A 72,089-nucleotide genomic window follows, 5' to 3' on the forward strand; every position below is an offset into this window, starting at 1 on the left:
GTTTCCACACAGGACTGTTGAGATGAAGTAACTTCAGTTGGGGGAAGCAGTTGGCAGACTTTTCTGCCTGAGGTATGATGGCCACATTTCTAACACAACTTGGTAATGCTGGAAGGCTGTCATTTTCCCTATGGGGACCGGTAAGCCATTTTCTTAGATTAAGTATGAGAATAAAGGCTTTATAAGGGCTTAAAAAACTGGTAGACATTTTTCTGGGCTAAAACGATTACTTGCTAAGCATATTTGACAGATTATAGCGCTTTATAGTTATTATAATCTTGGGGATTGTTGTTAAAAAACGGCAGGCACTGTATGAACACCTTTTTCAGATGGGGGCCTTTCTCTAGTCATAGGCAGAGCCTAATTTTCGTGCCACTAATGCGCAGTTGTTTTTGGAAGGCAAGGCATGCAGATGCATGTGTGAGGAGCTAAGATCCACTGAAAAAGCTTACAGAAGGCGTCATTTGGTATCGTATTCCCCTCTGGGCTTGGTTGGGTCTCAGCAAAGCAGATTCCTGGGACTGTATAGGGGTTAAATGTAAAAACGGCTCCGGTTCCGTTATTTTAAGGGTTAAAGCTTTCAAATTTGGTGTGCAATACTTTTAAGGCTTTAAGACACTGTGGTGAAATTTTGGTGAATTTTGAACAATTGCTTCATACTTTTTCGCATATTCAGTAATAAAGTGTGTTCTGTTTAAAATTTAAAGTGACAGTAACGGTTTTATTTTAAAACGTTTTTTGTGCTTTGTTGACAAGTTTAAGCCTGTTTAACATGTCTGAACCATCAGATAAACGATGTTCTATATGTATGAAAGCCAATGTGTCTCCCCATTTAAATATGTGATAATTGTGACATGGTGCCCAAACAAAGTAGGGACAATGATGCCACAGATAATAATAGTGCCCAAGATGATTCTTCAGATGAGGGGAGTAAGCATGGTACTGCATCACCCCCTTCTGTGTCTACACCAGTTTTGCCCACACAAGAGGCCCCTAGTACATCTAGTGCGCCAATACTTATTACTATGCAACAATTAACGGCTGTTATGGATAATTCTATTGCAAATATTTTATCTAAAATGCCTACTTATCAAAGAAAGCGCGATTGCTCTGTTTTAAACACTGAAGAGCAAGAGGACGCTGATGATAACGCTTCTGACATACCCTCACACCAATCTGAAGGGGCCAGGAGGGAGGTTTTGTCTGAGGGAGAAATTTCAGATTCAGGGAAAATTTCTCAACAAGCTGAACCTGATGTTGTAACATTTAAATTTAAATTAGAACATCTCCGCGCACTGCTTAAGGAGGTATTATCTACTCTGGATGATTGTGACAATTTGGTCATTCCAGAGAAATTATGTAAGATGGATAAGTTCCTAGAGGTTCCGGTGCCCCCCGATGTTTTTCCTATACCCAAGCGGGTGGCGGATATAGTAAACAAGGAATGGGTTACCTTCTTCAACCAATTTCATGCATTGTTCCTGTCACTACGGCAGCGTGTTTCTGGTTCGAAGAACTAGAAAAGTCGCTCGATAAAGAATCTTCGTATGAGGAGATTATGGGCAGAGTTCATGCACTTAAATTGGCTAACTCTTTTATTCTAGATGCCGCTTTGCAATTAGCGAGATTAGCGGCGAAAAATTCAGGGTTTGCTATCGTGGCGCGCAGAGCGCTCTGGCTGAAGTCTTGGTTAGCGGATGTGTCTTCCAAGACAAAATTACTTAACATCCCTTTCAAGGGCAAAACACTGTTTGGGCCTGATTTGAAAGAGATTATTTCAGACATCACCGGAGGAAAGGGCCACGCCCTTCCTCAGGATAGGTCTTTTAAGGCTAGAAATAAGCCTAATTTTCGTCCCTTTCGCAGAAACGGACCAGCCTCTACTTCTACATCCTCTAAGCAAGAGGGTAATACTTCTCAACCCAAACCAGCCTGGAGACCGATGCAAGGCTGGAACAAGGGTAAGCAGGCCAAGAAGCCTGCCACTGCTACCAAAACAGCATGAAGGGATGGCCCCCGATCCGGGACCGGATCTGGTGGGGGGCAGACTTTCTCTCTTTGCTCAGGCCTGGGCAAGAGATGTTCAGGATCCTTGGGCACTAGAAATAGTTTCTCAAGGTTATCTCCTGGAATTCAAGGAACTACCCCCAAGGGGAAGGTTCCACAGGTCTCAATTATCTTCAAACCAAATAAAAAGACAGGCATTCTTACATTGTGTAGAAGACCTGTTAAGGATGGGAGTAATTCATCCAGTTCCAATAAGAGAACAAGGGATGGGGTTTTACTCCAACCTGTTCATAGTTCCCAAAAAAGAGGGAACGTTCAGACCAATTCTAGATCTCAAGATCCTAAACAAATTTCTCAGGGTCCCATCGTTCAAAATGGAAACCATTCGAACGATCCTTCCTACCATCCAGGAAGGTCAATTCATGACCACGGTGGATTTAAAGGATGCGTACCTCCATATTCCTATCCACAAGGAACATCATCAGTTCCTAAGGTTCGCTTTTCTGGACAAGCATTACCAGTTTGTGGCACTTCCATTCGGGTTAGCCACTGCTCCGAGAATTTTCACAAAGGTACTAGGGTCCCTTCTAGCGGTTCTAAGACCAAGGGGCATTGCAGTAGTACCGTACTTGGACGACATCCTGATTCAAGCGTCGTCTCTGTCAAAGGCAAAGGCTCATACGGACATCGTCCTAGCCTTTCTCAGATCTCACGGATGGAAAGTAAACATAGAAAAAAGTTCTCTTTCCCCGTCAACAAGAGTTCCCTTCTTGGGAACAATAATAGACTCCTTAGAAATGAGAATTTTTCTGACAGAGGTCAGAAAATCAAAACTTCTAAGCTCTTGTCAAGTTCTTCATTCTGTTCTTCGTCCTTCCATAGCGCAGTGCATGGAAGTAATAGGATTGATGGTTGCAGCAATGGACATAGTTCCTTTTGCACAAATTCATCTAAGACCATTACAACTGTGCATGCTCAGACAGTGGAATGGGGATTATACAGACTTGTCTCCGACGATTCAAGTAGATCAAAGGACCAGGGATTCACTCCGTTGGTGGCTAATCCTGGAAATCTGTCACAGGGAATGAGCTTCCGCAGACCAGAGTGGGTCATTGTCACGACCGACGCCAGTCTGGTGGGCTGGGGCGCGGTCTGGGAACCCCTGAAAGCTCAGGGTCTATGGTCTCGGTAAGAATCTCTTCTCCCGATAAACATTCTGGAACTGAGAGCGATATTCAATGCTCTCAAAGCTTGGCCTCATCTAGCAAAGGCCAAATTCATAAGGTTTCAATCAGACAACATGACGACAGTTGCTTATATCAACCATCAGGGGGGAACAAGGAGTTCCCTGGCGATGGAGGAAGTGACCAAGATAATTCAATGGGCGGAGGATCACTCCTGCCACTTGTCTGCAATCCACATCCCAGGAGTGGAAAATTGGGAAGCGGATTTTCTGAGTCGTCAGACATTCCATCCGGGGGAGTGGGAACTCCACCCGGAAATCTTTACCCAAATAACTCAATTATGGGGCATTCCAGACATGGATCTGATGGCGTCTCGCCAGAACTTCAAGGTTCCTTGTTACGGGTCCAGATCCAGGGATCCCAAGGCGACTCTAGTAGATGCACTAGTAGCACCTTGGACCTTCAACCTAGCTTATGTTTTCCCACCGTTTCCTCTCATTCCCAGGCTGGTAGCCAGGATCAACCAGGAGAGGGCTTCGGTGATCTTGATAGCTCCTGCGTGGCCACGCAGGACTTGGTATGCAGACCTGGTGAATGTCATCGGCTCCACCATGGAAGCTACCTTTGAGACAGGACCTTCTTGTTCAAGGTCCATTCGAACATCCGAATCTGGTTTCTCTCCAACTGACTGCTTGGAGATTGAACGCTTGATTTTATCAAAGCGTGGGTTTTCAGATTCTGTAATAGATACTCTTATTCAGGCTAGAAAGCCTGTAACTAGAAAGATTTACCATAAGATATGGAAAAAATATATCTATTGGTGTGAATCTAAAGGATTCCCATGGAACAAGATAAATATTCCTAGGATTTTATCCTTTCTACAAGAGGGTTTGGAGAAGGGATTATCTGCAAGTTCTCTGAAGGGACAGATTTCTGCGTTATCTGTTTTACTTCACAAAAGGCTGGCAGCTGTGCCAGACGTTCAGGCGTTTGTTCAGGCTCTGGTTAGAATCAAGCCTGTTTACAGACCTTTGACTCCTCCCTGGAGTCTCAATCTAGTTCTTTCAGTTCTTCAAGGGGTTCCGTTTGAACCCTTACATTCTGTAGATATTAAGTTATTATTTTGGAAAGTTTTGTTTTTGGTTGCAATTTCTTCTGCTAGAAGAGTTTCAGAGTTATCTGCTCTGCAGTGTTCTCCGCCCTATCTGGTGTTCCATGCAGATAAGGTGGTTTTGCGTACTAAGCCTGGTTTTCTTCCGAAAGTTGTTTCCAACAAGAATATTAACCAGGAGATAGTTGTACCTTCTTTGTGCCCGAATCCAGTTTCAAAGAAGGAACGTTTGTTACACAATTTGGACGTAGTCCGTGCTCTAAAATTCTATTTAGAGGCCACTAAAGAGGCTATTTTTGGGAGAAAGGTTTTGCAAGCCGTGGTGCCTTCCATTTAGGTGACCTGATTTGCTCCCTCCCTTCATCCGTGTCCTAAAGCTTTGGTATTGGTTCCCACAAGTAAGGATGACGCCGTGGACCGGACACACCTATGTTGGAGAAAACAGAATTTATGCTTACCTGATAAATTACTTTCTCCAACGGTGTGTCCGGTCCACGGCCCGCCCTGGTTTTTTTAATCAGGTCTGATGAATTATTTTCTCTAACTACAGTCACCACGGTATCATATGGTTTCTCCTATGCATATTTCCTCCTGTACGTCGGTCGAATGACTGGGGTAGGCGGAGCCTAGGAGGGATCATATGACCAGCTTTGCTGGGCTCTTTGCCATTTCCTGTTGGGGAAGAGAATATCCCACAAGTAAGGATGACGCCGTGGACCGGACACACCGTTGGAGAAAGTAATTTATCAGGTAAGCATAAATTCTGTTTTTGCGATGTACGTGCCGTATTCCAGCTTGGCTGGTAAGGGGCAGGTTAAGGCTTCTTTGAAATTTATTTTGTCCAAAATTTCTTTGATTTTATTCCAGCAAGGCTAACACTTTCTTTAACTGTGTTTCTGTCCTATATATTTTGGGTACTGTTGAAGCATGGCTGGGCACCCATGGGGTTCAAGCGCTGCTCAGACCTGGAATCTTCTGGGGTATTTCTTCCAGTTTCTTTTGAGGAACCGGGTTTTGGAGTTTTATTCAAACTATTTTGCCTTTTTATGGTCTTTGATAGCATTATTTGTTTTCATTAGATACAATAAATGCATATTTTCATTTTTCTGTTTTCATTCAGATTATTTTCTGAGGATGCGGAATCTCATATGATTCACTTACTCTTCAAGACATAGAGGATCTTCTTTTCTAAAGCTCTTGATCCCTCACACAAGGGTCACCTTTTTTAGGTTTCCAGATAGTTTGTGTCACTGTCCTTGTCTCTATCAGACAAGGGATAATGTTATTGGGTTCCGTCTATCGGTACCTTTAGTCTCTATTATTTCCTTCAGTTGCTATATATGCATAGAAGTTTTAGGTCTTATGGCCACAGCATTGGATTCAATTCCCTTTGCTCATTTTCTCTAGAAAGAACCTTTTCAATCTTTTATAAGTGTTGTTTCTTCAAGAACATGGTTGGAGGATCAATTTACCAAAAAGTTTGTTTGATTCCTCAGACAAGGGTAACCTTTTTAGGTTTCCTGATGGATTCAGTGTTCTTGATTCTGTCTCTGACGGACAAGAGGCGTCTGAAATTGGTTTCAGCTTATCGAAACCTTCAGTCTCAATCATTCCCTTCGGTAGCCTTATGCATGGAAATTCTAGGTCTTATGACTGCTGCATTGGATGCGATTCCCTTTGCTCGTTTTCACATGCGACCTCTTCAGCTCTGTATGCTGAACCAGTGGTGCAGGGATTATACAAAGATATCTCAATTAATATCTTTAAAACCGATTGTTCGACACTCTCTGACGTGGTGGACAGATCACCATTGTTTAGTTCAGGGGGCTTCTTTTTGTTCCTCCAACCTAGACTGTGATCTCAACAGATGCAAATCTGACAGGTTGGGGAGCTGTATGGGGGTTTCTGACAGCACAAGGGGTTTGGGAATCTCAGGAGGTGAGATTACCAATCAACATTTTTGGAACTCCGTGCAATTTTCAGAGCTCTTCAGTCGTGGCCTCTTCTAAAGAGAGAGTCGTTCATTTGTTTCTAGACGGACGATGTCACAACCGTAGCATATGTAAATCATCAAGGAGGAACTCACAGTCCTCTGGCTATGAAAGAAGTCTCTTGAATACTTGTATGGGCGGAATCCAGCTCCTGTCTAATTTCTGCGGTTCATATCCCAGGTATAGACAATTGGGAAGCGGATTATCTCAGTCGAACCGTGGACTCTTCCATTAAGACCAGACCTTCTATCGCAAGGTCCTTTTTTCCATCAGGTTCTCAAATCCTTCAATTTGAAGGTATGGAGATTGAACACTTGATTCTCAATCATAGAGGTTTCTCTGACTCTGTGATTAATACTAGGTTACAGGCTCGTAAAACTGTATCTAGGAAGATATATTATCGAGTCTGGAAGATTTTCATTTCTTGGTGTTTTTCTCATCTTTTTTTCTTGGCATTCTTTTAGAATTCCTAGAATTTTACAGTTTTCTTCAGGATGGTTTGGATAAGGTTTGTCTGGAAGTTCCTTGAAAGGTCAAATCTTTGCTCTTTCTGTTCTTTTTTTCACAGAAAGATTGCTAGTCTTCCTGATATTCATTGTTTTGTACAAGCTTTGGCTCGTATAAAACCTGTTATTAAGTCAATCTCTCCTCCTTGGAGTTTGAATTTGGTTCTGGGGGCTCTTCAAGCTCCTCCGTTTGAACCTATGCATTCGCTAGACATTAAATTACTTTCTTGGAAAGCTTTGTTTCTTTTGGCCATCTCTTCTGCTAGAAGAGTTTCTGAATTATCTGCTCTTTCTTGTGAGTCTCCTTTTCTGATTTTTCATCAGGATAAGACGGTGTTGCAAACTTCTTTTAAATTTTTACCTAAGGTTGTGAATTCTAACAACATTAGTAGAGAAATTGTGTCCTAATCCTAAGAATTCTAAGGAAAACTCGTTGCATTCTTTGGATATAGTTAGAGCTTTGAAATATTATGTTGAAGCTACTAAGGATTTCCGAAAGACTTCTAGTCTATTTGTTATCTTTTCCGGTTCTAGGAAAGGTCAGAAGGCTTCTGCCATTTCTTTGGCATCTTGGTTAAAATCTTTGTTTCATCATGCCTATGTCGAGTCGGGTAAAACTCCGCCTCAAAGGATTACAGCTCATTCTACTAGGTCAGTTTCTACTTCCTGGGCGTATAGGAATGAAGCTTCAGTTGATCAGATTTGCAAAGCAGCCACTTGGTCTTCTTTGCATACTTTTACTAAATTCTACCATTTTGATGTGTGTTCTTCTTCTGAAGCAGTTTTTGGTAGAAAAGTACTTCAGGCAGCTGTTTCAGTTTGATTCTTCTGCTTATAATTTCAGTTTTTTTCATTATAAGATTTAAACTTTATTTTGGGTGTGGATTATTTTCAGCGGAATTGGCTGTCTTTATTTTATCCCTCCCTCTCTAGTGACTCTTGCGTGGAAGATCCACATCTTGGGTAGTCATTATCCCATACGTCACTAGCTCATGGACTCTTGCTAATTACATAAAAGAAAACATAATTTATGTAAGAACCTACCTGATAAATTCATTTCTTTCATATTAGCAAGAGTCCATGAGGCCCACCCTTTTGTGGTGGTTATGATTTTTTTGTATAAAGCACAATTATTCCAATTCCTTATTTTTTATGCTTTCGCACTTTTTTCTTATCACCCCACTTCTTGGCTATATGTTAAACTGATTTGTGGGTGTGGTGAGAGGTGTATTTATAGGCATTTTGAGGTTTGGGAAACTTTGCCCCTCCTGGTAGGAATGTATATCCCATACGTCACTAGCTCATGGACTCTTGCTAATATGAAAGAAATGAATTTATCAGGTAAGTTCTTACATAAATTATGTTTTTTAACTCTGTGATTAACTTGTATCTAAGCCTCTGCAGACTGCTCCTTATCTCAGTTATATTAATACACTTTTTACCACTGTGATTAACTTGTATCTAAGCCTCTGCAGACTGCTCCTTATCTCAGTTATATTAATATACATTTTACCTCTGTGATTCCTTGTATCTAAGCCTCTGCAGACTGCTCCTTATCTCAGTTGCATTAATATACTTAATTATTTCAGTTCTTTTGACAGACTTGCATTTTATCCAATCGGTGCTGGCTCCTAGGAAACTCCACAGGAGTGAGCACAATGTTATGTATATGGAATACATTAACTCACACTGTCTGGCTGTAAAAAAAAACCTCAAATCAACTGAGATTAGAGGCGACCTTCAAGGGCTTAGAAATTTAGCATATGAGCCTACCTAGGTTAAGCAATACCAAGAGAAGAAAGAAAATGTGATGATAAAAGTAAATTGGATACTTGTTTAAAATTGCATGCCCTATCTGAATCATGAAAGTTTAATTTTGTATAGATATAGACTGTCCCTTTAAAGTCCAGTCCAATAGAGGAGGCAAAACACCCAACACTACAGAGCTTTAATCCCTTTCACTTTTCCATAAATTAAATTTTTGCCTCCAACAAGGCGTGTTGGTGAAGCTTGAAGTGCTGATGTCAATTGAAAGGGGATTTTAGGCCGGTGTGATACCCATTATCACCCTCAGAGAGCCTTGAATAGGAAAGGGGTGTACAGTACAACTGACAGTGAGGCTAAATCTCCTCCTGGGATTCATCCTGCAGCCTCATCGCTGTACTCCTAATCCTTTGTCAGTAAATACTACACAGAATGGGCTCAGGTCTCCTACAGCTTGGTGAGTGCTGACAGGTAACTAGGTACTTGTACTCACATAACCCACAGGACCAGCACAAACACATGGATTACACAGCCTGGGGACACAGTTACATACACAGAAAAAAGCTGGTATTTTATATTTACCTGTTTAAATAGAACATCTCTGCTGCAGTGCGGTAGCCATCTTCTTAAGCAGGGAAGTAGCTCTCATGGGGAAAGGCCAGTTAGACACTCAGGCTTTAAGGGACAGTCAACACCAGAATTTTTGTTGTTTAAAAGATAGATAATCCCTTTATTACCCATTCCCCAGTTTTGCATAAACAGTTATATTAATACACTTTTTACTTCTGTAATTACCTTGTATCTAAGCCTCTGCAGACTGCTCCTTATCTCAGTTATATTAATATACTTTTTACCCCTGTGATTACCCTGTATCTAAGCCTCTGCAAACTGCCCCCTTATTTCAGTTCTTTTGACAGACATTTTAGCCAATCAGTGCTGATTACTAAGTAACTTCACATGCATGAGCTCAATGTTATTTATATGACACACATGAATTAATGCCCTCTAGCGGTGAAAAAAACGGTCAGAATCCTGCCTTCAAGGGCTAAGAAATTAGCATATGAACCTACCTAGGTTTTGCTTTCAACTAAAAATGCCAAGAGAACAAAGCAAAATTGGTGATAAAAGTACATTGGAAAGTTGTTGAAAATGACATGCCCTATTTGTATCATGAAAGTTTATTTTGGACTTGACTGTCCCTTTAAGAATGCTGGTGCAAATCACATTATTTTAACCCCTTACAAGTATTCGTAAAGCTCTGTATATTTACACTGGGTGCCACCATCTTGGAACTTATATTTGTCATTTACCTTTAAACTGTGCAAAAATGTAATGCATTTGCTTTGTTATGTGAGCTAAACTGAAAGCTACAGCTGTCAGATCTGTGTAAGTGCAGGGCGCAGCAATACACGCCGCGCTACAAGATGGCGGCACCCAGTATAAAATGCAGAGTTGTACCAGATGGATTCTGTAATGCATTACGCTTTAACAAGAGCTGCAGGTACCGGAGGGAAAACCATTACATGTAATTTAGTTCTGGAAGTTGTGTATTTTCTCTACAGACTTTTTATTGCTAACCCTGCTACACATCTGTCCCTAATTGGCTGCAGTAGATAACTGAAAAAACAATGTGGTTTATACTAAAATAATAAACTTCTCCAAATAAGGCAAGTGATGGTTGGAGTTTGGTTAATGAAAACAGTTGCAGCAAACATGGTGTCAATTTGTTTTAAAAATTTTAAGACTTGGCTGATATTGTTATATAGCAAGACAAAAAAAAAATCTTAAAATAACAAGATGTTAAGTGTCCCTATAAACATATAGTTTAAGGGTCATAAGCCCACAAACCTTTCTTTTATGATTCAGATAGAGCATTTAATTTTATGCAACTTTCCAATTTATTTCTATTATAACATTTATTTGCTTGGTATCCTTTGTTGAAGGGGCTGCGATACACTACTGCGAAGTAGATGAGCATATCAGTCACCAATCGACAGCTAGCTCCCAGTAATGCATCACTGCACCTGGGCCTACCTAGGTATGCTTTTCAGCAAAGGATAACGAGACGGAAGCAAATGAGATATAAGTAAATTGCAAACAGGTTTAAAATTGCATGTTATGTCTGAAACCTAGGAATGCTCTTCAACAAAGGATACCAGGAGAATGACATCTAAATGATGAGTTTACTTTTGAACTTCATGTCTCTAAGTCACTTCCAACCTTCTATGGCTTCAGTGCAACAAAGAAAAACATAATTTTATTGTCATCTCAACTGCGTTTGAAAATAAAACTTTTCAAAATTAAAATAGAAAACCATAATGCAGCAAATAGTCTTTATTTTATGACAGGTCTATAGAAAACATTTTGTCATAACCAGTTCACAGTTTCCCTTAATACAAAAACATACCTATGTGAACGTATATAATTCCCATAAACGGCTTCTCTGTTACGAACAAGCGCAAAAAAGTATTTCAGTCGTTTATATCTTAGTAAAAAAACTATTAAGAAAACATTTATGTAGCAATCTGGCGACCGCAGATGGAATTCTAACAAATCATGTGATTTATAGCAGAATATGTACTTAAACCCTCTTCGCTTGCCGATGGGGCATACAAGGCACATGATGGGTTAATACATGAATTTACAGCATCGTTAACTAGTCCACGAACGATATAATAAACAGTAAACATTTAGGAAATGCAGCTCTCAGTAAAAGTGAGATGCATTTAACAAAGCACGAACAAAACGACTCCATGCTTGACCAATGGGATAGCGCTCATTCAAGGTGCGGTCTCTCTTAGTTCACCGTCTCTTTCACGGAGACAAACTCTTCTGAAGTATCATTCTGATCCTGTCCTAAAGGGATAGTTCAGGAACCCCACTTAAAGGGACATGAAACCCAAACATTTTTTTTTTCATGATTTAGGTAGAACATACAATTTTTAAACAACTCTCCAGTTTAATTCTATTATCAAATTTGCTTCATTCTCTTGGTATCATTTGTTGAAGGAGCAGCGATGCACTACTGGGTTTTAACTGAACACATGGGTGAGCCAATGACAATCGGTATATATATGCAGACACCAATCAGCAGCTAGAACCTAGGTTCTTTGCTGCTTCTGAGCTTACCTAGATAAACCTTTCAGCAAAGGATAAAAAGAAAAGGAAGCAAATAAAATTTAATTGGAAAGTTGTTTAAAATGGTATGTTCTGCCTGAATCATGAATGTCTAATTATGACCCTTTAAAGCAACAGATGCAGTTTTTCTAGGGACACAGACAGCCACCCACAGACGTACATTTTGCCTTTATGAGTCTCGGCTGTTTCCCTGTAGGCACAGGAGTCAATGTCTACTCTCCACTTATTACTCATAAGGTGACTAAAACCAGTTTGCAAAAACATTAGGAAGAGAGATGCACTTAAAGGGACACAACATTTTTTTTAAAATGATTCAGATAAAGCAGCAATTTTAAGCAACTTTCTAATTTACTCCTATTATCAATTTTTCTTCATTCTCTTGCTATCTTTATTTAAAAAGCAGGAATGTGATGCATAGGAGCCGGCCCATTTTTTTATTGAGAACCTGGGTTATGCTTGCTTATTGGTGGGTAAATGTCAGCTTCCAATAAGCAAGCGCTATTCATGGTGCTGAACCTAAAATGGGCTGGCTGCTAAGATTTACATTCATGATTTTCAAATAAAGATAGCAAGAGAACGAAGAAAAATTGATAATAGGAGTAAATTAGAAAGTTGATTAAAATTGCATGCTCTATCTGAATCATGAAAGAAAAAAATTGGGTTCAGTGTCTCTTTAACTGAGAATGAACAAAAACTGAATGGGATAGTGCCCACGCATGGTGCAATTTCTTTTAGCTCATCTCAACTTTCACTAAGGAGAAGTCTCAGTCCAACCCTGTCCTGACTAAACCATAGCTTAGTACCTGAGTTAGTGTCTGCTCCTTTCGCTTGAAGTTAGCAATGTCTAAAGTACGTTAAATGTCAGAATTCTCTACTGAAAATCAGAGAGAAAAAAAAAAGATCTGTATTGAGTCCATCTTCCCAATACTTCCCGGTTAGGATCAGCAACCAGAAAGCTGGAGGTGGAGTCAGGCTGGGTCTGAGCTGAGGTATGATCCTTGGTTTCACTGTGTAAGATTTCACATCACACCAGCAGAGAGGTCTCTCCAGCACTATCAGAGTTAAAGGGACACGAGACCCAACAACTTTCTTTCATAATTCAGATAGAGCAGCAATTTTAAACAACTTTATCATCTACACTTGTTATCTAATTTTCTTCATTCTCTTGTTATCTTTAGTGGAAAAGAATACCTAGCTAGACTAAGCAAAATTGATAACAAAATTCAGTTAGAAAGTTGTTTATTATTGTACTTTTGGGTTTCATGTCCCTTTAATGACCATGAATTCTAAAGTTATGCTATTGGCAAGTATAATTTAGTATGTGTTCCTCTTCAGAACCGGTACCATAATCTTGATTTGTTTTAATTAGCTAATATGATTTCTTTTGTGCAGAACTCAAGAGCAGGGATGTGACATTTATCCCATCTATAAAATATGGCTCTTATTAGTAAAGCTTACAATTGTAACTTTAACTAGTTATATTTTTATAGGGATACTGAAATGTTAAAGTAAATGTAAAGTTTCATCAAGTAGTGCCCAGTTTTTTAAAATACTATTAAAAACAGGGGCACTTTCATTGATGAAACTTTACATTGCACCATATTGTAGAAATACTTTTACCTCTTCGTCTTGAAAGCCGCTCCCAACGTTTCACCAGCCCGTCGCAATCCTCTTCCTACGTCAGAAATGACAATTCCGGCTTTCCTCCAATCAAGGCGTTGCTTTAGGCAGTACTTCCCCCGGGGGGGGGAGCCATGATTTGAAAATGCCGGAATCGTCATTGCTGATGGAAGAGGCTTGCGACGGCTGGCGAAGCTCTGGAGCGGCTTTCAAGACGAAGAGGTAAGTATTTCTACAAATATGGTGCAATGTAAAGTTTAATCAATGAAAGTGGCCGTTTTAAAAGTATTTTTAAAAACCGGCACTACTTGATGAAACTTTACATTCACTTTAAGTGCAGGATACTGCGGTATCCTATTTATCGGTCGTTATCAGCACGTCGGTGCTAAACGCAGTGATAGCAAAAAATTTCCATTTAAATGTCAACATATTGCTGTGGACAGCTCAGGCAGGGAAAGTCTTAACTACTGTAGCACAAACTCTGATCTGCACAGAACAAAGCTAAAGACACAGTCATATAATTGCTGCTATGTCTCATTGTTTCTGACAGCGCCCTCGAGTTGGGGTTTTGTGCTTTTAAATCACTTGGGGTGCTGATAAAACCAGCAGCAATTTATCCCGATTTAAAGGAACATTTTATTAATATAACCTATTAAAATTACTCATATTTCTAAGGACACTTTATTGTTACACAAACGCGCATTGGTAACTGTGTTTAACCTTCACTAACTGGTCCACTGCATATCTAAACTAACACTCATTAGCCGGAATGTATTTCTCCTGCTTAACAAAGCTCAGCCAGTGAGCCAATCAGAAACAACATACACACGTAGCGACCAATCACAGACAACCTCCTGCTCAGCCGAAAAAAATGCATTGCAAGTATAACTAAGTGTTTAACCTATATGTATGATTTAAACAAATAATTATATAAAAACATTTCTGTAATACTACAATGCTGTTATGAATTAGAACGGTTATATATATTTTTTTAATATTAAAGTCATAAGGAATTATTTCTCTATTTAAAATATTCTAAAAAGCTGCCTCCATATATTTCAGAAGATAAATTACTTACAGATCCACACACTTGTGCCGTAGTACCAGTCTGTAATTGAAATGACAATGCCTCACAGTAAAATGTCCGCTAGCAGCACAGTATAGCACAGTGCACAACATCAGGGGCAAATGTTTAAATGCTATTTTATAGTTGAACTTATAACACATTATAGAAAACTAGACAGCCACAAATTGCTAATAAACTGTTTCAAGTGGTTAAATTCCAGACCACAGAAAGAAAGGCCCACAACCCATGCGTAAATAGAGTGTACATTTTCTGCGTTGTATCCAACAGTGCAGGGTTCTAGGGGTTAAGCCTATTCCACAAAAGCCCGGTTTTCACACCCTCTGGCCTCTTCACCTAAAAGAGACAAATGGATAAAATAGTTGGTGTCAGAAATGGGATTACATGAAACAAAAATGCAATAAAAATGCTACTTGCGTGCAAAGTAAATGATTACATAAAAATGACCTTAGTATACCGGTCTAACATTATGAAGGGTGAAGAGGGACGGATTTGTGGAAATGATAAGCTCTAATTAACGAAGACACATGGTAGCAGAATAATGTTCCCAAGCAATAAAGCACCTTATTTTCTGTTAAAATGTTATACATTTTATTATTAGTCAGCTGTTAAAGGGAAATACAATTCTAATACTTATTGTGGTGGGTGGGTACATTTCATATCATTTTAAACTAACTTAAGGGAACATTCTATTGTAAAAATAAAATGCTCAGATTAGTATTTAACCCTTGATTAGGAGATGGCAAGTGATTGGTTGCTATGTAAATATACCTCCACTAATTGGCTCATTGACTGTTCCCTGCTCAGGAATGGTAACGCACTGCAGGTTGCAGCTCCTGAAAGAAACTTTAAATATATGTTTTAACTCCTTTTCAAGGGGTTAATTGCATCATTAGCAATGAAAATCCTTTTAAAGTGACATTCCGGTCAAAATTTAAATGCACATAGATGAATTACATTTTTTAATAGAAACATATGTGCAGTATACATATATTGGCAAAAATGCTTCTAGTAAAAGTTAGCACTGTTTTGTATGAAAGTGAATGTAACTTTCATGATAAAGTTTTAAAACGATTAAAAACAGGGGCACTTTCATTCATGAAAGTTTACATTGCACCGGATTTTACAAATACCTTCTTCTCCTGAAACGCCGGATCGCTGATTCCACACCTGCAGCTCCTCTGTACTTCGTCAGCAATGACGAAACCGTCTTCCTCCAATCACAGCTTCCCCACCAGGAGCGTTCATCTGGTGAGGCCACACTGTGATTGGAGGAAGCCGTTTTCGCCATTGCTGTGTTAGTACAGCAGGAAGAAGCAGACGGGGGGATCGGCGATCCAGCGTTTCAGTAGAAGAAGGTAAGTATTTGTAAAATCTGGTGCAAAGTAAACTTTCCTGAATGAAAGTGCCCCTGTTTTTAATAGTTTTTTTTTTTTAAAAAACCGGGCACTTTATCATGAAAATTGACATTCACTTTAACATTTTTCTCTGCATGTGAAACATGGCTAGATATTCTTAGTGCACCAGCATTTTATATACAGCTGCTCAGAGCACCAGTGGGGCTTGTATCATGTCAGCAATTAACAATCTGAGTCATTACCAGATGATATAAGCACCTTAGGCTCTCTGAGCAAGTGTTGTGCACGGTGCATACTTAAATACACTTTTGAAACAGCTATAGTTTTTATTAGAAACATTTTTGCTAATACATTTATATTACAAAAATGCTTTTATTCAAAACTGAAATGTATCTGTGTGGAATGGATTCTAATGTTGGCTGGAATGTCGCTTTAATAAAAAAAAAAATTAGTACATTTATGTTTCTTTAAATCTTGATATAAAATAGACATGTGCACGGCCAAAACATGTTTAGAATGAATAAATCCTTCGTTTTGTACGATATTCGGTAAGGAGTCGTTCGGAATTTGTTTAATGACAATCCATTTGTCTGCTATTTCCTATGGAAAATGTCTTCAGCACAGGAGCAGCTGAAGAGCAGCCTAAATTTAAATAAAGTAGTAGCTAGTGCTAGTGCTGCAAGCCAGCAGCTGCAAAAAATAAATAAATAATGTAAATGTATTTTTTAATGGGGTCAGTATGTGGAAAAAAATGATAGTTTATATTCGTCAAAAAATACACATATCTAATATAAAATATACCTACCCACTGTAGCATTATGCATACACACCTATAGGCATGTCGGCCAACTCTGTACAAACTACTTTCAAGCATACTGGTGTATGCGCAAATTTACAGGGTTTATTTAAATTATATACTATGTTTTCACAAAACTTGTCTATTAGAAAAAGTATTACAATGATTAACAGAAAATACATTGCTGTATCTGCTTTACCTTCTATGTGGTCGTTAAATAGGAGCAAAAGAGGGGGGGGGGATTTGCAAATAAAATGAATAAAATGTTTGCATTAGTAGTGGATGCATGGAAAAGGTTCTCAGCAGGGGTATATGATCATTCGTGATGGGATGGTGTCTTCAATAATTAAAAATGATGATGTTTAGATTTTCAATGACATGCAGGGGACAGGCGTGCAAATAAAGCACTCACTTACCACTGACTAGTTGGGTAGCTAGGTGGCGCTGTAGCCTCACCTGGGTAGGGTGGGGGTAAATACCCTTTGTTTGCAGGTCCAGCATACATAGGAGGGTTCATGACAGGCTGGTATCCATGTGCGGCCATTGGTACAACCACTGGCATAACAGGCTGGCGGGGAATAACATTTGTGACTTGAACACTGGTGCGTACTGGAGCTGCAGATAGACAGAACACAGATTCATTAATGCAGGATTATACAGCGATACTGGAGTACACTGTACAGATAAACTGAATACAAAGGGATAGTATACTCCTATCTATCTATATATATATATATATATATATATACACACACACACATATATATATATATATATATATATTAATTCAAATATATTTCAAAAATATGTAGTTTACCCGTAAGTGATAATAAAGGTGCCTGACTATTATATTTCTCTCCCTATTTCTTGATTAACTTATATATATATATATATATACATATACACACACACCTCTCTATATAGGCATCTATTGCCCCCCTTTATAATATTGCCCATGTGTGCACCCCCAACCATGATAATCTACACATATTGTGAATTATTTGTTTAGTACATCTTCAGTATTAGCAATTATTTTTTACCCTTTGCCCCCTATATATGGTTCCTGGAGATAGCTCTGTATATAGCAAGTTTATAGTGTGCTGGTACAATACAGAAAGGAGTGTGTTTAAACATTGAATACTGTAAACCTGCGATGCAACCCTCTCCCATACAGTTTGATCAGAGACTCATAAAGAAAAAACACTCTGTTCTCAAATATTGTCACAATACATGCCACTGATTGCTCTCTGAGCAGGCGCGGTGCTTGAACGCGGTTACAAAAGGCAAGCACAGAATATGTGCATATGCCACTGAAATATTAATAGCTGTTTTTTCAAAATTGAAATCGACTTATGCACATTTCCATTGACTATTGTGTTTTTTAAAGTATTGGTAAACTTTACATGTTTTAAAATCAGGTCCAGACTTTATTGGATCACTTCTAATAAGGATGAGCTGTAACTTACTTTTTAATTTAGCTGTGCCATTCTAATACTCCCCGCTCAAGCCGCCCACTTCAAAACTAATTTTGTTTTGTGCGCTTACAGTTTTGACTGTTCTCCAATCAGCCCTCTAGCCGTACGGTACAATGTTTTTTTTAGCTAGAGTGCTAATTAGAGAACAGTTAAAACCGTTAGCTTACAAAAAACAAAGTGGGAGGCCGGACCGCAGGATAGTAGAACAGAATGGCTAGATTAAAAAAAAAAAAAGTATGTTACAGAGCATCTTCTTTAGAAGTGATCAATTAACGCCAAGGGGCAGATTTAACAAGGGCCGAATGGCCCCTAATTGCCCCCTGTTTCCGAGCGAGCCTTCAGGCTCAACGGAAACAACGGTTAAGAAGCAGCGGTCTTAAGACCGCTGTTTCTTAACTCGTACGCCTCCTCTGAGGCTGCGGACATCAATCCGCCAAATCGCATACGATCGGGTTGATTGACACCCCCTGCTAGCAGCCGATTGGCTGCGAATCTGCAGAGGCCGGCATTGCACAAGCAGTTCACCAGAACTGCTTGTGCAATGTTAAATGCAGACAGTGTATGCTGTCGGCATTCAGAGATGTCTGGCGGACATGATATGCTACAGCGTATCATGTCTGCCAGACATTGATAAATCGGCCCCCAAATCTCAAATATTGCTTACATTCCAGACCCGATTTCAAAACATGTGACATTTACCATCACTTAATATAAAAAATAGCACTTTTAGTGTCATTTATTATTTATGTCATAGCAACCCTAGATGCAGTAGAAAACTCCCTGATCTAAACTAGTTTTAGTTGTTAGTGCTCAATGCCAGTCAGCTTCTCAGACTGCAAGTCTCATATTGTCTATAAAGATGATCACTCATGGAAAGTTTAATTCTGCCACTAAATAAATCCTACTACTTCCCAAAATGTAGAATTCGAAAATAATACAAGAAGAGGAGATTGACACTTACACTTCGAGATTGTAATATAAAATATTTAATTCTGCATAGTAAAAAAAAAATCCTTATTTATTTGCCTCCTTTTAAAATAGTTTTGAGAACTGCAAATGTACATTAAAGACTTTACAAGTCTAATCCTGCTAAATATCTGTCCCTAACTGGCCTCACAAAACAATACAAGTTTTGCTAACACAATGACAGTGGTTTTCTACTTCAGTAATAAGTCTTTAATGCAGGTTATTTGATTAGAGGGATTATAGTCCTAAAGGAAACCGACTTTTTGCAGAGGGATTAATCTGTCCAATAGGATACAAAATTATTGGAGAGGTGTTAGGGAGTCAAAGAGATGTAGTCCAATAGGATGCAGACTTATTGGAGAGGGGTAAGGGATTTGAAGAAACGTAGTCCAATAGGATGCAGATTTATGGTTGAGTGGTAAGGGATTTGAAGAAACGTAGTCCAATAGGATGCAGACTTATTGGAGAGGGGTAAGGGATTTTAAGGAAAGCAGATTTGTAGTTCAGAGGGAAGGGTTAGCAGAGCTAACAGACAAACTAAGCCTGTGTTTATAGTGACAGGATCTGGGATGGCAACACATTTTAGCAGTTCTTGTTGACATGACATATTGAAGCTTCTAAACGGTCTATATGATCCCAGCCTCTGTTTAGATTTGCCTGGCAAACGGCATCAGCCTTGAGATGACCTATAAACCCAAATTATATTGTTTATCATTTAATTTACCTTTGCTCAGCACAGAGTATACATATATATTACGTACCCTAAGATTTACCCACCAGTGAGGGAGCCTAAATAAAATTAAAATTAAAAAAAATCCAAAAGCTTATCTGATTTTCATGCCAAAATATTTTGAACAAATGTTAGTGTGTGTATATGGAAGCAAATAATTACAATGAAGTATTAGGCATTTTTATGTAATTTTATTTATTAAGTTTTCCAAAAGCAACAATAACACAATTTTCAAGATACAAGCATAAAATAAATACAAGCTGTTAAAAAAAGTTGAAACGGTAATCCTTATTCAATATGCATCAGGTATTTTAAACTACGAAATAGAATCAATTTCAGAAAAGGTGTTTTCTTGAGTACAAAAACATATAAAACAGTATAAAAAAATTCTAAAATGCAGATACAAAGTTATATGCTGTGTAAGCACTAGATTATTGGTCCACAATCATAATATATACCTCAGAAAAGTACCAACATGTTAAATGTTTCTCAGTGAAGCCATATTGGGGTTTAACACAAAAGTTACCTTCTTTTGTAAAACTTGTGTTGGCACTTAAAATTTAGAATCCAGTAAGAATATTGAGGTACCAAGGCATGTAAATCTGGATATAGTAATACAAAATGCCAATACCCAGTAATAAAATTCAAGGTATTGTAGCTCCTGGAATTTTTCATTTCTCACAGTAAGCATAACAGCTTCTGCTCATATGCAGACTGTTTGGGTAGCAGCAACGCTTGATCAAAACGCATGGTTGGGTGCGACTTCTTTAAAAAAAATTAAAAAGGCTAGTTGCAGTCATTAGGTTAATATAAAATGCATCGTTTTGCACTTGTTATCAGTTGAAGCCAGTAAGGAACAGATATGAAGCAGGAGTAGCCTTGAGAAGTCAGCAGGTGCATTTCAAGTTCTGAAAATTGTAGATTTTTTAAATTCTCAGAGCTAAATTACATGAAAAGGGGACAAAATAATGATTTAAAATAGTTAACAAAGTTGTTTCATTATGCCTAACTATACATTAGATATAACATTCTCAAGGTGTTTATTGTCCCTTTAAGAAGATCTGGCAATTGTATGTTCTTGAATACAATAATAAACTGATGAGAGGTCGCAGTCATATCAAACACTAATAGCAACACTGTCTTTCCAAGGGTATCAATTCATGGAATTTCATGCTGGACGATCATTGGACTAGTTCTTCAGCAGGGCAGGGAACAGCGTTAATTTTGGTCTCTTGTGCAGAATTTGGAAGTTGCAAAGGTGAAATCTCTCATATAACTGTGCAAAGGTTTAAGAAAAAGGAAAAAAACAAAAAAACACACAAATCATTTTCAGCAGCCATAGATTTGGTTTATGTAGATAAATACAAAGTTTATTTCAAATTTAGGAGCAATCAGCAATATTTAGGGGCCAGACAAGCTTGTGCACAGCTATATATAAAATATAACACACAGGGACATTTAGTGCTAGATTACAAGTGGAGAGCTAATTTACCGCTTTTGTTTGTGGGCGTGCGATAACCAGCAATTACAAGTGGCTGTTTATTGCCACCACAAGCTGACGGAAGCAATTAGCTCTTATAAAATTAGATAAAAAATAAAGTGTAATATACTTTATTAAAATATAAAGATAGCAGCATCTTTATTTTTTAATAAAATAACTGCACTAGACAGTTATGAGGGTTTAAAGTTGGCGGGTGTGGAGTGTTAGAAAAAAACGTCACTGAAAAAGTGCCTTTATATTGCGGCCTATGGGAACTGTGTGGTCTCTATAAATATATACAATATATATATGCGTGCCCCCCCCCCCCCCCCCCCGGTATATACTGGACACCTGAAAACCCTAAATAAGATAGAGACTTATTATTAAAGTAGCTTCCCACTAAACTCACTTAAAAAAAAAAAGTAGCTTTATTGCACAACCACATACAACAAACTTTTTTTCTAGTGATCGTACGCTGGTTGAATGCTTAAATATTTTAGAATACAAAGTTTAATTACATGCAATAAATAAGGAGGTATTTGTGTTTTTATTTTAATACTGATGCAGGCTTTGAGGGTTCCATAGCGTCCCAGCTTGCGAAGTATAGTTGTCCCTGTATGACTTTCAGATTTTGTGTCTGGCATGTGTGATTTTGTAATTATGTTTTGTACTCACAGTAGAGTCAGTTTGATAAGGACCTGACAGGAGGGGAGTCTATCTCCTCCCTCACAGGGGCGCACTCTCTTTGCCCTCTTTCCCAGTTCTCACTCAGCCTATGCTGCAGCCGATGTTACCTGCTACTGATTCACCTCCTCCCTCCAGAGCCTTATCGCCGCCTCTAAACAGCAGGAGGGAGGGTGGCAGACACGCAATACGCTGAAAGTAAAGACAGACTTGCTGTGACAATGCCTTCCTGCTCGATGATGTCACTGCAACTAGAGGCATTCCTTCAAGAAACACGGTTTCCAGATTTGGGCCACGTTGGATCATAGTACTTGTAGTTTCAGAGAGATTGCATTTCATTTGCGGGCGTCAGGGAGCCGCTATTACAATGAGGGAGACTCCCTGAACTTCAGGGAGAGTTGGGATGTCCGTGTATATCGTCGTATACATTTCCAATTTGCTGCCATCAATGTGTGACTTACCCCTTCGCTGCGCTAGTTCTAATGCAGTGACTCACGGCATGAGAATGAGGCTCCCATAGGAGCCTATAAAAGTGCCCTGCCATGAGCACAATGTTTCTCAGCAATGCAAACACGAGCTCAAGCTCACGTTCGCATTGCGCTCAACCTGTAATACCAGTGCACAATATTTTGCACTCCACTTGTAATGTAACCCTTTATCAAGCAAACAGCATAACCTGCATTACAGATATAATGTCATACTTTCTACCTGTCCTAGGATGATTAAAAGGTACAGTGCCATATTATACAGTTGCAATCAGAGCAGAGAGCATCCTAAGTTCTCTTTAGGTTGTGTGTGTAGACTGAACATGCATGAATTAAAGTGCCACTTAAGTCAAATTAATGTTTTAGGATTTAGATAAAAGCACACTATCTAAAGAGAAATACAACAACTGTTCAATATACTTTATCATTATCAAAACGTGCAGTCTTTTTATATGCAAAGTGCACTGTGCATATGTATTTTGTGATTGGCTGAAATCTGTCACATGATACAGGAGGCGGGAAAATTGGATTTTAAAACCACTTTCTAATTTACTTCTATTGTCAATTGTTCTTCAATCTCTTGGTATCTTTTGTCGAAAAGCAGGGACGTTTGCTTAGGAGCCCTATATGGCAGCAGTTTAGCAAGAAATATTATCCATTTGCAAGAGCACTAGATGGGAGAATCTCCTGTCATGCAGTGCGGCAGATGCCTATCTAGGTATCTCTTCAACAAAGAATATCACAGGAATGAAGCAAATTTGATATTAGAAGTAAATTCAACAAAATGAAAATGAAATATCTCAAATTAAATTGAAGTTAGTATCTTGATGTTGTGTCAGAGACAGACAACACCAAGGGAGGCTAACACAATTTATTTATGTGCGTATTTAGCTATTAAAACAATGTATATAATAGCAACAACTTAAAGGGACAGTATACACCAATTTACATATAACTGCATGTAATAGACACTACTATAAAGAAGAATATGCACAGATACTGATATAAAAATCCAGTATAAAACCTTTTAAAAACTTAGATGCTCCTAGTTTAACACTGTTATTGAGATAATCCTGGGACACACACTGAAAGGGGCTGAAAGCAGACCCCCTCTCCTGCATATGAAAAGACACATTATACAAACAGAAGCAGTCTGAAGTCTGTATACATCAGTATACAAGGAGTCTGAAAATCAGCACAATGTTATTTAAAAATAAACAAAACTGTACATTTTTTCAAAAATACACACAGATGGGCTATATAAATGGATCATCTACAAAACATGTATGCAAATAAAAATCTAGTGTATACTGTCCCTTTAACAAAACAATGGTATACAATCTAACAATAACTATTTAATGGGCATGGTGCACGTAATCCTTTAAAGGGTCATTATAGCCATAAATGTACGTGTCTAATTCATTTGAGCATGTCATTTTAAAAACTGCAAATAGGTTAAAACCCATAGTTAAACTAACGCTTGGGAACCACAGAGCACTGCTGCTCCTGAGCAGAAAATACTGCTGAGCAAATCAGTTAGAATAAAACGAAGCAGAATTTTCTAAAATGACTTTCCAGTACATTGTCTAGGTCTAGGTCAAGCATTAAAAATTACATTAAAGTCAATACAAGTTAAGCACTGAGTTGCAAAAGATCTGCATGCAAAATAAATATTCTATAAGCATTTAAATTGGTCAGTGATTTGAATTAAACTATATGAATATTTTGTTTGTGGCCAATTGGGACTAACTGTAAATTAGTGTGTCCCCAGCTTTAAACAGGCTCTGTCTATTATATAGCTAGATCAGACAATTTGCAGCATACTTAAAGGGACATGAAACCTATTTATTTTTTTACTTTCATGAATCATATAGAAAATACGATTTTAAATAACTTTACATTTTTACTTCTATTTCCAAAGTTGCTTCATTCTCTTGGCATCCTTTGTTAAAGGAGCAGCAATGCACTACTGGGAGCTAGCTGAACACATCAGGTGAGCCAATAACAAAAGGCATATATGAGCAGCCAGCTCCTAAGCCTACCTATGTTTGCTTTTCAACAAAGAATACCAAGAGAACTAAGAAAATTAGATAAAGGTAAATTGGAAAGTTGTTTAAAACTGTATGTGCTATCTGAATAATGAAAATAAGTTTTTTGGGTTTCCTGTCCCTTTCAGACCAATATATAAAAGTTGAGTTTACAGGAAGTTGTCATCTGTCACATATGCTCTGTATTCCCTCATTGCTATCAGCCAACTGATGGTACCAGAATAAGAGAATACAGCCAACCTGAGTCTGAAGTATTCTGGTGTGGTGTGTTCCTGAACTGAGAAGAAAATTATCCTAACACACAATCCATAACATTGTCTTGTTGTTTTACTTAGATGAATTCAATACATGTGGCTTTTGTAGCGCTCCTCATAGAGGTCTATTGGGAAAATGAGTTTGCGAGGCCACACTGTCCGACCACCAGATATTATCGTACCTAAGGGGCTTTCGCTTGTGTGCTAACAGTTTACTTTCCACTTGTAATACCAGCATAAAAATTGGAGCACTACTGATTTAACTTGAAAGCAGTTATCTCTCAATAGTGCTAATATTTTTGTGCTCCACTTGTAAATTCTAGCCCATGTTGTGTACAACAGTCTTGTGGAGAGTAAATTCCCAAGGCTCGGCAAAATAGCAGATCGCTACAATCTATTGGGCAATGATCAGCTACTGAAAACACCCCTGCGCAAGAACGTTGTGGGCAGCAATCTCAATCTAAAATAAAGTAAAAGTTGAGGCTACGATTTGGGTTTTCTTCCTGCGCAAGAATAGCAGTCACATCTTGATAGCCATTGTGTTGTTGTTTTGAGCAAAATAATAAAAAGGGACAGTCTAGTCAAAATTAAACTTTCATGATTCAGATAGGGCATGCAATTTTAAACAACTTTCCAATTTACTTTTATGATAAAATTTGCTTTGTTCCTTTGATATTCTTTGTTGAAAGCTAAACCTAGGTAGGCTCATATGCTAATTTTAAGCCCATGAAGGCTGCCTCTTATCTCAGTGCATTTGACACTTATTTCACAACTAGACAGTGCTAGTTCATGTGAGCCATATATATATATATATAACATTGTGCTCACTCCCGTGGAGTTATTTACGAGTCATCACTGATTGGCTAAAATTCACGTCTGTCAAAAGAACTGAAATAAGGGGGCAGTCTGTAGAGGCTTAGATACAAGGTAATCACAGAGGTAAAAAGTGTATTAATTTAACAGTGTTAGTTATGCAATACTGGGGAATGGGTAATAAAGGGATTAACTATCTTTTTTAAACTATAAAAATATGGAGTATACTGTCCCTTTAACGCCAGTTGCTAATAAAACCATTTGGGCAAGTGAATTCTTTCCTCTGAGAGATAAGTCCTTGGCTCTTGTGGTTATTTGCTTCAAGACATTGTCCTTCAGATCGCATTCAGTCTGTTAAGAGTGACATACAGTCCGATCTTGACTTTGTTTATAAATACATTCAACCTATCCCTTAAACTGCATATCCTGGTTAGGAAATGAAGAAAACATAAAACTTGCATAACCTTCGACGTAGAGTTAGTATGGGGATTGATTTTGCAGGCGACAATGGTTGGCGTTAGCTGAGACTGCCATTGGCTAATGTGTACTTAGTACACACAGTATGTATCAATTCCATCGGCTTCCATAAAGTATACGTGGGAAAGTCCTTAGGAATCGGTAGTGGGGGTTTAAGAAGAGTGTCCTGTTGCTTGTTTCATTACTGGTGTTTCCTATAGTGATTTCAGGATATTTTCCTACACCGAGGAAGCAATTTCCTTCCAGTAAAGGCAGATTTGGTGAAATTGGTTCATTTTGGTTCTCTCACACATATAGCCGAATTCTTCTAGGTCATAAAGTCCTTGTGTTCTAACCATTCTTGAAATGAAGGGTGTAACAATTGTTTCTACTTCTTGGCAATTAGTGACTTTGCGCTACCTAAAGTAATAGACAGGCGTATCTCGGGCTTTTTATTAAGTAAAACTGGCTGGGTCTATGGTGAACTGGGGGCCCAACAGTTTCTGTGTGTAATACGTTATCTTTTCCCAGATAGATGAAAGACAAGAGCAAGATCACCCAATGTGCAACACTGAGCAATTTGACCTCCATCCTCTTGAATATTATTTGAGCAGGTGTTGATAACTTATTGGCCCTTTTGATTATCTTAGTCCATTCATTTAGTGCTAGTTGACTACCCAGCTTCCCTTCCCAACGGAAACTATAAGGCGGAAGAGAGTTGCTGGGTTCCATACTTGTATGCTAGTGCCAAGGCGCCTATGGGTTGTGTTTCTGAGAGGAAGAGGTGTACATATTGAGTGTGCTTCCTCATGTGACAAGCTTTTTGTGTGGAAGTGGTAAGTAAATGGTGAAGTTGGGCATATTTGAGCCATCTGGTAAATGTCTCTCCGCTCTTCTCCTCAGTTTACCATTTTATAGGATGTGAAAAAAAAACTGCTTTGTACTAAGTAAGAGGTCCAGTCTAAACTCATTGGGAAATGTCTGATATGTTTGAGCTGATGACAATGTTGTTCCAACCCATAATTATAGGATAACGCTTGATTTGCTGTGGCCTGTACTGTCTTATTAGTCCAACATAATGGACCTAAAATTGAGTTTCTTGACTCTATAGCATCCCAAGCCTCGTTACTGCCATTACAGTGCCAAATCTATTATGTGTTGAAGCAATATTGCCCTGAAATAGTCTACAATTCATGTTACTCCTGCACCTTCTCTGTTCAACGTATGATACATTGTAGAAGGTTTTAATAACGTTCTGCACTTTAATAAAATATTATGCCTTTTATCATAATTCTATGTTCTAACAAATTAAAGCACATCATTTTAGCATTGGAATGACCCTTTGGTATAACCCCAGCTAACTAATCTTAATGGGATATTAAACACAAGCAAAAAAAAAAAAACATTCAAAAAGAATAGAAAGGTTAAAATACTGGTGCACGGCCCTCACAGCATATGTGCGTATGCCGCCGTAAAACAGTGATAACTTTTACTAGAAGCATTTTTGCTAATGGAAGTATATTGCATTTACGTCAGTCATTTTGTTAGCAAAACGCGCGTTGTTTTTGTAGTCAGACACGCCCCTTGAAAAGCAGTATGATTATGTTTATATTATTTCTTCTTCTGTGGCCAATTAGGGACAGATCTAAAGGAGCTGCTATACTGATTAACCAATCAATGTGCAGCTCTTAGGAATGTTAAGGTTATGGATTCCATGTTATAACAATCCAGCCTTTTTGTGGGGAGTTTAAAAAATAAATGACAAATAGTCTTTACAAATTTACAGGTAAAGCAGACAAAATAATGATAGTGCATTGCATAGTTGTTCTTTTACTGTTCACAAATAAATATTTCATATCACATCCCGTAAAAAGGGACATAAAACCGAAAAACATTTCTTTCATTATTCAGATAGATCATACAATTTTAAAACAACTTAATTACTTCTATTATCTCATTTGCTTTGTTCTCTTGCTAACTTTTGTTGAAAAGCATACGTAGGTACACTCAGTAGCTGGAAGCTAGCTGCTGATTGGTAGCCACACATATATGCATCTTGTCAGTGGCTTACCAATTTGTTCAGCTAGCTCCCAGTAGTGCATTGCTTCTCTTCCAATAAAGGACACCAAGAGAATGAAGCAAAATGTATAATAGAAGTCAATTTGAAAGTTGTTTAAAATTGTATGTTCTATCTGAATCATGAGAGAGAAAAAAAATTGTGTTTCATTTCCCTTTAAAACGGATTTAAAGGGAGATAAAATATCTGCAGATAGATATATAGTATAAAAGTTTGCAGCATGGTAGATACTAGGACTGCATGATTAATCGCATATGCGATTTAAAATCGTAATTTATCGCTGCGGTTTAAAAACCGCGAGAGTATGCAATTTATAACCCCACCCACTATGATGTCATCTATGACGTACAGGAGGTCTCCGCAGCAACCACATGGGGGTAAGGGGGTGGCAGTGACTTACCAGTTCTGTACTAGTGCTGTACTAGCACATGGTGACTGACTGAGCTCAGGCTGAGGGGGGGCCGGGGGGCAGCCATGTCAGATCTAGCTGGAAGGATAGCCGACCATGCAGTGCTGAATGGACTAGCAGCGTTTTCTTGTCCGGTGTAGCAGCAAGCAAAGCGGCTCCCTCCCACCATGAATAGAAAGCTGGCCAGCTGGATGCACACTATGCGCACCCAAATACTCCATTAAAACGCTGCTTGGGGGGCCGGTGAGTGACTGTGGTAGTGTTGTGTAGTGGGACTCACTTGGCATAGGTCACTATTGCAATTACACAAAGTACAGTACTACAGATCTGTCTTATTTTAAATTACTGCAGGTATAGACCGTTCCTCTGTTATAATATTACCGTGGGTACAGAGCTAACATAGGATATGACTGCAGGGTATAGATCGTTCCTCTGTTATAATATTACCGTGGGGTACAGAGCTGACATAGGATATGACTGCAAGGTATAGACCGTTCCTCTGTTATAATAATACCGTGGGGTACAGAGCTGACGTAGGATATGACTGCAGGGTGCATAGCTTGGTTATTCTATAATTGAATACAGAACTTCCTTGCCCAGCAATAGAACAGGACAGAGATGGTTTGTTTTAGAATAAACTATTACTGCCGGTTATGGGACTGACTTCTATAATAAAACATTAGGTGCAGAGCTTACTTACTTTACAACATAATATTACATCTTGCACAGAGCTTGCTTGTTCTTATATGATATACTGCACACAAAAAAGATTACTGCATGCTATGGAGCATGATTACTTGCAATATTGCTACAGGCACAGAGATTGCTCACTCTGGAACTAAGAATATTACTGTATTTTATGAAGCTTGCTTAATTTTTAATAGAACATTAGTGCTGCAAGTTAAATGCATATTCAGTGTAATAAAATAATACTGTAGGTTATGAATATATATATATATATATATATATATATATATATATATATATATATATATATATATATATATATATATATATATATACACATATATACACACACATATACACACACACAGTGGATATAACAAGTATACACACCCCTGTTAAAATGTCAGGTTTCTGTGATGTAAAAAAATTAGACAAAGATAAATCATTTAAAAACTTTTTCCACCTTTAATGTGACCTATAAACTGTACAACTCAATTGCAAAACAAACTAAAATCTTTTAGGTGGAGGGAAGTAGAAATAAAAAAATAAAACAATATGGTTGGATAAGTATGAACACCCTTAAACTAATACTTTGTTGAAACACCCTTTGTTTTTATTACAGCACTCAGTCTTTTTGGGTATGAGTTTTTCAGCATGGCACATCTTGACATGGCAAGATTTGCCCACTCTTCTTTGCAAAAACACTCTAAATCTGTCAAATTGTGAGGGCACCTCTTGTGCACAGCCCTCTTCAGATCACCCCACAGATTTTCGATTGGATTCAGGTCTGGGCTCTGACTGGGCCATTCCAAAACTTTAATCTTCTTCTGGTGAAGCCATTCCTTTGTTGATTTGGATGTATGCTTTGGATCGTTGTCATGCTGAAAGATTTCTCTTCCTGTTCAGCTTTCTAGCAGAAGCCTGAAGGTTTTGTGCCAATATTGTCTGGTATTTGGAACTGTTCATTATTCCCTCTACCTTGACTAAGGCCCCAGTTCCAGCTGAAGAAAAACAGCCTCAAAGCATGATGCTGCCACCAAAATGCTTCACTGTGGGTATGGTGTCCTTTTGGTGATATGCAGTGTTGTTTTTGCGCCGAACATATCTTTTGGAATTATGGCCAAAAAGTTTAATCTTGGTTTCATCAAACCAGAACACCTTTTGTGACATGCTTTTGGGAGACTTCAGATGTGTTTTTGCAAAATTTAGCTGGGCTTTGATGATTTTTTTCGTAAGCAAAGGCTTCCGTCTTGCCCATCTACCCCATAGCCCAGACATATGAAGAATACGGGCGATTGTTGTAACATGCACCACACAGCCAGTACTTGCCAGATATTCCTGCAGTTCCTTTAATGTTGCTGTAGGCCTCTTGGCAGACTCCCAGACCAGTTTTCTTCTCGTCTTTTTATCAATTTTGGAGGGACGTCCAGTTCTTGGTAATGTCACTGTTGCACCATATTTTGTCCACTTGATGATGACTGTCTTCAATGTGTTCCATGGTATATCTAATGCCTTGGAAATTCTTTTGTACCCTTCTCCTGACTGATACTTTTTAACAATGAGATCCCTCTGATGCTTTAGAAGCTCTCTGCGGACCATGGCTTTTGCTGTAGGATGCGACTAACAAAATGTCAGGAAAGACCTACTAGAACAGCTGAACTTTATTTGGGGTTAATCAGAGACACTTTAAATGATGACAGGTGTGTACTGACTCCTATTTAACATGATTTTGAATGTGATTGCTCAATTCTAAACACAGCTACATCCCAAGTTATAAGCAACCACATTATTTTATTTTTTTATTTTTACTTCCCTCCACCTAGAAGTTTGTGCAGTTTATAGGTCACATTAAAGGTGGAAAAAGTTCTGAATGATTTATCTTTGTCTCATTTTTTTACATCACAGAAACCAAAAAGGTGTTATAGTCATTTATAAGAAAATAGCGATTAAATCGCAATCACAATTTTTTTTTGCCCATATCACCCAGCCCTAGTAAATACTATTGAGAATTACACAAGGGTTTGAACAATGTCAGTGCTGCTGTAATACTGTGTTTTAGGTGTTTTACTAATTCCCTCTTTTGTATAAATGCTCAGTATCTTTATATTCCTTTTTGCTACCTTAACAAACTAATTCATTTAATTACTCCTTCCCCCTCACCACCTGCACTGTTCATTAGCCCATCTCTCTTACCCTCACCTCACTTTTGTACTCATGAACTTCACACATTCGTAAACACTCTCTCCCCTCCCTGCACCTCACACCAAAAAGTCTCAATACTGCAAATCTGCATCTCATCTTATGTCACTCTCCCTCTTGCTCATACTAGCTGCTAGTGATATCTCCCCTAATCTTGGTCCGCCACAACTTCCGATTCTTGCACACCCATGGGTGACTGTCCATAGACTTATAAACAAAACTCTGGTAACCTTACTCAAATCCCTCTTGTATCTAAAGCCAACACCCCCTTCACTTGTGCACTCTGTAACACTTGCTCTGTTGGCAACAAGCTCACTTCTATCCATGACCTCTTTATCTCCCACTCTCTCAACCATCTAGCTCTCATAGAAACCTGGCTCTCTCCTTCAGACAGCATCCACTGCTGTACTGTCACATGGGGGTCTTCACTTCAGCCACACTCCTAGGTCTGGTAATAGACAAGGAGGCGGTGTAAGTATTTTACTTTCATCTTGTTACAGCCCATTTTCTTCATTCGAAACCTACGATTTGCTTATTCTCTCGCCTCTCTATACGTGTTGCAGTCATATTAACCCCCCCGGCTCATCAACTCAATTACTAGATCACTTTGCTGCCTGGCTACCTTATTTCCTTTCCTCAGATACACCTGCCCTCATTCTTGGGGACTTCAACCTCCCTGTTGACAATCCCACTGCCTCCTCTGTAAAACAACTTCTGCAACTCACTTCCTCTTTCGGTCTGTCACAATGCACTGACTTTCCCACTCACAAAGATGGTCACTCCCTTGATCTGATTTTCAGCCATCGATGCACTCTATCAAACAAATTCCCCTTTCCTCTTTCTAACTATCGTCTCCTCACTTGCAACATCACATCCCTCCCTACAACTCTCCCTCCTTCTACCCCTTACACCAAACTTCACAGAAGCATTAAAGGGACATTATACACTCATTTTTTCTTTGCATAAATGGTTTGTAGATGATCTATTTATATAGCCCATAAAGTTTTTTTTAAAATAAATGTATAATTTTGCTTATTTTTAAATAACATTGCTCTGATTTTCAGACTCCTAACCAAGCCCCAAAGTTTTATGTGAATACGGTCAGCTACCTTCTCCAGCTTGCTCCTGTTTGTGTAAATGGTCTTTTCATATGCAAAAGAAGGGGGAGGGGGGAGTGTCTTATTTCCCACTTGCAGTGGGCTTTCCAGCTACCTTTTCAACAGAGCCAAACTGACAGCTTCTAAGTAAGTTTTTAAACAGTTTTATACTGGATTTTTATATCGGTATCTGTGCATCTTATTCTTTATAGTAGTGTCTATTACATGCAGTTATATGAAAATGAGTGTATACTGCCCCTTTAAGTGACTAGATCAGCAACAGCTCTCACAAACCTCTGCTCTCTTCCATCTCCTCCTTTTTTTCCTGCCCTGACCAATCTGCCGCTACAATTCCAACTTTACATCGGTCATTAACAATTTGGCCCCTCCTACCATAGCTCAGAAGTCACACACTCATCCTCAGCCCTGACACACTACCTATGCAGATGACACTGGAGAAAATCTCGTAGTACAGCTGACTTTCTTCACTACAAGTTCATCTTGAACTCCTACTATTCTGTCCTTAGCCTTTCTAAGCAAGATTACTTCTCTAATCTTTCTTCAAACCCAAAGCATCTGTTCTTCACTTTCAACACTCTTCTCTGCCACCCCAACTCCTACTACAATTTCTCTCTCAGCTCAAGATTTGCCAGCAACTTCAATAACAAAATCGACTCCATCAGAAACTAAATCAGCTCTCAACATACTACCGGTCTCCCACCCCCTCAAAAGCTCACAATCATCCAAAACTCACATAGCCATAAATTCCCCGGTTACTGAGGAAGAAGTTAATGCCCTTATATCCTCCTCTCACCTCACTGCCTGCCCGTTGATCCCATCCCCTCACAGCTACTCTCCTCCCTCTATTCTACCCTAAACTCTATACTCATGCACATCTTCAATCCCTCCCTCAGCGCTGGTATATTTCCCTACTCTCTAAAACATGCACTGGTCACACCTATCCTCAAAACTCTCAATCCAACCTCCCCATCCAACTACCGCCCTATTTCCCTACTCTCTCTTGCCTCAAAGCTTCTTGAAAAGCTAGTATATGCACGTCTATCCCATTTCTGCCCCTTTACCACTTTCTGTTGGGGTACCACAAGGCTCTGTCCTCGGTCCCCTTCTCAATCTAAACGTCATCCTTAGGTTCCCTAATAAAGTCCCACGGGCTTCAATATAATTTATATGCTGATGACACCCAAATCTACCTCTCTGAACCAGACCTATCTCCTTCCTTGCTAACCTTTGTCACTAACTCTCTCATATCTCATCCTGGATGTCCTCTCACTACCTTAAAGGGATAGTAAATCCATTTTTTTTTTCTTTCTTGATTCAGATAGAGCATGCAATTTTAAGAAACTTTCTACTTTACTCCTATTATCAAGATAATGAAGACAACTGATAATAGAAGTAACTTAGAAAGTTGCTTAAAATTGCTGCTCTTTCTGAATCATAAAAGAAAAAAAAAATTGGGTTTACTATCCCTTTAAAGGGACATTAAAAACTAAATACATGCTATATAGAATGATGCATTCAAAGAAAAGATTAGTCCATGACTAACATGTAGATGTATTTTTTAAAGTTTCATCAGTTGTTTAAAAAGTGACAAAATAAGTGTAAAGTTTTAGTGTCTATAAAACACTGGGAGCTGCCATGTTGTAACTTGTGTTACCTTCTCTGCGACCTTCTCTGCTGTGGCCAATTAGGGTCAGTTATAAATAGGTCACTAGAGTGTGCAGCCAATGGTTGTGCTGGATTTAACAGTGTTCTGCAATTCCATTTCTAACAGGAACTGAAAAGCTCACAATTTCAGAATGGAATTACAGGCAAAGAGGACAAAATAAATAATGAAAGTATATTGCAGAGTCGTTTTATATATACAATTTATCATTTTATATTACCATCTCAAAGTGTTTAATGTCCCTTTAAGCTAAATCTCTCAAAAACTGAGCTCCTCATTTCCCCCCCTTCTTCCAAAATCTCCACCCCTATTTTTCTATAACTGTCAATAACTTTGTCATTACCCCTTCCCCGCATGCCCGATGTCTTGGGGTCACATTTGACTCAGATCTTTCTTTCACTCCTTACATTCAGTCTTTGGCCAAATCCTGTCGCTTTCACCTTAAAAACATCTCTAAAATTAGACATTTCCTTACACAAGACACGACAAAGATTTTAATGCACTCTCTCATCCTTTCCTGCCTTGACTACTGCAACTCCATCCTCTCTGGTCTCCCTAGCTGCCACCTAGCTCTTTTACAATCCATAATGAACACCCATGCCAGGCTCATCTTCTTTACACGTCACTCTTCATCTGCTGCACCTCTCTGCTACCAAAACTTGGTATTCAAGGAGGGAACATGAGTGCCCTTGTGTGTAAGGGTCTTAGGGTACTGGGTAGGGCAAGGTTAATGAAAACTGAGGTGTGGCGGGGGGGGTAATGTTATATTTAGTATGAAGGGGTATACTAGTAGGGCTGTGTTGGGTAGGGTAACTATAGTTGGGGCTGGGTTGGATACAGATACCTGTGGTTGGGGAAAGGCAACAATTAGGGTTAACTGTAGTGAGATACTGGGTCACAGTTAGGGTTAATTGCTGTTGAGGGTTGGGTTACAACTATGGTTAGGGGCCCAATCAGATAAGAGATAATAGAGGTGTGGGGGCTAGGATGGGCTTGGGTTAATCGTTTTTCAAGGTTGGGTTATTGTTATGGCTAGGGGCCTAGTCAGATAGGGAGAATTGAGGTGTGAGGGCCAGGATGGGCTTGGGTTAATAGTTTTTGAAGTTTGGGTTATTGTTATGGTTACGGGCCCGGTCAGATAGGGATAATTGAGGTGTGAAGTCCAGGTTGGATATGGTTAACTGCAGGAGGAGGATGCTGTGGTTAATCTTTGAGGTGGAGGTTGCATTTAGAGTCACTGGGATGTATATGATAAAGGTACCAGTAGCTCCAAAATGTTACGTCCTTTATATGAAAGTGCAGCATCTAAACATGTATACATTTTTTGCTGCATGAGAAAATATGTGGACTACATTTAAATTGTGACTAATACAGCTTAAAACAGTTGTTTAATTCCAACTAATCCTGATTGGCTGATAGGCACTTCCTACTTATCCGCATTGGCAAAGAGGCACTTCCTGTTAATGCTCATTGGTTAACAGACACTTCCTGAAAGTGTAAACTGAGCATTAATAGTTAGTACGATTATAAAAATTAAACAGATTTTACTTATTTGGAAGGGATACAATGAGGTCTATTTACGCCCCTGACTTGCGCTATATAACTGTGATAAACCTAGAGGTGTTCCTGATACCCACATCTGCATACAACAGCTGGGAAGCTCACCCGCTGTAACTGACCGGAGATACTTACTGTGTCTGGATCCTCCCGTACACATGTTTAGAATACCGCAGCAAGATTTGCAGATGCACGTAACGACTCCGGCAACCACTATCAAGCCAATTACAATGGCAGCTCCAAGTATCACCCAGAAACTGTTGAGAGAGAGAGGAAAGGTCTGGTGATCACACAGGGAAAGACTCATTGAGTAGACTGACAGCCTGGCATTGGATGGTACAAAAATATTGGGTCCAATGGTCTAAAGGTCAGGCCAAATGGTCTAAAAAGATCTGTCATTAATGCAAGATCCTTCAGGGCACTCTACATTTTACACGTGTATCTCGTCAAGGGTCATAACCTACATTTCCATATAAAAAGGCGATAAACATACACAAAACCCAAAATCTTTACTTCATGGTTCAGACAGAACATACTATTTTAAGCAACTTTCTAAATTACTAATTTGCTTAGTTCTCTTGCTATCATTTGTTGAAAAGCATACCTAGGTAGGCTCGATTAGTGGCTACACATATGCCTCTTTTCATTGGCTTAATGTGTTAAGCTAGTTCCTAATAGTACATTGCTGCTCCTTCAACTAAGGATACCAAGAGAATAAAGCAAATGGATAATAGAAGTAAAATTTGGAAAGTTGTTTAAAAAATTCTGTTGTAAAATTGCAAACAGATTGCATATAAAATCGTGTGTATTAAGTCTGCAATGTGACATTAAAAGGGACAGTCTAGTCAAAATTAAACTTTCATGATTCAGATAGGGCATGTCATTTTAAACAACTTCCCAGTTTATTTTTATCATCAAATTTGCTTTGTTCTCTTGGAATTCTTTGTTGAAAGCTAAACCTATGTAGGCTCATATGCTAATTTCAATGCATTTGAGTTTTTAACAACTAGACAGGATAAGTTCATGTGTGTCATATAGGTAACATTGTGCTCACTCCTTTGAAGTTATGTAGTCAGCACTGATTGGCTAAAATGCAAGTCTGTCAAAAGAACTGAAATAAAGGGGCAGTCTGCAGAGGCTTAGATACAAGGTAATCACAGAGGTAAAAAGTATATTAATATAACTGAGATACGGAGCAGTCTGCAGAGGCTTAGATACAGGGTAATCACAGAAGTAAAAAGTGTATTAATATAACTGAGAAAAAGGGGCAGTCTGCAGAGGATTAGCCACAAGGTAATCACAGAGGTAAAAAATGTATTAATATAACTGAGATAAGGGGCAGTCTGCAGGGGCTTAGATACAAGGTAATCACAGAGGTAAAAAGTATATTAATATAACTGAGATAAGGAGCAGTATGCAGAGGCTTAGATACAAGGTAATCACAGAGGTAAAAAGTATATTAATATAACTGAGATAAGGATCTGAAAGTGTAAACACAGAGAGGCGCCCAAATGTGTGTATTGATCAAAGTAAAGAAGCACAAACAACTGACGATCTGTGTACAGGGTACTCACAATAGCGTAGAGCACACCAATGTGCTTGTGGAAACAAGCTGGTAATCTGAGCTGACCAGCTAGCTCACTCCGGTGTGAAAACTCCTTTCCCCAATCCGGATGTCTGGTAGTGCCTTGCTTGCTTGAAAAAGTCGCCAGGCAGTAGTTGTATAATATCCAGATCTTTATTAAAACCACTACATAAAATAGCCTTGGAACATTAAATATCAAGGCAAACATGAATATGTCAGTTGTTTGTGCTTCTTTACTTTGATCGATACACACATTTGGGCGCCTCTCTGTGTTTACACTTTCAGATACTTTGATTTCCTGCTGGGGATTTTGGAGAGTGCTGCCGGAGTGACTGTGATCCTTTGGATATCCACTGGAGACTTTGAGCTATACTAACCCATTTGAATATCACGTATAGACGCTTTTGCACTTTACTGTTGAAGGGTTATATATTACATCTGATTTAATGAGTTTCCACTTTCATTTCAAATTTTTGGCTAGTACTTATTGTCCAATTAGAGACTTTGTACATATTTTTTGTCTTCATTTGTTACTATTTGCATTTGAATAGCGCCCTCTGGTGATCTAGGTCACAATTGTTTATAACTGAGATAAGGAGCAGTCTGCAGAGGGTTAGATGCAAGGTAATCACAGAGGTAAAAAGTATATTAATATAACTGAGATAAGGGGCAGTCTGCAGAGGCTTAGATACAAGGTAATCACAGAGGTAAAAAGTATATCAATATAACTGAGATAAGGGGCAGTCTGCAGAGGGTTAGATACAGGGTAATCACAGAGGTAAAAAGTATATTAATATAACTGAGATAAGGGGCAGTCTGCAGAGGCTTAGATACAAGGTAATCACAGAGGTAAAAAGTATATTTTTATAACAGTGTTGGTTATGCAAAACTGGGGAATGGATAATAAAGGGATTATCTATCTTTTTAAACAAACATTTTCAAGTAGACTGTCCCTTTAAGGCAGAAAATTCTCTACTTTTTCTGATTTTTTTTTTAATATTTAATATAAATGGTAAAACACATATTTAATGCACAATATTATAAAAGAGGTATAATTAATATAATTTAACACCTTGTCGTTAGTAGATTTTTTAGCAATAAATGTACATATTAGGTTTGGGGGTGCCGTCACTTTGTTTTCTGCAATTGTTTTACATTGGCCAAACTCCATTCACCTTATTTTGAGAAGCCAACCCAGTAGTAGATGAGGCTAATCACTGTCACTTTGTTAGCAAAACTTACATTGTTTTATCACTTCTGCTGAGTTCAATAAGAGACAAATATGTAGCAGGGTGAAACTTGTGAAGTCTATACAGGGAGTGCAGAATTATTAGGCAAATTAGTATTTTGACCACATCATCCCCTTTATGCATGTTGTCTTACTCCAAGCTGTATAGGCTCGAAAGCCTACTACCAATTAAGCATATTAGGTGATGTGCATCTCTGTAATGAGAAGGGGTGTGGTCTAATGACATCAACACCCTATATCAGGTGTGCATAATTATTAGGCAACTTCCTTTCCTTTGGCAAAATGGGTCAAGAGAAGGACTTGACAGGCTCAGAAAAGTCAAAAATAGTGAGATATCTTGCAGAGGGATGCAGCACTCTTAAAATTGCAAAGCTTCTGAAGCGTGATCATCGAACAATCAATCGTTTCATTCAAAATAGTCAACAGGGTCGCAAGAAGCGTGTGGAAAAACCAAGGCACAAAATAACTGCCCATGAACTGAGAAAAGTCAAGCGTGCAGCTGCCAAGATGCCACTTGCCACCAGTTTGGCCATATTTCAGAGCTGCAACATCACTGGAGTGCCCAAAAGCACAAGGTGTGCAATACTCAGAGACATGGCCAAGGTAAGAAAGGCTAAAAGACGACCACCACTGAACAAGACACACAAGCTGAAACGTCAAGACTGGGCCAAGAAATATCTCAAGACTGATTTTTCTAAGGTTTTATGGACTGATAAAATGAGAGTGAGTCTTGATGGGCCAGATGGATGGGCCCGTGGCTGGATTGGTAAAAGGCAGAGCGCTCCAGTCCGACTCAGACGCCAGCAAGGTGGAGGTGGAGTACTGGTTTGGGCTGGTATCATCAAAGATGAGCTTGTGGGGCCTTTTTGGGTTGAGGATGGAGTCAAGCTCAACTCCCAGTCCTACTGCCAGTTTCTGGAAGACACCTTCTTCAAGCAGTGGTACAGGAAGAAGTCTGCATCCTTCAAGAAAAACATGATTTTCATGCAGGACAATGCTCCATCACACGCGTCCAAGTACTCCACAGCATGGCTGGCAAGAAAGGGTATAAAAGAAGAAAATCTAATGACATGGCCTCCTTGTTCACCTGATCTGAACCCCATTGAGAACCTGTGGTCCATCATCAAATGTGAGATTTACAAGGAGGGAAAACAGTACACCTCTCTGAACAGTGTCTGGGAGGCTGTGGTTGCTGCTGCACGCAATGTTGATGGTGAACAGATCAAAACACTGACAGAATCCATGGATGGCAGGCTTTTGAGTGTCCTTGCAAAGAAAGGTGGCTATATTGGTCACTGATTTGTTTTTGTTTTGTTTTTGAATGTCAGAAATGTATATTTGTGAATGCTGAGATGTTATATTGGTTTCACTGGTAAAAATAAATAATTGAAATGGGTATATATTTGTTTTTTGTTAAGTTGCCTAATAATTATGCACAGTAATAGTCACCTGCACACACAGATATCCCCCTAAAATAGCTATAACTAAAAACAAACTAAAAACTACTTCCAAAACTATTCAGCTTTGATATTAATGATTTTTTTGGGTTCATTGAGAACATGGTTGTTGTTCAATAATAAAATTAATCCTCAAAAATACAACTTGCCTAATAATTCTGCACTCCCTGTAGTGTGCGCTTCTAATTCTGAGAAATGGAAAACTCTTAATTTGCAGGATTAGGGGGCGAAATAAAAAATAAAAGTATATAACAAACGTTGCTGTACAGAGCATAATTAAACATTTCTATTACAGTCTCAAGGTGTTTCATGTCCTTTTAAGCCTTTGACAGGATGTAAACACATAGTTAAATATCAGCTCTGATTCTGAGCTGTAAACAACCAGTGATTGGAGACTATGTAGTATGTATATATGCTACTCACCAGCTGTGTTCTGTTTTGAACTCTATTCCGTGCATAGCTGTTCCAGAACTGACTAACAATGTGTTTAATCCATTTAAGTTAAAAGATTAAAGGACTGTACTGTAATATTAGGTTTCCCCCTAATGTGATTCCGATGACTTCTTTTACCAACTGCAGAGTATAAAATGTATGGGAAGTTGCTCCGTTAGGTTAGTATATAATATATATATATATATATATAATAGAAGTGTGTGTTTTTTCTCTATACATGAAACCACAACCTATTCAAATTGGCTGAGTTTACAGGGAGAGCAGACACTTATTTTTCTCTATAAACACAATGTCTTCCTTAAAGGTCAATAATAGTAAAAAAAAGTTAGAGCATGTAATTGTTAGACTATTGACCCTACACTACTGTGTGTTTAACCAAGGCAAAGGGGTTAAATGCATAGTAGAAGTGTTGCTCTGGACCAATACAAGTCCCAAGTAGAAACTGCCCCAATCCAATTAGTAGTGCTAGCTGCACATTCACTTTTGCTGGCCCCTCACCCCAACACTCACTATAACTGCCCCCTGACCCCCAAACACACACACATACCCTTTAACTGGGGTGAGGGCCGTTTATAGTGTCTGTTTGGGGTGAGGGGACAGTTATAGAGTGTGTTTGGTGGTCGGGATGGTTATAGTGTGTTTGTGTTTAGTGGTGAGGGGACGGTTATAGTGTGTGTTTTAAAGAGGGGGACTGTTATAGTGTGTGTTTAGGGGTGAGGGGCTGTTTATAGTGTGTGTTTGAGAGTCAGGGGACAAACACACAAACTATAACATTCTCCTGACCCCCAAACACACACTATAAATGGCCCCTCATCCCAAACACACACTATAAAGCTGTCCCCTGACCCCTAAAAACACACACACACACACACTATAACCATCCCCTCACCCCCAAACACACACTAACTGTCCCCTGACTCCCAAACACGCACTATAACTATCCCCTCACCCCTAAACACGCACTATAACCGTCCCCTCACCCCTAAACACACACACTATAAGCATCCCCTCACTTCTAAACATGCACTCTAACCGTCCCCTCACCCCTAAACACACACACTATAACCATCCCCTCACCCCCAAACACACACACACACTAACTGTCCCCTGACTCCCAAACACGCACTATAACTATCCCCTCACCCCTAAACATGCACTATAACCGTCCCCTCACCCCTAAACATGCACTATAACCGTCCCCTCACCCCTAAACACACACACGCACACTATAACCATCCCCTCACTTCTAAACATGCACTATAACCGTCCCCTCACCCCTAAATACACACACACACACTATAACCGTCCCCCCACCCCTAAACACACACTATAACTGTCCCCTGACTCCCAAACACACACTATAACCATCCCCTTGCCCCTAAATATGCACTATAACCATCCCCTCACTCCTAAACCCACCCCCTATAAGAGTTCACGCTCTCTACACACCCTATAATTAGCATCCACCACTGAGGGGAAAAAAAAACGCACATTAAAAAGTGTCCTGTGCCCCCAAACACAATTACTAGTAGGTGCATCTGTCACTTACTTTGTCACCACACACAAGAATTGGCCTTGGTCCAGCGCAGCCATTGGGATAATGCTGCAGTATCTCTCTACACATGTCCCTGAGCAGAAGGACAGGATGCAGGTTTGAGCCTGGTGAAAGCGAAGGTCATTCCCTATATACGCTGCACAATCCTGAGAAAATACTAGGAGACAAAATAGAGAATCAACCAGGAGTTAAAATAGCAATTAAAAAAAATAAACAAACCACTAAAGCAATAAAATGATGCGGTTGCAGAATGATTTGCTTTGTATGTACAACACAACACGCCTATTCAGGATTTCATTTACTTTGGAACAAATTCAGTAATTTCTTTTGAAAACTCATTAAACCAGTCTGGGAGCATTCATTTAAAGACACAGAATTACCAAAAGAACAGGATAAGTCAAGGGATAAAACTTACTCCCTCTACAGAAAGTTACTGAAAAATTGTATTTTGTTTCAGTGGGAGTTACCACTGATTATTTTGTTTAAAGGGATGAGAAACTCAAAATTTGTCTTTCATGATTCAGATAGACAATGTGATTTTAAAAATCTGATTTACTTCTGTTACCAATTTGTATTAGTTCTCTTGGTATCTTTTGTTGAAAAGCAGGGACGTATGCTTAGGAGCCGGACCATTTCTGGGGTACTATATGGCAGCAGTTTATGTTATTCATTTGCAAGAGCACTAGATGGCAGCTGGTTTATGTTATTCATTTGCAAGAGCACTAGATGGCAGCAGTTTATGTTATTCATTTGCAAGAGCACTAGATGGCAGCAGTTTATGTTATTCATTTGCAACAACACTAGATGGCAGCAGTTTATGTTATCCATTTGCAAGAGCACTAGATGGCAGCAGTTTATGTTATTCATTTGCAAGAGCACTAGATGGCAGCTGGTTTATGTTATTCATTTGCAAGAGCACTAGATGGCAGCAGTTTATGTTATTCATTTGCAAGAGCACTAGATGGCAGCAGTTTATGTTATTCATTTGCAAGAGCACTAGATGGCAACAGTTTATGTTATTCATTTGCAAGAGCACTAGATGGCAGCTGGTTTATGTTATTCATTTGCAAGAGCACTAGATGGCAGCAGTTTATGTTATTCATTTGCAAGAGCACTAGATGGCAGCAGTTTATGTTATTCATTTGCAACAACACTAGATGGCAGCTGGTTTATGTTATTCATTTGCAAGAGCACTAGATGGCAGCAGTTTATGTTATTCATTTGCAAGAGCACTAGATGGCAGCTGGTTTATGTTATTCATTTGCAAGAGCACTAGATGGCAACAGTTTATGTTATTCATTTGCAAGAGCACTAGATGGCAGCTGGTTTATGTTATTCATTTGCAAGAGCACTAGATGGCAGCAGTTTATGTTATTCATTTGCAAGAGCACTAGATGGCAGCTGGTTTATGTTATTCATTTGCAAGAGCACTAGATGGCAGCAGTTTATGTTATCCATTTGCAACAACACTAGATGGCAGCAGTTTGTTATTCATTTGCAAGAGCACTAGATGGCAGCAGTTTATGTTATTCATTTACAAGAGCACTAGATGGCAGCAGTTTATGTTCATTTGCAAGAGCACTAGATGGCAGCAGTTTATGTTCATTTGCAAGAGCACTAGATGGCAGCAGTTTATGTTCATTTGCAAGAGCACTAGATGGCAGCTGGTTTATGTTATCCATTTGCAAGAGCACTAGATGGCAGCAGTTTATGTTATCCATTTACAAGAGCACTAGATGGCAGCAGTTTATGTTATTCATTTGCAAGAGCACTAGATGGCAGCAGTTTATGTTATCCATTTACAAGAGCACTAGATGGCAGCAGTTTATGTTATTCATTTGCAAGAGCACTAGATGGCAGCAGTTTAAGTTATTCATTTGCAAGAGCACTAGAGGGCAGAAGTTTATGTTATTCATTTGCAAGAGCACTAGAGGGCAGCACTATTTCCTACCATGTAGTGCTCTAGATGCCTACCTAGGTATCTCTTCAACACAGATTAACATGGGAGCGAATCAAATTTGATAATAGAAGTAAATTGGAAACTTTTTTAAAGTACCACTGTAAGTTTTTTTTTAAAAAAAAAAATAATAATAATAATTTTAACGTTTTATAACATATTTCCCATAGCATGTCTTTTCCGCTTTCCTACCTTACCGTTGTAATCCGTTTTAAAAAAAAAAAAAAAAAATCTTTCCAAACCCAGATGCTCCTAGCCAATCCGTTTTGCAAACCACAGTTTGAAGATGGCGACCGTAGCTTCGACTGCGCATGCGCAATATTGCGCATGCACAATATTGCGCAACGTCAGTAACTTCCAGACCGGTGTTCTAAAGAAAATGGTATACCGCATAGGAATGTGTATACCACGTCACTTTAGGTCACGTGACTCAGCTGCTGGAACGGTGTTGGGCTCATTGCGCATGCGGAAGAGGCCCAACCTCCTCCTAACAGCTGATGTAATGTAAACCACGGATCGATGAAATATATGGCCCGTAATCACTCGCGCGCACTGCGGTCGCTTTGAGTGTATTTGAGCGAGCTAAAAACAGTGACAAATGTGACAGCATAGTGCTACTGTCATTATACCCACACCACACACCCTCACCATCCATATCCCACCCTACCGGAATAAAATATTGGAGCAGTCACCGGAGTTAATAGAAAAATATAGCCTTTATTACAAAATTCCAAACCTAAGTTTCAAAATGTTTTGGTGTCAACTTACACCTTTTTCGTCAAGTCGGCGGCGCCCAATGGATCAATGAGGAGTAGGGCCGTGTGCGCATGCGCATTGCAGTTTACAGTCCATAGAATCCTGCGACCCGTTGTTATGTAATAAATATCCTTAAACAGATGTTTGGAGGAGGTTGGGCCTCTTGCGCATGCGCATTGAGCGCCACACCCCTCCAACAGGTGATAATACGTCACCGGAAGTGACGTAGTATACACATTCCTATGGATTACCAGTTTCTTTAGAACACCGGCTCCGACACAGAAGATTGTGGCGTGAGTAACACAGAGTGCGCATGCACTATTTGGTCACTTTGACAAAATTTTAGGTTTGTATGTTTGATGTCATGCAAGTAATTTGAAAAATGTATTTAAAGATTAAAAAAAACAAAAAGATAAAAGTTTGTAATCCTTTAAAATTGTTGCTCTATCTGAAGCATTAAAGAAAAAAAATAAGTTTAATATCCCTTTTAGTGGCTGATTTTATTTGATTAAAAAAGCATGAAATAATCTGAGTCAGGGTTAGTTTAGTAAATAGGAGATCAGTAACCGGTTGAATCCAAAACAGGACAAAGCTATGTGAATTGCAAGGAGTACGCCTTTACGCATTAGCTAGCAAAGTGCTGTAGTTCTCTCTGGCAGCTAAGGTGTGTGAGCCTGTCCTGATAACATGCAGTAATGAGACCACTCTATATTACAAACCTAGCAAGCACTGTATAAGCCTGTCCTGATAACGTGCCGTAGAGACCACTCTATATTACAAACCTAGCAAGCACTGTATAAGCCTGTCCTGATAACGTGCCGTAGAGAACACTCTATATTACAAACCTAGCAAGCACTGTATAAGCCTGTCCTGATAACGTGCCGTAGAGACCACTCTATATTACAAACCTAGCAAGCACTGTATAAGCCTGTCCTGATAACGTGCAGTAACTAGACCACTCTATATTACAAACCTAGCAAGCACTGTATAAGCCTGTCCTGATAACGTGCAGTAAAGAGACCACTCTATATTACAAACCTAGCAAGCACTGTATAAACCTGTCCTGATAACGTGCCGTAGAGACCACTCTATATTACAAACCTAGCAAGCACTGTATAAGCCTGTCCTGATAACGTGCAGTAACTAGACCACTCTATATTACAAACCTAGCAAGCACTGTATAAGCCTGTCCTGATAACGTGCAGTAACTAGACCACTCTATATTACAAACCTAGCAAGCACTGTATAAGCCTGTCCTGATAACGTGCAGTAATGAGACCACTCTATATTACAAACCTAGCAAGCACTGTATAAGCCTGTCCTGATAACGTGCAGTAATGAGACCACTCTATATTACAAACCTAGCAAGCACTGTATAAGCCTGTCCTGATAACGTGCAGTAAAGAGACCACTCTATATTACAAACCTAGCAAGCACTGTATAAGCCTGTCCTAATAACGTGCAGTAATGAGACCACTCTATATTACAAACCTAGCAAGCACTGTATAAGCCTGTCCTGATAACGTGCAGTAACGAGACCACTCTATATAACAAACCTAGCAAGCACTGTATAAGCCTGTCCTGATAACGTGCAGTAATGAGACCACTCTATATAACAAACCTAGCAAGCACTGTATAAACCTGTCCTGATAACGTGTCGTAGAGACCACTCTATATTACAAACCTAGCAAGCACTGTATAAGCCTGTCCTGATAACGTGCAGTAATGAGACCACTCTATATTACAAACCTAGCAAGCACTGTATAAGCCTGTCCTGATAACGTGCAGTAATGAGACCACTCTATATTACAAACCTAGCAAGCACTGTATAAGCCTGTCCTGATAACGTGCAGTAACTAGACCACTCTATATTACAAACCTAGCAAGCACTGTATAAGCCTGTCCTGATAACGTGCAGTAAAGAGACCACTCTATATTACAAACCTAGCAAGCACTGTATAAGCCTGTCCTGATAACGTGCAGTAAAAAGACCACTCTATATTACAAACCTAGCAAGCACTGTATAAGCCTGTCCTGATAACGTGCAGTAAAGAGACCACTCTATATTACAAACCTAGCAAGCACTGTATAAGCCTGTCCTGATAACGTGCAGTAACGAGACCACTCTATATTACAAACCTAGCAAGCACTGTATAAGCCTGTCCTGATAACGTGCAGTAAAGAGACCACTCTATATTACAAACCTAGCAAGCACTGTATAAGCCTGTCCTGATAACGTGCAGTAACGAGACCACTCTATATTACAAACCTAGCAAGCACTGTATAAGCCTGTCCTGATAACGTGCAGTAATGAGACCACTATATTACACACCTAGCAAGCACTGTATAAGCCTGTCCTGATAACGTGCAGTAAAGAGACCACTCTATATTACAAACCTAGCAAGCACTGTATAAGCCTGTCCTGATAACGTGCAGTAAAGAGACCACTCTATATTACAAACCTAGCAAGCACTGTATAAGCCTGTCCTGATAACATGCAGTAAAGAGACCACTCTATATTACAAACCTAGCAAGCACTGTATAAGCCTGTCCTGATAACGTGCAGTAAAGAGACCACTCTATATTACAAACCTAGCAAGCACTGTATAAGCCTGTCCTGATAACGTGCAGTAATGAGACCACTCTATATTACAAACCTAGCAAGCACTGTATAAGCCTGTCCTGATAACATACAGTCAAGAGGGACCTTAAATCACAGACACCAAGCACTGTCAGCCTATCCTGATAATGGGCAGCATGTAATATTAAGACACAGGCAGCTGTCTGCAGAGCTAACAGAATTGCCCAGGTGACCCCCCTCCCTTAATTTGATGAACAAAGGCTGCTGGAAAGAAGTTCCATGAGTTAAGTTTCGATTCTCCAGCCTCACGTGTAACAGCTCCTGGGAAGGGCTGAGGGATGAGAAGAGACCCCTCCCTGTCTACGCCTACATATCTGCACTCTTTCTGCTCTTCCCAAGCTGTGTAATGTCAATAAGTGTCTACCTAGATAAAGGATGTGCTGAACTGTATAGTGATAGGAGTAGCTACACACCACACTGTATAGTAATAAGGAGTAGCTACACACCGCACTGTATAGTGATAAGGAGTAGCTACACACCGCACTCTATAGTGATAAGGAGTAGCTACACACCGCACTCTATAGTGATAAGGAGTAGCTACACACTGCACTCTATAGTGATAAGGAGTAGCTACACACTGCACTCTATAGTGATAAGGAGTAGCTACACACTGCACTCTATAGTGATAAGGAGTAGCTACACACCGCACTCTATAGTGGTATGGAGTAGCTACACACACACTGTATAGTGATTGGAGTAGCTACACACTGCACTGTATAGTGATAGGAGTAGCTACACACCCACTGTATAGTGATAGGAGTAGCTACACACCCACTGTATAGTGATAGGAGTAGCTACACACCCACTGTATAGTGATAGGAGTAGCTACACACCCACTGTATAGTATTAGGAGTAGCTACACACCGCACTGTTTAAAATACAAAAAACAAAAGGCACAACAATTCTAAGGACTAACCTATTCACATGTGAAATAGCTTCACTCATTATGTATTGGGTATAGGTTCTATGCATTTAAACAAAAAGAAAAAATACATTTAACAGCACTCAAACTCCACAAAAATGTATTTTGCAATTGACTATTACATTAATCTCATAGTTGGTGTGTGTCACTTTAAGTAAAATAACATTTATTTAAGCAAAGTAAACACGGGATTCAAGTTAAACCACCCTGCAGCAACTTTATTTCCAATATGTGAGAGATTATTTGTTGTAACAGTTCACAGCTAATGAGAATGATTTAATAGTCAATTACAAAACACATTTTTGTGGACTTTGGGTGCTGTTAAATGTATTTCATTTTGTGGGTCTTTAACCCATTAAGCTACAATTGTGCTGTATAGTGATAACCAGTAACTACACACGGCACTGTATAGTGATAACCAATAACTACACACGGCACTGTATAGTGATAACCAGGAGCTAATACACACTGCACTGTATAGTGATAACCAATAACTACACACGGCACTGTATAGTGATAACCAGTAGCTACACTCTGCAATGTATAGTGATAAGCAGTAGCTACACACCGCAATGTATAGTGATAAGCAGTAGCTACACACCGCAATGTATAGTGATAAGCAGTAGCTACCCACAGCACTGTATAGTGATAACCAGTAACTACACACGGCTCTGTATAGTGATAACCAGTAACTACACATGGCTCTGTATAGTGAGAACTAGTAACTACACACAGCACTGTATAGTGATAACCAGTAACTACACATGGCACTGTATAGTGATAACTAGTAACTACACACCGCACTGTATAGTGATAACCAGTAACTACACATGGCACTGTATAGTGATAACTAGTAACTACACACCGCACTGTATAGTGATAACCAGTAACTACACATGGCACTGTATAGTGATAACTAGTAACTACACACCGCACTGTATAGTGATAACCAGTAACTACACATGGCACTGTATAGTGATAACCAGTAACTACACACCGCACTGTATAGTGATAACCAGTAACTACACATGGCACTGTATAGTGATAACTAGTAACTACACACCGCACTGTATAGTGATAACCAGTAACTACAAACAGCTCTGTATAGTGATAACCAGTAACTACACACCACACTGTATAGTGAGAACTAGTAACTACACATGGCACTGTATAGTGATAACTAGTAACTACACACCGCACTGTATAGTGATAACCAGTAACTACAAACGGCTCTGTATAGTGATAACCAGTAACTACACACCACACTGTATAGTGAGAACTAGTAACTACACACAGCACTGTATAGTGATAACCAGTAACTACACACCGCACTGTATAATAATATATCATTCTGCTTTGTATAAACACATTGATAATAAATATGAAGCAATGTGCTATGGCTCTATTTTTTAAACAAAGGGTTAACACAAGACGTTTCCTGCAGTTGCAATGGCGTCTAGATTTCAGTTTCCTTGTGAAAACAATATATGGTGGTTCAAGCGGGTATTATTTTTTTGGAGGGAAGGAGGGTTGCACCATTGTTATCAAATTTACTTTTTTCTCTTAGTATCCTTTGCTGTGATTTGACCTCTATCTTTTTAACTTTTTACTATAAATGTGTTACTCTGTGAACTAAGCAAGAACTTTAAAACTGAAAAAAAAGCCTTGAGAACAACTAATAATTGCCGCTCTAAACCAGACAGGTATGTTCAACAGGTCTATGGTGTAGAATCTGAAAAAGTCCCAAAATGCAGAGATGGATTGGAACGGCTCTAAATGTGAAAATAAATCAAATGAAAAAAAATAAAAAAAATCTTGAAATGCGCTTCGCATGGGAATTCCGATGAAGTGGACTGAATCTCACTGTGTCCTAAGCGACAATAACATTGTGTTATTACATCAGATGCTATAATAAAATATTCCCAATTAAAAATAGGCTTTAGTCAGGTAACTATCTTAAAGGGACATTATTAAAGCACAAATGACGGGAACGAAATTGATTCAACTAGTAATTTGTGCATTTGTTTTTCAAGCTTACTATGTTTTTAACCATTTAAAAACATAGGTAAAGTCCTGCTTGGGAGCAAACAGTATTGCAGTTACTGAGCAAGATATGGCTAGTAAGCTAATCAAGAGTGTAATTTTCTCCACTCGCCAACCATGTTCTGCTTGGTAGCTGCGAGGCTGGTGGCTTCTCTGTGTAATTGTGCATTACAAGTTCCCTTAAATTTGACATATATATATATATATATATATATATATATATATATATATATATATATACACACACACACATATACATACATTCTTTTATTATTGTGCAATTTTTCTGTTGCACCCCAGGTGAATTTACAATTGGAATCCGGAGTGCTTGTCCGTTTGGCTTATGTGTGTGTATACACACACACACACACATATATATTTATTTACACACACATATAAATATATATATTTACACACACACACATATATATATATACACACACACATATATATATATATATACACACACACATATATATATATACACACACACACATATATATATGTATTTACACACACACAGACAAACAAAACACATACTTTTTAGAGATAGATGTACCAGCTGCAGAGAAAGGAAACCTTTGTTGCTCCGTTGATTGGTATAAGTAAGACTGAGGGGGGTCATGTTTTATATGTGGGAGACAAAGAAACTAATACTTTGTCAGATTAAATTAACTATAGTATAGACTGGGTGCTGTATAGTGACCCTGTACTGTAAATATACACTGACCATGTGCTATAGTGATGGTCGCTATTTGCTGCTAGTGTGCTCATTGTTAGAGTAGTTGTACTGATAATGATACCCTTGTGTTATATAATGATGCACACAGTTATATACTGATGCAGAGAGTATATACAGAACTCATGGGTATCTCAGCAGCAATAACAAACGCTGTGTGCTACAGCATACTACCGTATGATCACTATGACTACACATAAGTAATGAGTAGCTATAGTATACAGCACTAAAGCACACGAGGTCAGTGAGCCTGTGCTGCCCCCTCCCCTCCATGTGACCACCATATGTGTTAGCTGATTCCCCCTATGCCTCCCGCCACAGGCCCAGGGTACTCACCTCCAGGCAGGCAGAGCAGGCTAAGGGCCCCTAGGAGGGCGATGGGTGTTGGTGCCATGATACTTTGTGTTGGAGCTGCAGGGAACCTTCCTGTGTGAGATGCAGAAGAGAAATGCTCTGCTCCCAGCCCCGCACCTCCCAGTGACATCAGCAACACAACCCGTCTGCAAGGAGGGGGCTGCACTGGGGTTAACCCCTCCCTGCCAATCTCACATTACCAGCTGTACTCAGGGGGCTGCACTGGGGTTAACCCCTTCCTGCCAATCTCACATTACCAGTTGTACTCAGGGGGCTGCACTGGGGTTAACCCCTCCCTGCCCATCTCACATTACCAGCTGTACTCCGGGAACTGCACTGGGGTTAACCCCTTCCTGCCCATCTCACATTACCAGCTGTACTCAGGGGGCTGCACTGTGGTTAACCCCTCCCTGACCATGTCAAATTATCAGCTGTACTCAGCAGCTGCACTGGGGTTAACCCCTTCCTGCCCATCTCACATTACCAGCTGTACTCAGGGAACTGCACTGGGGTTAACCCCTCCCTGCCCATTACCAGCTGTACTAAGGGGGCTGCACTGAGGTTAACCCTTCCCTGCCAATCTCACATTACCAGCTGTACTCAGGGGGCTGCACTGGGGTTAACCCCTCCCTGCCAATCTCACATTACCAGCTGTATTCAGGGGCTGCACTGGGGTTAACCCCTTCCTGACCAAGTCACATTACCAGCTGTACTCAGCAGCTGCACTGGGGTTAACCCTTTCCTGCCCATCTCACATTACCAGCTGTACTCAGGGAACTGCACTGGGGTTAACCCCTTCCTGCCCATCTCACATTACCAGCTGTACTCAGGGAACTGCACTGGGGTTAACCCCTCCCTGCCCATCTCACATTACCAGCTGTACTCAGGAGCTGCACTGGGGTTAACCCCTCCCTGCCCATCTCACATTACCAGCTGTACTCAGGGGCTGCACTGTGGTTAACCCCTCCCTGACCATGTCACATTACCAGCTGTACTCAGCAGCTGCACTGGGGTAAACCCTTTCCGGCCAATCTCATATTATCAACTGTAATCAGGGGCCTGCACTGGGGTTAACCCCTCCCTTCTAATCTCACATTACCAGCTGTACTCAGGGGGCTGCACTGGGGTTAACCCCTTCTGGCCAATCTCACATTATCAACTGTACTCAGGGGGCTGCACTGGGGTTAACCCCTCCCTACCAATCTCACATTACCAGCTGTACTCAGGGGGCTGCATTGGGGTTAACCCCCCCTTGCCCATCTCACTTTACCAGCTGTACTCAGGGGGGTGCACTGGGGTTACCCCCTCCCTACCAATCTCACATTACCACCTGTACTCAGGGGGCTGCACTGGGGTTAATCCCCCCTTGCCCATCTCAATTTACCAACTGTACTCAGGGGGCTGCACTGGGGTTAACCCCTCCCTACCAATCTCACATTACCAGCTGTACCGGGGCTACACTGGGATTAACCCCTTCTCTCTGCCTAGGACCTACACTTCGCCTCCTCTTTTGTTACTTCTTCTCATTCCTGTATACAGGACTTCTCCAGATTGGCCCCAATTTTGTGTAAATCCTTGCCTCGCTCCACAAGACTCACATTTAGCTTTCACAGTTTCAAGCACTCGTTAAAGGAACATAAAACCCAAATATTTGTCCTTTCATTTATATTTTGCCCCGTTTGCTGTCCTTGAAGTCTGAACATTGTGGATTTTCCAATACTGAAAACTAAAAGAGCACATGACAGCTCAAGTCTAACCCTGTAAACTAAGTAACTAAATAATAATAAAAGACCAGAAAAGAGTGTCAGGCAAATGAAAGTAGTGTAGCTCTCTGCAAATCTACTCAACAGGAAATGAATTCAATAAAAGGAATCAGTTGCGCTATAAAAGCTAGACACTCATACACTAGAAGTAATAAACTAGTAAGCTTTTGTTCAGAGCAGAAACACTTCTCTCAAAAAACTGATTAAGTTAATGATATATACTATTAGGACATAGAGTTAAAATCCTATTTGGACACAGAGTAAAAAATCCTATTCAGGACAAAAAAAATGCAAGCAAAATGAGTTTCAAAACACAGTAGTGTACTAATAAACATAAAACACATACACATAAAATTAAATCCACTGGTGGACTAAATACAAAAGTACTTAATGAATCTATAAAAAACAAAACTCTGGGGGGAACTTCCGGGCAGCGACCATCTTAGGTGCAATATTCTGAGCTGCTACTAGTATGTGAGATTTTTTCTTCAAAGCAGCGGTAATTGGAATCATCCAGGATGTGGGAACCCAGATTCTAATTTGTGAAAGACACCTGCTTTGATCAAGCCTTTTACCAAAGTTCTATGCAGCCCTAATATACCGGAGATTGTCTGGGGCCCTACACCTCCGCTTTAACCCCCCTGCAGGTATCTTTGGCTGCCTGCTGTAACGCAGTCTTGAGAGTAAGCTGCTATTGAATTCTTTGAATTTCCTGTTTAAGCATGGAGGAGACATACTTGGCAATACGAAACCTGAGGCTCGATTTTGAGCGCACAATGTGTGACAGGCTGGATCGCCTTGTGTGCAACATGGAGCCCACCCACGCAGGAGATGCACCTGAGTCTTGCACAGAGATGCATACAGAAGTGGCTTGTCCGGGCTGCGCTGAGCAATTGGGTATGGCCCAACTTCTTGATGTTAGTGTACGGATAGGTCCCTGTACCAGCGACTTACCTTTCTCACTGGACCCTGTCCGGGGAGTTGCTGCCAATTTTCTAGAGTGGGGCCACGAAGACTTGCATGTCGCAGTGCACACGGGAAGATATCTGTCTACTGTGATGGCTAACCTCATTATGAGTAACAGTGGTGCAGGGCTGGTGCTACCTACACAATATTGGGATGTGGATCCTCTCAACTCACCTGCAGATATATCCAGTGGGTTCTCTTTTTCTCTCTCAAGTGTGAGGAAGAACGTTGATTTGTGTGAGGGAAATTGGTATGGTGACCGAGTGATTGCGTCTGGGAGGGCAACAGACTCCCATGTGTGCAATGCTGCTTTTCCAACCGAAACTTCTGCAGCAGAGGATTATCCTTTCTGAGCCTGTATTAGGAGACCTGAAAGCAGGTGTTGGGTGATATTTTAAGTTTAGAAATGGATGCCAGATCTTCAGGTCCGGTACAGTTTTCTGACTTTGAACTTCGCTCCTTTCGAGATTTGGAACTTGGGCTCTCTCATGAAAATGATTATGGTTGAGGTGAAGGCCCTGACTAATGTATTTAATATTGCTGGACTCTTGTGCTCATCCATAGTTTATTTCCCTTACATGGTTTTTTCCCTCCTTTGTTTGCCATGTGCTGCTGGCAGCCATTTTACTCACCTCTCTTGCTGACTCTGGTGCATACTGTGTGATGCTGCTCATTTCCTGCACTTCCTTTTATGGCCAGACTGGTGTTCATCATCAGTGTGAGACAGGATGCAGTCTCAGAATTGTGATGTCATCACTTATTATTTAAAGGGCCTCTGTTCAGTATGCTTTGCCCTTGCGTTGTCTAAGACCTGTTTGTGAGAGCTCCTGTGTATTACCTGGCTGTCTGACGTCCCTCCTGGTTCCTGATCCCTGGCTTGTTCCTGACTCTGCTGTTCTCATTGTTCCTGATCCTGGCTCGTCTGACTACTCGCTTTGGCTCCTGACTCAGCTCGCCTGACTATTCGCTTTGGCTCCTGACTCGGCTCGTCTGACTACCAGCTCTGGTTTTGATTCCTGGCTTGTTATTTGTTTTGAGGACTTTTTATTATTTTTTGCTATTAATAAAGGTGTTATTATTTTTACACTTCTCGTCTCAGTTTGATTCCTGGCACCCTGACATTACGCCATGAATCCTGATGGTGCTAATAATCCACCTTTACCTGCCATCATTTCCAGGATCACCGCTTGGATCAATTTGCACTAGCCCTGCAAACCCTGCTGACTCGCACTGCACATTTGGACCAAAGTGTCCCAGAAGTTATGGCTGCTCCTGTTTCCGCTGCTGCACCTAGTCCTACCCAGGAGCATGTCCGGTTCTGTACCTCTACCTCAGCGATATGGAGACGATCCTAATCAGTGCAGAGGGTTTTTGAACCAGGTGGGCATTTACTTTGAGATGTTCACTCAGGCGTTTCCCTCTGACAGAGCTAAAGTGGGATTTCTCATCTTGTTACTCTCTGACACAGCTCTTGCCTGGGCTAATCCCTTGTGGGAGACTAATAAACCTGTGATTTCAAATTACCCTGAATTTGTGGTCTCCTTTCGAAGGGTATTTGATATTCAGGCTCGCTCCTCCTCTGCTGCTAAACGACTCATGTCCATTCAGCAAGGTACAAGATCTGTTGCTCAGTATGCCATTGAGTTCCGTACGCTTGCCGCAGAGGTAGGTTGGAACAATGAAGCCCTTGTTGCCACCTTTTTTCATGGGCTCTCTGATGCGATTAAAGACGAAGTTGATGCCAGAGATTTACCAGAGGATCTTGAGGCATTGGTGTCTTTTTTTTATCCTAATTGACATCAGACTCAGAGAGAGGCCCTCTTTCAAGGAGCGCTTGCGGAAGCCTCCTGTTCCATTGTCTCTTACGTGTTCGTTCCCACCCATGCCTCCCTTTCCTCCCATGCCTCCTGGTCCCGAGTCACCAGGTACTGGCGAGCCGATGCAGTTGGGATTCACGCGGCCGGAAAAATGCTCACACCTAAGGTCCTGTCGGGGGCAGACCTTGGGTGGTTTATCTTCGTCCCCGGAACCGCTAAAGGAGAAACCTTTGGTCTTGGTTGTAATTTCCTGGGTGGACACCTCCATAGTCACCCAGGCTCTTGTTGACTCCGGTGCTGCGGGCTATTTCATTGACAGTGCTTTTGTATCAAAGCACTCCATTCCTGTATTGCCTCGGTCCGTTCCGCTTGCTATTGAGGCCATTGATGGCAGGCCCCTTCAGCCCACACCCGTTACTCACGAAACTGCTCTGTTATCCATGGCTGTTGGGGCTCTCCATTTTGAAACCCTCCAGTTCCAGGTGATAAACTCTCTGCATTTTCCAGTTGTTCTGGGTTATCTCTGGCTCCAAAAGCACAGTCTCGACTGGCGCAGGTCTGAAATTTTGTCGTGGTCTCCACAATGTATTTCCACTTGTCTTCGGAAATCAGTTAAAGTCTTGTGCACTTCTTCGGTATCTCAATTGCCAGAGGAGTACCGAGAGTTCCTAGATGTTTTTGACAAGGTGCATGCCGGTACGTTGCCTCCTCACCGGTCTTACGATTGTGCCATAGACCTGAAACCCGGAGCCATTCCTCCTTGGGGCCGGGTTTACCCTCTGTCTGTTGCGGAGAATTGTGCTATGGAGGAGTATGTTGCTGATGCTCTGTTGCTGGGGATCAGCCGCAAATCCTGCTCTCCTGCAGGGGCTGGCTTCTTCTTTCTGAAGAAAAATGGTGGGGAGTTAAGACCATGCATCGATTATAGGGGTCTTAATCGTCTTACCATTAAGAATGCTTACCCTATTCCGCTCATTACGGAACTCTTTGACCACCTCAAGGGAGCTACGGTCTTTACTAAACTTGATATGAGAGGAGCGTACAATCTCGTTAGGATCAAGGAGGGCCACGAATGGAAAACAGCATTTAACACCAGGAGCGGGCATTATGAGTATCTTGTAATGCCCTTTGGCCTATGTAATGCTCCTGCTGTTTTCCAGGAATTTATTAATGATGTCCTACGAGATATGTTGCAACAGTGTGTTGTGGTGTACTTAGACGACATCCTTATACACTCACCCACACTTGAGGTTCATCATTCTGATGTTACACAGGTTCTTCAGAGACTACGTGAGAACGGCCTGTTTTGTAAACTTGAGAAATGTGAGTTCCATTAGACTCAAGTAACCTTCCTAGGTTATATTATCTCCGTTGCAGGGTTCTCCATGGATCCTGACAAGTTATCTGCAGTTCTGCAGTGGCCTTGCCCAGTTGGTCTTCGGTCTATTCAACGTTTTTTGGGGTTCGCCAATTACTATAGAAAGTTTATTAAAAACATTTCTTCCTTGGCCAAACCTATCACAGACATGACCCGTAAAGAGAATGATCCACTCCATTGGTCACCTGCTGCCATTAAGGCCTTTGATAGTCTTAAAACTGCCTTTGCTGCCGCTCCAGTTCTGCCTCACCCTAACCCTGTCCTGCCTTTCGTTCTTGAGGTTGATGTGTCTGAGACTGGAGTAGGTGCCCTCTTGTCTCAACGTCCTACGCCTGACGGTTCCTTGCATCCATGTGCTTTCTTTTCTAAGAAATTGTCTCCAGCGGAATGCAATTATGAAATTGGCTACAGGGAATTACTGGCCATAATTTTGGCACTCAAGGAATGGAGGCATCTTCTTGAGGGTACTAGTGTGCCAGTGCTCATTCTTACTGACCTCAAGAATTTAACTTATCTATCTGAAGCAAAACGTTTGTCGCCCTGACAGGCCAGGTGGGCGCTATTTTTGTCTCAGTTTAATTATGTGGTCTTCTACCTGCCTGGTAGTAAGAATGTTAGGGCTGATGCCCTCTCTCGACAGTTTTCGCCTCTGTCCAAGGAGGAGTCTTTACCTACTCCAGTTATACCTCCTGACCATATTTTGGCTACCATACGTACTAATTTGACTTCTCCCTTGAGGGAGGAGATCCTGGCTGCACAAACCAATGCACCTCCTGTTTTGTTCCTGAGAATCTTCAAACTAAACTTTTGCACACTTACCACAATCCTAAAGCCGCTGGTCACCCAGGCCTCCTCACCGGTCTTACGATTGTGCCATAGACCTGCAACCCGGAGCCATTCCTCCTCTGGGCCGGGTTTGCCCTCTGTCTGTTGCGGAGAATTGTGCTATGGAGGAGTATGTTGCCGATGCTCTGTTGCGGGGGATCAGCCACAAATCCTGCTCTCCTGCAGGGGCTGGCTTCTTCTTTGTGAAGAAAAAGGGTGGCGAGTTAAGACCATGCATCGATTATAGGGGTCTTAATCGTCTTACCATTAAGAATGCTTACCCTATTCCGCTCATTACGGAACTCTTTGACCACCTCAAGGGAGCTACGGTCTTTACTAAACTTGATTTGAGAGGAGCGTACAATCTCGTTAGGATCAAGGAGGGCCACGAATGGAAAACAGCATTTAACACCAGGAGCGGGCATTATGAGTATCTTGTAATGCCCTTTGGCCTATGTAATGCTCCTGCTGTTTTCCAGGAATTTATTAATGATATCCTACGAGATATGTTGCAACAGTGTGTTGTGGTGTACTTAGACGACATCCTCATACACTCACCCACATTTGAGGCTCATCGTTCTGATGTTACACAGGTTCTTCAGAGACTACGTGAGAACGGCCTGTTTTGTAAACTCGAGAAATGTGAGTTCCATTAGACTCAAGTAACCTTCCTAGGTTATGTTATCTCCGTTGCAGGGTTCTCCATGGATCTTGACAAGTTATCTGCAGTTCTGCAGTGGCCTCGCCCAGTTGGTCTTCGGTCTATTCAACGTTTTTTGGGGTTCGCCAATTACTATAGAAAGTTTATTAAAAACTTTTCTTCCTTGGTCAAACCTATCACAGACATGACCCGTAAAGAGAATGATCCACTCCATTGGTCATCTGCTGCCATTAAGGCATTTGATAGTCTTAAAACTGCCTTTGCTGCCACTCCAGTTCTGCCTCACCCTAACCCTGTCCTGCCTTTCGTTCTTGAGGTTGATGTGTCTGAGACTGGAGTAGGTGCCCTCTTGTCTCAACGTCCTACGCCTGACGGTTCCTTGCATCCATGTGGTTTCTTTTCTAAGAAATTGTCTCCAGCGGAGTGCAATTATGAAATTGGCGACAGGGAATTACTGGCCATAATTTTGGCACTCAAGGAATGGAGGCATCTTCTTGAGGGTACTAGTGTGCCAGTGCTCATTCTTACTGACCACAAGAATTTAACTTATCTATCTGAAGCAAAACGTTTGTCGCCCGGACAGGCCAGATGGGCGCTATTTTTATCTCAGGTTAATTATGTGGTCTCCTACCTGCCTGGTATTAAGAATGTTAGGGCTCTCTCTCAACAGTTTTTGCCTCTGTCCAAGGAGAAGTCTGTACCTACTCCAGTTATACCTCCTGACCATATTTTGGCTACCATACGTACTAATTTGACTTCTATCCTATCCTAAAGCCGCTGGTCACCCAGGCAAGAACCAAATGATTTGGTCTGTCACTCGACAATTCTGGTGGCCAGGTCTTCGTTCTGATGTTGCTGCATATGTTGCCTCCTGCTCAGTTTATGCACAGAATAAGACTCCTCTACGTCTTCCTGTGGGTCTTCTTCAACCTATTGCTAATGGTGAGCGTCCTTGGACACATCTTTCCATGGACTTCATTGTCGAGCTCCCTGTTTCCAATGGCAATACTGTTATCCTTATGGTGGTTGACCGTTTTTCTAAAATGTCACATTGCATTCCCTTGAAGAAGTTGCCTACCGTTTAGGAGCTTGCTTCAATTTTTGCCTGGGAGGTCTTTCGTTTACATGGGTTACCAAGGGAGATAGTGCCGGACCGGGGCAGCCAGTTTGTCTCCAGATTTTGGCGTTCCTTTTGTGCTCAAATGGGGATCCAGCTTTCCTTCTCCTCGGCATATCACCCTCAATCCAATGGGGCTGAGGAGTGAGGAACGGTCTAATCAAGCTCTGCAACAGTTCCTCCGTGGCTATGTCTCAGAATACCACAATAATTTGTCTGAACTGTTACCTTGGGCAGAGTTTGCTCGTAATAGTGCTATTAATGCTTCCTCCAAGTTATCCCCGTTCATGGCGAATTGTGGGTTTCAAATACTTGTTGCCCGATTCATTCATGTCTCAGGGTATTCCGGCTTTAGAGGAGCATCTCTGGCAATTTCGTTCCACGTGGGTGCAGATTCAGGATTGCCTTCATCGTTCTATGCAGCGCCAAAAGTTCCAGGCTGATCGTAGGCGTCTGCCCGCGCCTTCCTACCAGGTTGGTGAGAGAGTTTGGCTGTCCTCCCGCAACTTGAACCTTTGTGTGCCTTCCAATAATCTGGCTCCCCATTATGTTGGTCCTTTTCGAATACTCCGACGGGTCAATCCTGTGGCCTACACAATGCGCATCTCCAATGTTTTTTATGTCTCCCTCTTGAAACCATTGGTTTGTAATCGGTTTACCACTGTGTTGCCTCGTCCCCGTCCTATCTTTTTGACAACCATGAGGAGTATGAGGTCAGCAGCATTATAGACTCTCGTATGTCCAGAGTCAATATGAAGACTCGCCAGAAAAATGGGCCCTCAAGCTCCATTCGGAGCTTGATAAATGGGCCTCCAAGTCCTAATAGTATATATTATTAACTTAATCAGTTTTTTTGAGAGAAGTGTTTCTGCTCTGAACAATAGCTTACTAGTTAATTATTTCTAGCGTATGGGTGTCTAGCTTTTTTAGCGTAATTGATTCCTTTTATTGAGCTGAAGTCTAACCCTGCTACATATATTTCTCATATGCAGTTTATTATAATTTCTGCTGAAGCCAAAAAATTTAAATTTTGTTAACACAACACAGTGACAAACCCTGTCTTCTTCAGACGCAAATCCAAATTGGCTACTCCAAATAATAAAGTTGGCAGAAATCTACACTAACCTTTTATTACCCATAAATCAATTGATCATTCATTCCTGTGGGAATCTCACAACATGAAATATACTGTTTTTTAAAATGTTAGGCAGTAATACATATAGACGTCTCATAAAACGTATTTTCTCTCACTCAAAAATAAATCCATACACACATTAGACCAGTTATAAGAGGAAAATCTCCTCTTACGAATGGGCAGTGAATATAGAATTATATAAAAATTCCAATTAACTGGCTATATACTTTTGGTATGGTTTACCATACCAAATCAGATGGCGTAATTTTTGGGCTAGTTTTTCCTTGTGTCTCTGTAGGTATAATTTCTTTATTCTGACGCTGTTCTTGCAGCATCTCACCTTAAAGGGACAGTACACTGTAAAATTGTTTTTCCCTAAATGTATTTTAAATGACTTGTTATACCAACTGCAGGGTATAAAATATTTGAGAAATTGCATTTTCGGGTTTATTTGTGTATCTGAAGTAGCTGGTTTTGTGCTTTGAAACCACAGCCTATTACAATGGGTTGAGCTTCAGGTAATATCACATCTCATTATGTTATCACTTTATGTACACAGACTTGCTTCCTTATCTTATATTTGTCTGGAACACCAAAGCTCATTACATAGAGAGAACAATGGAAAATTATCATTTTATTACTTAACTATCATGCCCCCACTGAGGGTGTAATCTCTTCTGCTGGCTGTGTTTACTTAGGCTTGTCAATAGCGTATACGCCAGTATCAAAACTTTCAGTATAGGATGGGAAACCACAAGCTAAATCAGCTATTTCAAATGCTGAAATATGTGTAAAGGAGCTACTTGCAACCAATTTAATACACTCTAGCAGGTAAAAAGGATCATTGGGAATAATTTAAAGGGGAGAAAGTTTTTGGGTGAACTGTCCCTTTAACCGTGTTATTTTTTGGTGGCCATCTTTGATGCAATCTTTGGCGCAGTTTTGCCTTTATATATTATTTGCACAAGTATTGATTTGAGGGTGCACTTGAACTTTTGCTGCTGTTTCCTGGACTTTGACCTGAGCTCGTCTTGACTATTCTTTTGTGCCTGTTTTGCTCGTGTGGTATCTTGACCTTCTGATTTCTCCTAGACAATTCTTCTGACTTACAACCCTGGACTGTCGCTGTAGTGTGCAATGATAAATACAGGCAGCTGTAGTATGTAATGATAAATACAGGCAGCTGTAGTATGTAATGATAAATACAGGCAGCCATAGTGTGCAATGATAAATACAGGCAGCTGTAGTGTGCAATGATAAATACAGGCAGCTGTAGTGTGCAATGATAAATACAGGCAGCTGTAGAGTGCAATGATAAATACAGGCAGCTGTAGTGTGCAATGATAAATACAGGCAGCTGTAGTGTGCAATGATAAATACAGGCAGCTGTAGTGTGCAATGATAAATACAGGCAGCTGTAGTGTGCAATGATAAATACAGGCAGCTGTAGTGTGCAATGATAAATACAGGCAGCTGTAATGTGCAATGATAAATACAGGCAGCTGTAGTGTGTAATGATAAATACAGGCAGCTGTAGTGTGCAATGATTAATACAGGCAGCTGTAGTGTGCAATGATAAATACAGGCAGCTGTAGTGTGCAATGATAAATACAGGCAGCTGTAGTGTGCAATGATAAATACAGGGAGCTGTAGTGTGCAATGATAAATACAGGCAGCCATAGTGTGCAATGATAAATACAGGCAGCTGTAGTGTGCAATGATAAATACAGGCAGCTGTAGTGTGCAATGATAAATACAGGCAGCTGTAGTGTGCAATGATAAATACAGGCAGCCGTAGTGTGCAATGATAAATACAGGCAGCCGTAGTGTGCAATGATAAATACAGGCAGCTGTAGTGTGCAATGATAAATACAGGCAGCTGTAGTGTGTAATGATAAATACAGGCAGCCGTAGTGTGCAATGATAAATACAGGCAGCTGTAGAGTGCAAATAGTGTGTAGTGTTTCATATCACTTTAAAGTCTGTCCCAGTTATGGCCCAGTGCCTGAGTAGTGGCTCAATGGATGAATTCCAGGACGTATTGCTGCTAGGGTTGCCACCTTTTGCCCAAAAAAATCTTGGACACTTTTTAAGTGGGCGTGGAGAGGGCGTGGTTTGGGGGCGTGGCTTGTCACGACCTTAAATTCATTATGAAATTATTTTTTTTATATATATATTATATGTCACACAGACACAGCAGGGAAAGAAAAGTCGGCTTAAGATGAGAACCTGACCATCCATATAGATCTAGTGGCAGCAGAGATTAGTGGGACCGAGATAACAAACAAGGAGAGCATAGTGCAGGCTGATCCCTTCTCCTGCTTCAGTGTTTGTCAAAGACCCAGGCTGCCTATCCACCCCCAGATCTTTGTTTAGCCTGCTCCCTCAGCTGTACCTGGAAGTAGGCCAGTATCATCTCTCTTTCGGTGTTGGAGGCTGGGCTGAGCTCGGGGATCTGGGCCGGGGGGGCCTGTGATGTTCGCTGAGTCTGGAGCCTGGCTCTTTCTGCTGTCCCCCTCCCAGCCGCTGTACTCTCTCCCTCAGCCGCACGGCGCTGTGTCACACATCCTCAAGGTTGCAATGAGAAGCGGTTTGCGGCTGTTGACACCACGTGATCACCCGGCATAGCGTTATCACCATGGCAACCTGGAGCTGCCTTGGAGTGGGGGAAGAATCAGCGCTAGTTATAACCTAAAACCAAATACAAGTAGGGACCCTCTCAAGAAATCCCTTGGGTGTGTAGCTACAGAGAAGTGGAAGTATTGGCGCTTACAGCTAGGATAGATCTATATTTATATGAAAATACGAATAAATAATACAAAATATATATATATATATATATATATATAAGAGCAAGAAATAATATAGGATATATTATGGGGCTTCTAAGAGTATGCTATAAAATGATACAACACTCTAGAAAACATATCAAGATATTTAATATTAGTAGATTAATAAATACAATTGGTAAAGAACAATGTCTAAAATATCAAGCACAATTACAATATAAAATTTAAAGGGAAGGGGTATGCAGGGCAGTAAAACCTAACTCTAAAGACTAGCTCAAACAAGCAGATTACCTTTCTATTGTAATCTGCTTGTTTGAGCTAGTCTTTAGAGTTAGGTTTTACTGCCCTGCATACCCCTTCCCTTTAAATTTTATATTGTAATTGTGCTTGATATTTTAGACATTGTTCTTTATAAATTGTATTTATTAATCTACTAATATTAAATATCTTGATATCTTTTCTAGAGTGTTGTATCATTTTATAGCATACTCTTAGAAGCCCCATAATATATCCTATATTATTTCTTGCTCTTATATATATATATATATATATATATATATATATATATATATATATATATTGTATTATTTATTCGTATTTTCATACAAATATAGATCTATCCTAGCTGTAAGCGCCAATACTTCCACTTCTCTGTAACCTGGAGCTGCCTGTCAGTAAGGCTAATACTGAGGGTGAATGTCAGGGGATAATACTGAGAGCTGTATGGTCCCCTCCTACCTGGTCCTGGTTAGTAACCCCGGGCTAAGCGCTCCTCTGGCCAGTTTATTTTTTGCAAAGTCTGTGCTTGAGTCATTGCTGCGCCAGGGGAGTGCTCAGCCCGGGGCATTTGAGGCTAGTTCTGGGACACGGGACACAGAGCCTCAGACCGGGATTGTCCCGGTGAAACCAGCGCAGGTGGCAACCCTAATTGCTGCCCACTAGACACCAAGCCGGGAGTACAGGGGAGATGATGTCTGCCATTCTTTGTTAAATCTGTCCATATAAGGCAGCAAATTTGCAAGTGTTATACATTAGCAAGAGCACTAGATGGCAGCACTATTTCCTGTCATGTAGTACTAATGTTATACATTACCAAGAGCACTAGATGGCAGCACTATTTCCTGTTGTGTAGTACTAATGTTATACATTAGCAAGAACACTAGATGGCAGCACTATTTCCTGTCATGTAGTACTAATGTTATACATTAGCAAGAGCACTAGATGGCAGCACTATTTCCTGTCATGTAGTACTAATGTTATACATTAGCAAGAGCACTAGATGGCAGCACTATTTCCTGTCATGTAGTCAGACATCCCAACCTGCAAAAACTCATTTCAGGGAGGTGGCTTCACCCACTACTGCGCTGCCCCCCCCCCACCGTTATATATTGGACACCTTGAAACCCGAAATAAGATAGAAACTTATCATTTAAGTAGCTTCCCACTAAAGTCACATTAAAAAAAATAGCTTTATTGCACAACCACATACAATAAACCTATTTTCCATATTTTAGAATACGAAGTTTAATTATGTACAGTAAATAAGGTAGTATTTGTGTTTTATTTTATTAAAATCCGTGTGGACTTTTTGGTTACTGATGTATGCTTTGAGGGTTCTATAACGTCCCAGCAACTAAAGGCAATCCTTAAAGGGACACTGAACCCAAATTTTTTTCTTTCGTGATTCAGATAGAGCCTGCAATTTTAAGCAACTTTCTAATTTCCTCTTATTATCAAATTTCCTTCATTCTCTTCGTATCTTTATTTAAAAAGCAATAATGTAAGTTTAGATGCCGGCCCGTTTTTGGTGAACAACCTGGGTTGTCCTTGCTCATTGGACAGCACCAATAAACAAGTGCTGTCCACTGTGCTAAACCAAAAATTTGCTGGCTCCTTAGCTTAGATGCCTTCTTTTTCAAATAAAGAACAAAGAGAAATTGATAATAGAAGTAAATTAGAAAGTGGCTAAAAATTACATGCTCTATCTGAATCATGAAATAAAAAAAATTGGGTTCAGTGTCCCTTTAAAGAAATCAAATGATGAAGCGCATGTGCCCATGCGCGAAATGCGTTAGATAGGAGCTTACCCTGTGTCTTATGGAAGCCTGCTCCAAATAAACTTTGTTAACTTACTTCAAGACTCAGATTTCCTTTTTCCTTATCCCTTTAAAGAAACACTTTTCCGAATTTGGGCCACATTGGATCATGGTACTTGGAGTTTCAGGGAGATTGCATTCCATTTTCTGGCATCAGAGAGTCGCTATTACAATCAGGGAGACTCCCTGAACTTCAGGGAGAGTTGGAACTTGGGATGTCTGTGTAGTGCTCCAGACACGTACCTAGGGATCTCTTCAACAAAGTATACCATAGGAACAAAGCAAATTTGATAATAGAAGTAAATTGGAAAGTTACATAAAATTGTATGAAGCACAAAAGAAAATGTTTTAGTTTCATATCCCTTTAATACGTTCCTAACCACTTGCCTTGGTGTTAAAAATTGGTTTGGGTGTTAAAACTGTAGGTGTCTTGGGAGGGCCCAGGTGGTACTCGCCCCCCTGTATAGAAACTGCGCCCTGTGTGCCCCTAACATTCGTCATCCCTTTTGCTATGGGAAACTATTGTATATATATATATATATATATATATATATATATATATATATATATATATATATATATATATATATATATATACCTGTATATATGTTAAGAAATGGTATACTGTATATGTATGTCTTTGCCATTGACACTTATTATTTCACTGTGTGCCCCTCTCTATATATTTATATATTTACACTTTAATTTGCCTAAATTCATGTTATTATGTTCCAGATTTGTTAATTGTTTGCCCCATAAAAAATATTACAGTGGATGCCCATAAATACATAATACATATAAATCAGGGGTTGTAGGAATGATCAGTTTCATTTCTCTGGTCTCATATTAGTTCCTACGCAGATTGTGTAACGTACCATACAGGTAAAACAAACACCAGCGCTTGTAACCAGGCTGCTCCCCCTGCGGGCTGATTTTATGGTGATATCATCACAGTCAAATTCAAATTTCAAACGCTACAGCCAATTTGCTTCTCTATTCTGTTTACTTAAAGGGACCTAAAACCAATATAGTTTTTCTTTCATGATTCAGATAGAGCAGACAGTTTTAATCATCTTTCCAATGTATTTATATGATCTAATTTGCTTTGTTCTCCCGATATCCGTTATTAAAAACATACCTACTTAAGTTCAGGAACAGCAATGCATTACTGGGAGCTAACTTCTGATTGGTGGCTGCACATAAATGCCTCTTGGCATCAGCTAGCTCTCAGTAGTGCTTTACTGCACCTTCAACAACGGATACTAAGAGAAGGAAGCAAATTAATAAAAGATGTTTCAAATTCTACATTCTGTTTAAATCATGAAGAAAAAAAATTAGGTTTTATGTCCCTTTAAACATAAATGGCTAGATTACGAGTTCGGCGTTAGCTTTAAAAAGCAGCATTAATGGGTCCTAACGCTGCTTTTTAACGCCCGCTGGTATTACAAGTTTGGCAGCTGTAGTGTATAATGATAAATGCGGGCAGCCGTAGCGTGCAATGATAAATACAGGCAGCCGTAGTGTGCAATGATAAATACAGGCAGCCGTAGTGTGCAATGATAAATACAGGCAGCTGTAGTATGTAATGATAAATACAGGCAGCTGTAATGTGCAATGATAAATTCGGGAAGCTGTAGTGTGTAGTGATAAATACAGGCAGCTGTAGTGTGCAATGATAAATACAGGCAGCTGTAGTGTGTAATGATAAATACAGGCAGCTGTAGTGTGCAATGATCAATACAGGCAGCTGTAGTGTGCAATGATAAATACAGGCAGCTGTAGTGTGTAATGATAAATACAGGCAGCTGTAGTGTGCAATGATAAATACAGGCAGCTGTAGTGTGTAATGATAAATACAGGCAGCTGTAGTGTGTAATGATAAATACAGGTAGCTGTAGTGTGCAATGATAAATACAGGCAGCCGTAGCGTACAATGATAAATACAGACAGCAGTAGTGTGCAATGATAAATTCGGGCAGCTGTAGTGTGTAATGATAAATACAGGCAGCTGTAGTGTGCAATGATAAATACAGGCAGCTGTAGTGTGCAATGATAAATACAGGCAGCTGTAGTGTGCAATGATAAATACAGGCAGCTGTAGCGTACAATGATAAATACAGGAAGCCATAGTGTGCAATGATAAATTCGGGCAGCTGTAGTGTGTAATGATAAATGTTGGCAGCTGTAGTGTGCAATGATAAATACAGGCAGCCGTAGTATGCAATGATAAATACAGGCAGCTGTAGTGTGCAATAATAAATACAGGCAGCTGTAGTGTGTAATGATAAATACAGGCAGCCGTAGTGTGTAATGATAAATACAGGCAGCTGTAGTGTGCAATGATAAATACAGGCAGCCGTAGTGTGTAATGATAAATACAGGCAGCTGTAGTGTGCAATGATAAATTCAAGCCGCTGTAGTGTGCAATGATAAATACAGGCAGCTGTAGTGTGTAATGATAAATGCAGGCAGCCGTTGTGTGCAATGATAAATACAGGCAGCCGTAGTGTGCAATGATAAATGCAGGCAGCTGTAGTGTGCAATGATAAATACAGGCAGCTGTAGTGTGCAATGATAAATACAGGCAGCTGTAGTGTGCAATGATAAATACAGGCAGCTGTAGTGTGTAATGATAAATACAGGCAGCTGTAGTGTGCAATGATAAATACAGGCAGCCGTAGTGTGTAATGATAAATACAGGCAGCTGTAGTGTGCAATGATAAATTCAAGCCGCTGTAGTGTGCAATGATAAATACAGGCAGCTGTAGTGTGTAATGATAAATGCAGGCAGCCGTTGTGTGCAATGATAAATACAGGCAGCCGTAGTGTGCAATGATAAATGCAGGCAGCTGTAGTGTGCAATGATAAATACAGGCAGCTGTAGTGTGCAATGATAAATACAGGCAGCTGTAGTGTGCAATGATAAATTCAAGCCGCTGTAGTGTGCAATGATAAATTCGGGCAGCTGTAGTGTGCAATGATAAATACAGGCAGCCGTAGTGTGTAATGATAAATACAGGCAGCCGTAGTGTGTAATGCTAAATACAGGCAGCTGTAGTGTGCAATGATAAATACAGGCAGCCGTAGTGTGTAATGATAAATACAGGCAACTGTAGTGTGCAATGATAAATTCAAGCCGCTGTAGTGTGCAATGATAAATTCGGGCAGCTGTAGTGTGCAATGATAAATACAGGCAGCCGTAGTGTGTAATGATAAATACAGGCAGCCGTAGTGTGTAATGCTAAATACAGGCAGCTGTAGTGTGCAATGATAAATACAGGCAGCCGTAGTGTGTAATGATAAATACAGGCAACTGTAGTGTGCAATGATAAATACAGGCAGCCGTAGTGTGCAATGATAAATGCAGGCAGCCGTAGTGTGCAATGATAAATACAGGCAGCCGTAGTGTGCAATGATAAATACAGGCAGCTGTAGTGTGCAATGATAAATTCGGGCAGCTATAGTGTGCAATGATAAATACAGGCAGCTGTAGTGTGCAATGATAAATACAGGCAGCCGTAGTGTGCAATGATAAATGGAGGCAGCCGTAGTGTGCAATGATAAATGCAGGCAGCCGTAGTGTGCAATGATAAATGCAGGCAGCTGTAGTGTGCAATGATAAATACAGACAGCTGTAGTGTGCAATGATAAATGCAGGCAGCTGTAGTGTGCAATGATTAATACAGGCAGCTGTAGTGTGCAATGATAAATGCAGGCAGCTGTAGTGTGCAATGATAAATACAGGCAGCCGTAGTGTGCAATGAAAAATACAGACAGCCGTAGTGTGCAATGATAAATACAGGCTGCTGTAGTGTGTAATGATAAATACAGGCAGCTGTGGTGTGCAATGATAAATACAGGTAGCCGTAGTGTGCAATGATACATACAGACAGCCGTAGTGTGCAATGATAAATGCAGGCAGCTGTAGTGTGCAATGATAAATACAGGCAGCCGTAGTGTGCAATGATAAATACAGGCATCCCTAGTGTGCAATGATAAATGCAGGCAGCTGTAGTGTGCAATGATAAATGCACGCAGCTGTAGTGTGCAATTATAAATTCAGGCAGCCGTAGTGTGCAATGATAAATACAGGCAGCCGTAGTGTGCAATGATAAATACAGGCAGCCGTAGTGTGCAATGATAAATACAGGCAGCCTTAGGGCTCTATTTATCATCATAATTCTCCTACTTTTGCGCCTATAATTACTCTGTCAGATTTATTCTCCGATTTATTAACACATTTTACGCCCAAAATAAGCTGTAATACGACCTAAAAATGCGACCAGTTTTTCGCTCTCGCCAAGGCGCACAGGTGCGCCAAATACAGCCAAAAAACAATGGATTTCAGTCGTATTTTTAGAAATACTCCCAACGAATCGCCGAAAATCATATTTATCATTATTTTGCGCCAAAGGAGAACCTATAATTCTCCTATAAATCCGACCGTGAAAATACTCCATAACCAAGTAGGAGAACTTTGAATTTACTCCCATATTTTATTTTGGCTGCTATTTCTTTTGCTCAGTCCCAGGAAAATCGTGAAAATGATGGAAATATGTTCCGGAGACGGCAAAGAGTTCCTAGATTGTTTTTGCCCCGTTGTGGACTTGAGGCATTATCCGATCGTGAAATTAAGCGCAAATTCAGGATAAACCGAGAAAGCATACTGAATCTATATTCTCTGATTAAAAATGACATTGATCCCCGAAGAACAAGGGCAATACCTGGACTTTTGAAATTACTCGCAGTTTTACATTTTTTGGCAACCAGATCTTTTCAGGCTGTATCCAGTGATGTTGTGGGCATGAGCCAGCCTTCATTTTGCCGCCATTTAACTATTGTTTTAAAAGCAATTCTAAAACATCTTTCAAAATTTATTTATGTTCCTAGGAATGTGCATGAATGGCATAGAGTGAAGTCCACCTTTTACCAAGTAGCCGGTATGCCCAATGTTCTTGGTGCTATAGATTGCACCCATATTGCTCTTAGACCACCATCCCTAAGGGAGGAGCAATATAGGAACAGGAAAAGCTTTCATTCCCTAAACATACAGGCTGTGTGCGATGCAAACCTTAGAATTTGGGCTGTTCGATCTGGGTTTCCTGGATCATGTCATGATTTCCACATCCTAAAACAATCTGCACTATTTTCTGCTTTTGAACAGGGCAACATGCCACACGGTTGGCTATTAGGTAAATATGAACTTATTTTCATATAATCTAATTATAATGCAATCAGTTCTCTGTATTTTTTTTTATTTTTTGGGGATTTGCACTTTATACATTAATTTTACATATCACATGTCATAAATATATATATGAATTATGATTAATTGTAATGTTTAAATTATTTATAATCTCTAATCAATTTTTCATTTTAAAAAATAGGTGATAGTGGTTATCCGTGCCGAACTTGGCTGTTGACACCTGTCCCAATGCCACATACCCGAGGAGAAATTAAATTTAATGAATCCCACCGTAGCACAAGAAGTGCTATCAAAAGAACTTTTGGGGTTTTAAAAATGCGTTTCAGAGTTTTGGATAGGTCTGGAGGAGCACTTCAATATTCGCCAGAAAAATGTAATGATATAATTGTGTATTATTTAATTAAATTTTCTGTGTTTGAATTACTAATATTTATATTTTTTTTTTCAGAATACATGTCATCACCCTGAGTTTGAATTCTTTTATAAGAAATGTACATAAGTCTTTGATATTGAAGTTAACTCCACCCATTTGAAAAAATAAAACTTTTGCTTATTTATCAAAAATCTTTTCTTTTATTAAGGGATAAATATCTTTAATGAAAATATAACCAAACCAAACTAAATATAAATATTAAATAATACAAACTTTCAAACAAACAAAGCGAAAATAAATGTAAAGCACAACAAAAATAGAAAAACCAGAAAATATATACACTTAATTTTTTGGGATTCTGTGTATCAATTCTGAGATCTACGATTCATAATTTCTAAAAAAAAATTATAATATTCACTTTTTATTTCTGAATCACGTTTCAGAATATTGTTCCTTTCTTTCTGTAATTCAATGAGTTCCTTAAAAAAAGCACTTTGTTCATGTCTAAATGAGGATGCCATATCTGTCAGTGCCTGTATGTCATTGGTTCGCTCTGTAATTGGAGGTTGTCTGACTTCTTCGGCTGTTTCCT

The 72,089-nt window shown here is 40.0% G+C and overlaps 1 protein-coding gene across 2 annotated transcripts; it reads right to left on the bottom strand.

Annotated features, from left to right (window-relative positions):
* Positions 1-14,411: 14,411 nt before the first annotated feature.
* On the bottom strand, positions 14,412-51,538 carry SHISA5 (shisa family member 5). Of its 2 annotated transcripts, none has more exons than XM_053721196.1 (5): positions 51,354-51,538; positions 41,954-42,116; positions 35,796-35,917; positions 16,976-17,174; positions 14,412-14,741 (listed from the first exon to the last, which is right to left on the bottom strand). In XM_053721196.1, exons 1-5 carry the CDS (start codon positions 51,499-51,501, stop codon positions 14,738-14,740), a joined length of 636 nt encoding a protein of 211 aa, XP_053577171.1. In that variant the 5' UTR covers positions 51,502-51,538; the 3' UTR covers positions 14,412-14,737. The 2 variants fall into 2 exon arrangements, with proteins under 2 accessions (XP_053577171.1, XP_053577170.1); XM_053721195.1 differs by having other exon boundaries at positions 17,016-17,174; positions 51,354-51,529.
* Positions 51,539-72,089: the final 20,551 nt, after the last annotated feature.

Source organism: Bombina bombina, chromosome 7 (assembly GCF_027579735.1).
Source record: "Bombina bombina isolate aBomBom1 chromosome 7, aBomBom1.pri, whole genome shotgun sequence".
NCBI classification, from domain to species: Eukaryota; Metazoa; Chordata; class Amphibia; order Anura; family Bombinatoridae; genus Bombina; species Bombina bombina.

What these genes read in the sequence shown, in the direction of transcription:
- SHISA5 (XM_053721196.1), bottom strand. Translation starts at nt 51,501, where the DNA reads ATGTCACTGGGAGGTGCGGGGCTGGGAGCAGAGCATTTCTCTTCTGCA. An exon ending in TTCTTGTGTGTGGTGACAAA is followed by an intron (nt 35,918 to 41,953) that starts GTAAGTGACAGA and finishes CTCTCTCAACAG; the next exon opens with TTTCTGGGTGATACTTGGAG. An exon ending in TACGGGAGGATCCAGACACA is followed by an intron (nt 17,175 to 35,795) that starts GTAAGTATCTCC and finishes GTCTATCTGCAG; the next exon opens with CTCCAGTACGCACCAGTGTT.